General features: G+C 31.7%; 1 protein-coding gene across 1 annotated transcript; it reads right to left on the bottom strand.

Moving 5' to 3' along the window:
• Positions 1 to 8,205: 8,205 nt before the first annotated feature.
• On the bottom strand, positions 8,206 to 44,446 carry LOC126881232 (dynein axonemal light chain 1-like). The gene is made up of 3 exons (XM_050645377.1): positions 44,194 to 44,446; positions 25,139 to 25,336; positions 8,206 to 8,425 (listed from the first exon to the last, which is right to left on the bottom strand). The coding sequence occupies exons 1-3, from the start codon at positions 44,387 to 44,389 to the stop codon at positions 8,259 to 8,261; spliced, it is 561 nt and encodes a 186-aa protein (XP_050501334.1). The 5' UTR covers positions 44,390 to 44,446; the 3' UTR covers positions 8,206 to 8,258.
• Between the last annotated feature and the right edge of the window lie 16,374 nt (positions 44,447 to 60,820).

The following is a 60,820-nucleotide window of genomic DNA, read 5'->3' on the forward strand; positions in this document are numbered from 1 at the left end:
GAAGCACTAGCTCTGACCTGGGCAAGCGATCGACTAAAGAGTTTTCTGATAGGAAAACAATATACCATAGAGACCGATCACAAGCCACTTATACAAATATAAAATATTTAAAACTAAGCATCTCGATGATCTGTCCCCAAGACTTCAAAGGTTTAGAATGCGCATGATGCGTTATGACTACAATATTGTATATACCCCAGGGAAAAATTTATATATTGCTGATACTTTATCTCGTAAACCCATACCTTCAGAAGATGACAAAGAATTAGAAGAAGAAATCGATGCCTTCATTCATGGAGTCACTCTTGCAGGTATTCACACATCTGACGAGAATGTAACACGAGTTGCTAACTCACAAAGCAATGATCAAACCTGTAATCAACTGAAGAACTACATAATGGGAGACTGGCCTCACAAGTCTGCATTATCAGGTGATGTTAAACCATACTACCCAGTACGTCATGAACTATCAGTTGTGGATGGTATCCTTCTTAGAGGAAACCGTATGATCATTCCATGTGAGCTCAGGGCAATGATGTTGGAAAAATTGCACGCTGGCCACTTTGGAATAACTAAAACTCGTCGTCGTGCTCTGGGAACGATGTGGTGGCCAGGAATTTCTCAAGAGATAGAAGCCAAAGTAAGATCTTGTCCTATCTGTATTCAAAACTCGACAAACCATCATGAACCTTTATTGCTAGCTAAATTTCCAGATTATCCATGGCAAGTGATATCAATGGACCTTTTTAAAACTGAAGGAAAATGGTATATCGTCGTAACTGATAACTATTCCAGATTTTTTGAAGTACTTCCTGTTCAGAACATGAGATCACAGGAAGTAATAAACATCTGCAAAACAATATTTGCAAGATATGGTATACCACAGTTGGTTTGTTCCGACACTGGAACACAATTTCATGCTGTTGAAACATCAGAGTTCCAACAGTTCGCAAGAGAATGGGCGTTCTCTACATCGAGAAGTAGCCCACAATTCCACCAAGCAAATGGCGCAGCAGAAGCTGCTGTAAAAGTCGCAAAAACCTTAATAAAGAAGAATAAGAACAACATAGAGATGGCACTTCTGCCCTATCGAAACACACCACTAGAGAACGGATTCAGTCCATCCGAAATGATGTTTGGAAGAAAATTGAGAGATAATCTACCATCAATCGCATTAGCTGAATTTAAATCATCAAAAAAGCTAGTAAGCGCGGAGAGGAAGTACCGCTCGAAATATAAAAAATTATATGATGGAAAACATGGACCGAAGAATTTGAGTCGACTTCAAATTGGTGATTTTGTATGGATCACAGACCTGAAACGACATGGTGAAATCATTAACGAAGTTAATCCAAGATCATACATAGTTAAGACCGCCATAAGCACCATAAGGAGAAACCGTTTTCATCTGATCCCTGCTCCATATCTAAGCAGTATCCCCGATGGAGTATTGAAACAACTGCCAGGGATTCAACAAACAAATTCGACTCCAGAAACTACACCGACTACTCAACAACTAACATCTCAAAGACCAACAAACATTGAGAAAGGTAGTCAGGAAGTGGAAAGTCACCCAACTCAACCCAAAACGCCTGTACGACTTCCAACGCCAACGAAAACTGATGGACCATTTAATATTGAGCAGAGTAAGAATACAACGCGCTCTGGGAGAGCGGTTGTCAGACCTTTACGCTATCGTGAAGATTAGTCAGTAGTTATGTTGAAGATTTATCATCTTGAGGGGGGATGTTGTATTACCTACCTTAAACAAGATTATAAAAAAGAAGAGTTCCCTTTGACTATTGACTTTTATAAGATGTTATTAGTTTTGAATGACGGATAAGTTTGTAACAATACATTTGTATTTTAATTAAAATAAAACTATTAAAATTAGTCTTAACTTCTATAAAGAGTTAATAGAGTTAATAAAGAGTTAAAGAGTTAATCCAGAGAACGAATAAAACACAATGTGACACAAAGATCTAGGCATGGGATAAAAAAGTTTATTTGCAGAAAGTGTATTTTTTTGTTCTTAATGGCGGTACACACTCGTTTTTGTAATCTTTTATTTAATTATAGAGTAATTTCCACATACTAACATATTTCTCAAAGTGGGCTCTGTACCTCCATTCTTTACCATATTACTTATATGTGTGCTAAATAACTCAACAAAATATTCAAAATTAAAGCTGCAATCAGTACCGAACTTTGTGAAACCTGCAATGTGGTGAGCGACTTAGATCTTATTTTTTATGCTTGCAGTAAATTTGAAATACAAAGACAGGAATTTATTAATAGTTTATTATTGCAAAACTTATACCCCCCTTTCAATCTACTCCATTTACTATCATTAAATATGTATCAGGTATACAAAATTATTCTTAAGTTTATTAAAATGTGTAACTTAAAACTTTAGTGTAGGTGTTAAGCTCGTTCCCTCTGTTATATCGCCAAATATATTACCTATTTACCTATATTTTCCTTGGTCTACCCTTTCTGTCTGACTTGGCAACGTGGCATTGGAACGCAAATAAAGTGTTTAAATTTACTCCTGCATTTTCCCCGAATATCGCGTGGTGTAGTGAAATTTAAATACAAAGCAAGTGCGAAACGTAAATTATAAAAGTGAAGACGTTCTATTGGGACAAAAAAAGTGGAAATAGACAAACATAAACAGAACAGCGTTTTTTTATAAGATAACGATTGTGGGTGATAAATAATAAACATTGGAACACTACAAAAAGCTAAGCGGTCAAGCAGATAAGAAAACCAGTATACCAGAGGTGAAGTTCTGCTTGAATTTTAAGCAGTGTTGCCGGATTTAAAATAAAAAGAACAATCTACAGTAAATAAAAATAAGAATACTTTCGAAAAATAAGAATATTTTTGGTGCGTGGATAAGTGGACACACCTCCGCGTGGTTGAAACGGGTGTGGCTCATTTTACGCTACGTAACAAAATAGTAAAATTCTAATCTCTGAGATTGGATAAAAGCAAAATCTTACTAACCGTCGAAGTGAGAAAGATTCTAACGCTAGCCTAGAGATTTAGAAAAATAATCCATAGTCGAAAAAAAGATGGAGGAAATGATGAAAAAGATGAGTGAAAAATTAGATTGTATGGATAATAGAGGCATAAGAATAGAACAAAAACTAAATGAAGTGCAAAATGATTTACAGCTCATGAAACTGGAAATCGCAGAATTAAAAGCTGAAAATATAGCATTAAAATCAGAAAATAAAGTACACGAAAAAAGAATAGAAGATCTAGAAAGAGAGGTAAGAAAGAAAAATATTATAGTATACGGTATAACAGAGAAAGAAGGTGAACAAGAAAATGATATGATAAAAAGTATACAAAATATGGCAATTAAAATCCAAGTTCCACTAAATGAACACACAGACATAATAGACATAAAACGCGTAGGTATACAAAGAGATCCCCTAAGACAGTTACCGAGACCTATACTACTGGAACTTAAAAGCGGTTCCAAAAGAACTGAAATATTGAACCAATCGAAAAGACTAAAAGGAACAGACATTTACCTAAGTGAAGATTATTCCAAGGAGATACAAGACCAGAGAAAAATACTGAAACAACACTTAAAGGAAGCAAGAGAAAGGGGTCAGAAGGCATCGCTAAATTATAATAAGCTAAAAATAAACGACAAAACATATACTGTGGAAAGCTTAGGATACAAGAGGACACAAAGTGAAATGATGAATACTAAAACACCTCAAGGAAAACCCAGAGGAAGAACATATACGGAAAGATCACCAGGAGATGACGAAAATGAATCAGAAAATATGGCGAAAATAACCAAGACTGCACATAATTCCGGCACAAAGCCAAAAACAGATTGTATGTAAAAGTAGCACATAGTAAAGAACAAACGACTAGTATCACTAAAACATACCGGCAAACGAATATGGAAAACGCATTTATGGAATGTAAAGAGACTGTAAAGAAAATGAATGAAAACCTGAAAACGAAACTAGCACGGAAAAAGAACAACGAATCAAACATAAGAAAAAGAGATAGAAAAAGAAAAACCAAGAAGAAAAATAGAGTAAAAGTAGGAACCTGGAACGTTCAAACATTATTGAGACCAGGAAAAATGAAAAAGGTAGCAAGAGAAATGCAAAGATACAGAATAGACATACTAGCACTACAAGAAGTACGATGGAAGAGAGAAGGAAATATCAAAAAGAAAAACTACACAATATACTACTCGGGAGAAAACAAGCAAGGAAAAAACGGTACAGCATTCATGGTTAACAGTAAGATTAGGGACAAAGTTATAGAATTTAAAGCGATAAATGGACGAATGTCGTTTATAAAAGTAGAAAACAAACAAGCCAATATGACAATCATAAACATATATGCACCCACAGAAAATGCACCAGAAAATGATAAAATTGAATTGTATGAACAACTGGAAGAATTATATGAAAGATTACCCAGAAATGATATAGTACTAATGGCTGGTGACTTCAATGCAAAAGTAAGCAAAGAAAACCAGTATAAGGAAGTAGCAGGGAAAGAAACTATTCATGACGAGACAAACGATAACGGAAGAAAATTATGCCAACTAGCAGCAATAACAAACAGTTACATTATAAGTACAAACTTCATGCACAGAAGAGAGCATAAAGTAACATGGTTGATACCTGGCACAACAGATGGCAATCAGATAGATCACATACTAATATCCAAAAAATGGAAAGCAATAATGCACGATGTCAGATCATATAGAGGAGCAAACGCGGACACAGACCATTTTCTAGTAATAGGAGAAATCAAAATGAAGATAATTAAAGCAGAGAGAACAAGACAAAACAAAAGAAGATGGAATCTGGAGAAGTTAAAAGTACAGGAACTAAGAGAACAATATGAGACAACCCTAAAGGAAAACCTTACACAAGCAAATAACACAGGGGACATATGAAAAAATATAAAAGAATCCATTTTGAATTCAGCTGAAGAGGTGCTAGGACAGAGGGAAATAAAAAGAAGGAAAGAGTGGTTTGATGCAAAATGCGAAAACAAAATCAAACAGAAAAACCAAGCAAGAGATAAATGGATATCAACTAAAGAAGTGCATCATCGAAACGAATATAAAGAAAAAAAGAAAGCAGCCGATAATTGTTGCAAGAACAAAAAAAAACTATAAATCGAAGAGCTGTTAAAGGAACTAGAAATGAATAGTAAAGACAGCGCCAAACTATTTGGATACCTAAAAGCTCAACAAAGAAAAGGCAGACCAGTAGTTAAAATTGACAATAGATCATGGGAAACACACTTCACAGAACTATATAGATGCAAAGAAAGCCCGGAAGAGGAGGTAGGCGCAATGGAAGACATTAGAGATAATGAAATAGGGATGCCAACACATGATGAATATTTAGCCATCATTCAAAAAATGAAACAGAAAAGAACACCAGGCCCAGATGAAATTCCCAATGAACTAATTAAAAACGGAGGGGAAAAGTTATTAACAAGCATCTATAACCTAATAGTTAGAATATGGGAAGCAGAAGAAATGCCCGAGGATTGGAAAGAAGGCAGAATTATACCAATATTTAAGAAAGGAGAAATAACAAACTGTAACAACTATAGAGGAATATCTCTACTGAGTACAACATATAAAATTCTAACAGCCTTCATCAAACAACAACTTAAACAATTCACAGAGAAAAAAATTGGGGACTACCAGCAAGGATTCAGAGAAGGCAGATCCACTACAGATGCGATCCACATAGTTACACAAACAATCGAAAAATGCCACGAACACAACATAGAACTCCACATCCTCTTCGTAGACTTCAGACAAGCCTTTGACTGTATTGGAAGAAACAAATTATTTATTGAAATGAAAAATCAAGATATACCAGCAAAATTAATCAGATTAACAAAAATGACCATGGATGGAGCTCGAGCCAAAGTAACAACAGAAGAAGGTAGCACAAAATCAATTGCAATAGAAACAGGAGTGCGACAAGGCGACTCCCTGTCAACCACATTATTCAACATAGCACTAGAAGGAACAGTCAAGGCCAGCAAAATTAAAGGAACTATAGCCCACTCCTCAACACAAATAGTTGCATATGCAGATGATTTAGTTCTTATGGGAAGAGACAAGGAAAGATTAAAAGAAGCAGTAACAATCCTGGCAAAAGAAGCACGGAAAAGAGGTATAGAAATTAACGAAGGAAAAACAAAATATCTACTCTGCTCTAGAAGAGAAGATAACAGGATGAGAGAAATCAAAATAGAAAACTACACTTTTGAAAGAGTCCAACAATTTAAATATTTGGGAGTAATAGTGAATGGCCAAAACAAGAGAAGTGAAGAAGTAACGGAACGAATACTAACAGGCAACAAAACATACTGGAGATATCATAGGCTTATGAAGGACAAGAACTTATCCAGCAATACAAAACTGAAAATATACAGAGTTGCAATCAGACCAGTAGTTACGTACGCAGCTGAGACAATGTGCCTCACGGAAAAAGATGAAGAAAAATTGAGGATATTCGAAAGGAAAATCCTCAGACGCATTATGGGCCCGATAAGAATGGACAACGGAGAAATAAGAAGAAGAATGAACCATGAACTAAGAGACATAATGAAGGGAGAAGATATAGTTAGATTTATTAAAGCACAGAGGCTGAGATGGCTGGGACACCTAGAAAGAAGGAAAAACGACCGACTGATTAAGAAGATCACCAAATGGAAACCGGCAACTGAAAGACCAAGAGGAAGACCCAGAGAGAGATGGGAGGACCAGGTCATGAGAGATATCAAAATTCTGGAAGTGAGAAACTGGAGGGAACTATGCACATATCGAAATGAGTGGAAGAAAATAGTAACGAAAGCCAAGTGATATAACAAACTTTGACAACATACAAGTGAAATGCGGAGTGATTCACCGCAATAAGCGAATCTGAGAGCTCTAAGTAAGAGCGGCAAACATTCCACCTGGAATGAAAAGCCCTGATGATGATGACCCTTTCTGTCCGTGAGTCACCTTGAATGACCCCTAGGTGCGAAAAGTAATCCTAGTTCTTCTCTCCATTTAATTTCCAGAATAATAGTGTAGTTAGTTTAGTTAGAATAGGTTGCACATTTGCTACTGGCCGAATGGGCACTTAAGCCCAAAGGCCAAAAAAGCTGCAATCTTGGAACACGTTTTCCGCGCGCTGATGTAGCCTCTTAATAGCATTTTATAATCACGAACTTTTTCACAGAATGTGAAAGAGGGCGCGTTTGAATGAGATTGATATCAGAACGGTGATTTGGCTGGTAGGTAGTCCAGATCTAAATCAAATATAGCGTGCCTGGTATAGGGCTTTTCATCGATTGTCATTTGTTTCGAGCTTCTGTCATGTGTCACTTAATATTAATATATCTACGTCATACGTCTTTGGTTTTTATCATTGTATATACCAATAAGGTATGACGTAGATATGTGACACATGACAAAAGCTCGAAACAAATGACTGCGTGAATGAAAAGCCGTATTGGGACCGTGCAAGTTCGGCAAAGCGACACCTGGTTTCTACGCTCAGCAACATTTTCCGCACTTTTAATTATATTAGTCCTGGTTACTAGATAATTGTCCAGGCCATAGTCCAAAAAAATAACAAGAAGAAAAAATAAGATTCAGGTTATGTTATTAAAACGTAAACAATTGTATGTAGTAAGTAAATAAAATTAGTTATTAAAATGCACTACTACAAGCAAAATACAATTAATTAAATTTACCTTTATATAATAATTGCATATCATATCAATATTGTGGAGCAATATATAATTTTTCTTCTTCAATGACAGTAGGTATGAAATATACGTCAATTTGACAATTTCAATTGACAATATGAATTATTTAAGAAATTTGCAATATTTCTCCGCTATTTGCGCACAATCGTTTCTCGTATCCCTCCAAGTACTTGCACACCGCGAATACAATATGGAAATATTCTAGAAACAATTTAAACACTATATAATGTTTTTGAGGAAAAATTGAAACAGCTTAACAAGTCACCTGTTTTATTTGAAGCCTAGATGATAATACAAGAGAGTCAAGTAGAGAAGATTTTTAGTATTACGTTCTGATTTTAATTTTACAGATAATTGCAAAAAATTCATCGGTGAATATTATTTTGTCCAGCAGCTTAGTTATCTGTTAAATAAATAACAATGTTTATTATAAGAGTTTATGATTAAAAATAATATAACAATAATATTATTAGCAACTATTCTTCATCTCTGAGTATCGGTTCACCATCTAATTTTTTCAGATTTGGCAATCTTTTTGCAGCTTCAGCTCTAAATACTGCTTCTTCGGTACTTTCATGAAGAGGATTGCCAACAAAGAGTAAATCTTCTAGAGAGGGTAGCTCAGATAATTTTGTGAATTCTCCTAAAAACATTTAAAAATATTGAAGCAGGGAAATAATTGTCTTTAAAACTGATTAATCATTATTAGGAATTTTATTTTCTGGTGTACAGTAACCCCTACGCTACTAGACGCATGGGTCATTGACCTAATGCAGTCCTGGACCTTTCACTTGTTGGACCACAAACCATACAAATACTCTAGACTAGATACTCTTTCGGATCGAATTAACGCCATCTCTTGATTGGAATGGGAACTAAATTGACAAATTATAGTTACGTGGGTGTTTCAAATTACAATAGAACCCGCTTATTGGAATAGCCTTCGTGCCAAGCAAAAATATTCTTATAACCGGGATATTCTAATAACCGATCGTTGGTGGCTAGCCGAAATAAATGTATATACCGAAAATACGTAATGATAATACATACTATGTTATCATGTATACGTATATGGTTTTAGGTCTTTTTATGTCAATAATAGATACAGTAGTGTAACTATTAGGTACTTATTTATTAAAAACCAAATTACATTATACATATAATGTGGATGCATACATTACATACAGGAAATGTATGCAATATATAGATGTATAAATATTTTCTTATTAAAATACATATAAAAGAGTTACTTATTTTGTCTTGAAAAATAATAGGTAATTGTATGTAATAATTGTTATTATAAATATAATATAATATTATAAACTTTATAATAATTGTTATTATATAATTCATTAGAATTCGAAATATTTTTACGTAAATATACTTACCTATAAGCAAAACTCACAATAATTAACAATAATCTATTATTTCAAATAGTCCAACAACTTAGTTCTATTACACAAAAATATAATTAATTATGAAATAAACGCTACTTCTCTATGGATCAACGCTAACGAATTCTCAAAATAATACACTACTGCACTGAACAGATATCTATACAGATAACAGAACAGATAAGAGAATTGTGTACACTTAGAAATCTGACGCAGGTTTGTCAAAATGACAATATGTAACTATTTCTCTATGTTGCTTAATCAGTTATTTAGTTATAATATGTTCGATTTCTTGTTAGAGATAAAAAAGAATGTGTGTGTACTTTGTAGGGGAAGGACGTCGAAGATGACGCACCTAAGCAAAATACATTTTATTTAAGGGTAAAAAATATTTAAGCTAACTTTGAATGCTACGAGCCTGTAATTTGGACATTTCTATAACCAATTTCTAGGATTATTTTTAAATTCAATAAAAGGAAGTATTTTTTATGCGGCTTTAAAAAAAAAACGCTTTTGCGCCATCTTACCTTCCACCGAGGGAAAGATGACGCACAGTGATGGTGAAGATGGCGCATGTAGGTATCTATATTAAAAGCGCAAGTGATATGAAAAGAAAATTTATTTTTTAATACTGAAAGTAAGAAAATGTAAACAAAGCTTTTTTACATATTAACAAAAGTCACAAATGTAGTTTTCGGGACTTTTGGCTCCACTGCATTCTTTATGGACCCATTGTCCACAACTTGTGCATCTGAACCATGTTTCCGTCTTTTTGCCGAAGTCTCCACATAATATGCAGATTCACCTCCCTCGTTGATTATGTCATCCAACTCATCGTCATTGCAAAGACCTTCTTCATCAAAATCGCTTTCTTCAGTATCGCTATCCTCCAAGATTTTTTTGTTTATTTTTTGTTTGATTATTTTTTGTACTTTGGCTTTCCCTTTATTTTTATTTAGTTTTAATCCTGCATCATTAACCAATACTTGTTTGGTTACTTTTTTCTTTCCTTCTTCCGACTTCGCCAGTTTTTCTTTTTTTTTTATTCTCTTTTTCTTCTAAGAATTCTTTTAAAGGGGTGCTTGTTAGAATTTCAGAATGTTGCTTTTGTCGTCCATATTTTCTTTTAATTTTTTTATTGGGCAAAGGAACTGGAGAAATAAGTGAAAGAGAAATATGTGGACGTTTGGTTATTTCATTTTGTTTTGTGGGGGTTGTGTGACGACTTTCAGGAGACTGTCGGCTGGTTGATGGACGTGGTAATTCTGGTTCTCTTATAGATGGTGTTGTTATTAGTGGAGGTGTTCCCTGAGGTGCAGGTTCAGGAGAAACATCTCTATCCAAGCTATCATTGTTTAAATTATCAGCAGGAAAAAAGTCATCTTCTGTGAACTTATCAGAGTTTAACGGAAAAATTCCGCACGTTCCGAAACCAGAAACGGCCTTATCAATATTTGCCACCTGATCATATGCTAACTTAAAAATCTCGGCGACATCATATGGAGTAATTTTATCTTCAAACTCTGAGTTGCTGATCTTAGATTTTAGAAAGGAATTGCAATGGCGACCATACGCATATTTTAATGCAGAAAAAAATGACACATCAAGAGGTTGTAATTTGTGGGATGTGTGGGGTGGAATACTAACCATTATAATCCCATTCTCTTTGCAGTAATTATAAATATCCAGTGAAATATGGCTCGAGTGATTATCTAATACTAACAGCACGGGATTATCTGGACTAGACAGGACTTTTTTTTGGAAATGCTTCAGCCATAATAAAAACATAGACGTATTATTCCATCCATTATCCGTGCAGTTGTAAATCGCACCGCTTGGTCCATTTTTCTGAAGCTGTGGGCTCATCCTCTTCCTGGGAAATATAAATAATGGAGGTATGTAGTTACCGGAGGCACTGAACGCCATTATTACCGTGATATTCTTCCCTCGTTCCCACGAAGAAATGATTCCAAACTGCTTTACTCCTTTGGGTCCAAGTCTTTTACATGATTCTTTAGGAACCGTAGATATACCGGTTTCATCAATATTGTAAATGCGATCTGGCAGAAATTTATATTTTTCTTGCACTGTTTCCAAATTTTTAAAAAAGCGGTCTACTTCTATTTTATTGAAGGCTGTTATTCTATTAATGCTTGTAGCTTCTGGCTTTCTCAAGGAAATTTGAGGATTTCGTTTTATAAATCCTAGATACCAGTCTTTTCCAGCCATTTGTTTATTCTTATTAAAATTGTGTTTAATTTCATTGCATTCTGCATAAGCAAATGCCATGGTTCTCAGCTCTATGCAAGTGATACCAAAAAATAAATTGGCCAGCTTGAGAACATGATCTAGTATCTCCTTTTCATGATGTGCCGAAAACAATGGGGCTCTACCAAGAGACTCTGATTTGACTTCCTTTAATAAATTTTTAACCTTAAGTTTTCTCCTCAATGTAGCTTCTGGTATTGAAAATGCCCTTGCCACTTCCCGAATTTTACGACCATCTCTACAAATTGCATTCAATGCTGCATTAAGAGCTGCTGCAGAAAATGATCCTCTCTGTGTTTTTCGTATATATTTTCCCATTTCTAAAAAAGAAAAAGATGCCTCAAAATGCAAAATAGACACTAAATAATAAATATTCTATACTCCATTGTTATTTAAGGTAATGAACTGAAAAGGCAAAGATGACGCACTATAACAGCAAAGATGACGCAGTCTGCGTCAACTTATCCTGTTCAGCATAACCTACAAAAAATGGTTATCAAAATTATCCATCATCAAATATTTAACAGATAAATCCTCGCTAACTGAAAATAAATATCACCTACTCCCATGAATATGAAGAAAATCCAATGGAACCATTTTTAAACAACTTACCATTAATATTCGCAGTGTCAAAAATAACAAGAAATCAACGTGTATCGCGTTACTCTGCCTCACAGATACTAAACAGTACGAAAGCTGACCGATGAAGTTTTAAAGTAATAGTAGTTTCTAAAGGAGGGCGCCACGGGTATAAAAATTGAATTTAGTGAAATACTTGATAAAATACAGAGGTGCGTCATCTTAGACGCTGCGTCATCTTCCCCGTCCTTCCCCTACGCAAAAGAAGTTATACTGCTATTAATTATTTCAACGAAATTAATATACTTTAAATAGTTTATTTATATTTTATTTAAATATTAAACAATTTTAAACTTACTACTTTCCAAAAATTTTTATTAAAACAATACCAAAAATTACAAAATGAAAGAATAAAACACACACAAACACATTGAAAAATGCCACAAATGATTTCTGAATAATAATTGTTGGCAAAATTTTTAACTAAATACGTATTTTCTAAATACGTTCGAAATACCGAACTACATCTATTTGTAGATTTAAAATCGGAATACCGAACTACATCATCTATTTGTAGATATAAAACAAGCGCATGACTCAATAATTAGAAAGGAATTATAGCGCAATGCAAGAGTTAAATGTGCCAAAAAACTAATCAGATTAGTAAAACTATTCCTAACCAACACCAAAGCAAAAGTAAGGATCCAAAATCAACTGTCCGATGAATTCAACATTAATGAAGGTCTAACACAAGGGGATGCACTGTCAACAACACTTTTTAACCTTGCGTTGGAACAAGTAATCAGGAAAACTCCTATAGATAGTGATGGTACAATATTTACAAAGCTCAATCAGATCGTTGCCTACGCAGATGATATAGATATAATCAGCTGGACATTAAAAGACCTAGAAAAAATTTATACATATTTTAAAGAAGCGGCACAGACTATGGGTCTAGAGTCTAGAAGTTAATGTCTCAAAGACAAAGTACATGATAACAATTCGGGAAAAAGTACAAACGAAAGGCAACATATCTCTGACCGGGCAAATATTTCAAAGAGTAGACCGTTTCAATAATTTAGGATCAACAATAACAGAAGGAAATAAATATAGTGATGAGGTAGCAGCAAGAATTTCACTTGGGAACAAAAATGCTTCTATAGCCTACAAAATACCATAAAGTCAAAATCAGTATCTATTAATTCAAAAGTTAAAATATACACAACAGTAATGAGACCTGTAGTAATGTATGCATCAGAAACATGGACCTTGACTAGGAACAAGAGGAACAACTTCTTAGATGGGAAAGAAAAAATCTTAAGGAAAATATATGGACCTATACAGGAGAATGACGTATAAGAATGAACCACGAAATAAATATAATGTTTAACAGACCGACTATCATAAGTAAACGACTGAGTTGGTTAAGACACGTACAGAAGATGAATGATAAGAGAAATACAAAAAAAAAGTACTTAGAAAAGAATTAAATGGGAAGTGACCGAGAGGTAGGCCTAGAAAGAGATGGATTGATGGTATTAATCAGGATTTGAAAGACCTAGGAATACGAGAATGGGAAAAACAAGCAAAGTTTCATTTTGAATGTATGTAAGTAGTGAGAGAAGTGGCACATTGTATAGCATCCATAGAAGAAGTGTATTTTTTTGTTCTTGGTAGGTAATAATGTTATAGTCTTTCTTTTTAATATTGCATTTAGTTATAGTGTAATTTCCACATACTAATATATTTCTCAAATTGGGCTCTGTACTGCCATTCTTTACTATATTACGAATATGTGTGACAAATATCTCGACAAAATATTCAAAATTAAAGCCGCAATCTTGGAACGCGTTTTCTATTTTGACGACGAGCTACTGCAGCCTCTTATTTAGTGTCGAAAATGTATGAATCGAGCATGAAAACCATATACCTAATGTTATATATATATGTACCTAATAGTCTCCAATACGCATGTATACTTCGTCTAATTTACTAACCGTTGCACGTCATCCGCGTCATAGCCTGTGATGTCGCATGATACCAACACGAAATATTTGGCGGTAGGTGTGTTCTTTTTAGAATCATTTTGCCGATTACACTGGAATTACAGCCACTAGACATATTTTATTATATACGCGTAGAAATAATATTTGAAGATTTCTATTAATATTAACCTAAAGAAATACACAATAATATGTTTCATTTAATTTGTATAAATGGATTATAAAGCGTTTTTATGAAGCACATTTGTTCGGAACACACTGTAACTGTAATCGAACGAAGGTGACATTTTAGAATAAATTGGTAACATTTATTTGACAGTTGCGGTGATGACACTTCATATTTGTTTATATTCTTTACTATAAGTATCTGTTCTATTATATTTACTGTTTTTATTATTTACTTTACTATAAAAAGATCCTCTACTATAAAAATATAAATTTCACCTAATTTTATCACGACTTAAAATAATCGAGGTATCTGACAACTTTTTTAGTTGTTATTGTAGACATATACAAAGAAACCTATCGGCTTCTCCCAAGAGTTCGGAGCCGTTTTTTAATAATTATTAACAATGCAGTGCAAAAACGCTTGCACTGCAAATCTTAAATGATTATAACTTAATTCTTGTTCTCTATTTCTTAAGTTTTTATTTATTTACATTGAATATTAATTTGTTTTGTTGTATAATCCACGTTTACAATAATTATGTGATCTATTTGATTTAAAATGGATTCAGGATTTTTTTATACTTTGGCAACTATGTCAAGTTAGATCTCTGGCGTAGATAATGACGTGCAGCGGTAAGTAAATTAGACGGACTGTATGTACAAATTAGGTTGTAACACTATTATTACGTATACTCGGAACATTTATATTTACTAGCCACCATTGATCGCTTATTAGAATATCCCGGATATAATAATATTTTTTTAAAGTTTATAAAACAGTTCATAAACCAAACAGGAAAGTTTAGATGCCAGCCTTCTGGTACTCCCGGGATAGGCAGTTTAGCTGCAATGTCGCGTTTAAGTATACGTAGAGCTAATATCATCTTGTATCGGGTAGAAAAATCCACAATTTGGCATGAGGGGCAGATTAATGCACTGTATCAATCTGCCCCTGTCTATATAATCCAATATATCCCAACCGACACTATCGTCTAAAAAATTATGTCGTCAGTTTTTACAATGCATTCTATACTTGTACTTCTTCGTCTTCCTTCTTGTATGTAGGCTTTAAAGCCTGTTTCTTCTTCAATATTATCCTGCTTTAAGTTATCGCACCATTTTTTTCTTGGTCTGCCAATACTTCTTCATCCATTTGGTGACTTGTCTCGTACTATTCGTACTATCCTATCCTCTGCCATTCTACTAATGTGTTCGTTCCACTCCTGTTTCCGTTTTGTCACCCATCCATTTATGTCTTCTACATTGCATGATCTTTTTATGTTTTCGGTTCTCTCCCTATCCAACAGTCTTTTCCCTGATATTCGTCGGAGTATTTTCATCTCTGTTGTTTCTAGTAGTCGTCTCGTTTTAGATGTGTCAGGTCTTGTCTCCGCCGTGTATATCAATATAGGTCTAATTGCTGCTTTATAAATTCTTGCTTTTGTGTCTTGTCTTAGGTGCTTATTCTTCCAGATTGTGCCGTTAAAATATCCAGCCGCTTTACTTGCTTTTAAGCTTTGTTGTCGTACTTCCTCTTCAACAGCTCCGTAACTGGTTATATCTATTCCCAGATATCTAAACCTTGCTTCCTGCTTTATTACTTTTCCATCAATTTGGATTTTACATCGTAGTGGGTATTTAGATGTTGTCATACATTTGTTTTTTTCTGCTGATATTATCATATTGTATTTCTTGGCTGTTGTATTGAAGATCTGTGTTAATATTTGGAGATCGTCTTCTGTCTCGGTGATTAATGCGGTGTCGTCTGCATAACATAATATTTGGATTTCTTTGTTCCCCATTCTGTAACCATGACTTTTACGTAGTGCTTCTATTATTTCGTCCATTATTATATTAAAGAGCAGTGGGCTTAACGAGTTACCTTGTCTGACTCCGCTTTGTACTGGTATAAACTGCGTTAGTTTCCATTTATCTTTGCCGGTATTCGATTATGAAAGTAGATGTTTTCGATGGTTTGTATAATGTTGATTAGTATGTTTCTTCTATACAGTAAATGTAAGACGTCTTCTACTTGGATGCGATCGAAAGCCTTTGTCAGGTCTATAAAACATAGATATGCTGGTTTATTGTACCCAATGGCCTTTTCTTTGATTTGTCTCAGTACAAATACGGCGTCTACGCAGGACCTTCCGGATCTGAATCCTTGTTGTTCATCTGATAAAGTTGTTAGTTTATCGATTTTGTTGGTTAGGACTTTTGTGGTTAGCTTAAGTGCGGTGTTCAGTAGATTTCATTGTACTTAAATATGGCATTTAACCCATAACCATCTTGGATTATTATATTAAATCATGAATAGCAACACTCTTTGTTTTGTGGACTATATTACCATATGATGAAATGTTAACAAATTTACTTCTGACGCCTAAAATTTTCATTTGACCACAACATTTTTAAATGCACTCCTACACATACACGAGTTAATCATGCCTATTCTGTAACTCATTTCGATGATAGAAGTCAGTAAAATCGAATAGAAGTGACCAAGTCGAATAGAAATAGTCCAAATCCGTATTCCATAACTACTTCGGAATCTCTACAATCGTAATGTGAATAGAAATCACTTCGACAGCATAGGGCTTTTCATTCACAGTCATTTGTTTCGAGCTTCTGTCATGTGTCACATAATATTAATATATCTACGACATACTTTATTGGTATCTACAATAATACAAACCGAAGACGTATGACGTAGATATATTAATATTATGTGACACATGACAGAAGCTCGAAACAAATGACAATCGATGAAAAGCCCTATTTACCCTGTCGAGATGAGATTTCGATTATCGGAATTGTGGTTGACGCAAGCGCATTTTGTTTTGTTTTGACGTTTATATTTTATATATAAAAATAATTAATTACATACTACTTATTTATAATTATTTATAGTATTTGTACCTTTTTTTATCTGCTTAATTTTTAGTCTGTGGTGTTATTTGTTTAGAGAACTATATATATTTCATTTAGACATGTTGTACGAGTATGAATAATTATTGGACCTAACCTTATTTATTTGCTACTTGGCGTATGACTGAATGTTTCCCATTCACATTGTTGCCATATTTTGTTCGCATATTTCTTGTACAATTGCAATCAATGGTATAATGCACAAGAATAGCATACGATAGACTTCTTATGCGTTAATTGATAAATAAATATTATACCAGTATACTTGTATATTTATCAGTCAACGCTCATAGTCTGAACAAATTATAGAAAAGATGCCATTTTTGGGAAAAGCTGTTTAGCAGTTATTTCAACTGGAATCGAATCTTAAAGATTGCATATTATTAGTAATATCAATTTTAAATAATTTATTAATAATAATGAATTAATAACATCAATTTAAATATCTTTGATTTAAAAGCATTTATACTTCTTATCTTCACTTATCTTTTTTATTTATCAGTTTATCTTCTTTTTTATATCAATTTTAATTAACTTTAATTTAAAACTATTTATCCTCTTTTGAGCTTTTTGCATCCAGTATTTACACGAATATTTTATTTACTTCTCAAAACTTTGAGGATAGTATGAAGAAAGTATGAAAACATTGAGGAAATGGCAACGGTGTCATATTTCAAGTAACAAAATAGGTCACAGAACACAATTTCCCTGGTTACTGCGCGGTTGCCACCTCCTCAGAACCGCGTGAAATAGAAGTCAGAGATTTCGATTACGATATGAGTTACAGAATACCGATCCAAACACAAAAATGACGCGATAGATATCAAACATTCCGATTTTGGGTAATTACGATTCGACTTGGTCATTTCTATTCGATTTGTTAAAAGTTACAGAATAGGGCTGAATGGCTTCATGTTGAATGACAGCGCGCCCATAACTGAACTATCGGAAATATTGGATTGCATTAATACCCCAGCTTGTGGGTGAAAAATAGGTTGATTTCAGGATATAATTCAGGAATTTTTGAAACCTATCAGGTGTTGTAAAGGACGATGCCAGGAATAACTTCTACTAAAATGTAACCAAAAATATTGTGCGCTTTTTTTTCTATTGCGATTTTCATTTGTTAAATTTGCAATTTTTAATGATTTTTAATTTTGCAGCTTAGGATATTGATTTTAGAGAAATACTTTTAAATAGAAAGTTGTAGTAAATTAAAAAACCTACAATTTGAGGTACGGTAAGTTTAATTTGGTTAATTGGTTATTGCAAAACAGCGTGCGAAAGGTCCAAAATGGCCGTTTTTTGCAATTGCATTATTTATTGTACAAATAATTTTTTTTTATTTTTTAAAGCTTTAAAATGAAGATCTTTCAATTCCCAACATAAAAAAAAATTGTAAAGCCAGATTAACGAATTTTTTGCTTAGATATTATAAATTGTTTATCCCAAGAGGTCAAATGTCGAAGGCTATAACTTTTTGAAAAAAAATCATAGAGAGTTGGTGAAACATCTAATCTCCTTCTAAAGAGCTATATTTTCATATTCTGATGTAAATAAATGCGTAAAACATGTTTAAACCTCTAATTTTGGGTTTGAAAATAAGGGGGCAATTTTCGTTATAAACATTTAGAGCTGAAGCGGCCCTGTACATCCTATGAGTTTTTAACTTACAGATTATTGTTGCTGAAGATGAAACAAAGATTTATAAAAAAATTAAAAATTTCTACGACCAACTGAAGCCGAGATAATTTTTGGATTTGAAAATAAGGGGGCAAATTTCGTTATAAACATTTAGAGCTGAAGCGGCCCTGTACATCCTATGAGTTTCTAACTTACAGATTATTGTTGCTGAAGGCAAAACGAAGATTTATAAAAAAATAAAAATTTTCTACAACCAACTGAAGCTGAGATAATTGTTTTTTTTTCTTAAGTCGGAGTGCCTTTATTTATTACAATTAAGAAATTATTTTACAGTCATTGACTAAAGAAAGACTTAGATTATCTTAAAATAAAAATTATTATAAAATATAATTACATTTAATTATTAAAAATTATTTTTAAAATCGGTGCTTTGCGAGTGGCCGAATTTTGCAAATCGCCCGGCTCGCTTCAAATCCGCGCGGTCGGAAAATTTTTACGTAACTTGTATTAAATTTTGACAGAAAACAATTTAATAATATAACCATTTAGACCAGGGTAGAAAAATAAAAACGGGAAAAAAATCAATACAGGTATTTGAAGGTGCTAAATCGTAGGGAGGACATAGTTAATTAAAAATACATACAGAGGTACTCGTAAATCGACCTCATTTTTTTATAAAAAAATGCCAAAGTCAGAAAATATTGTTTTTTGCCTATAGCATTTTTAGTATTATATTTACAGCAAAAGTTGTGTTATGAAAGTTGTGTATCAGGAAAAAACGATTAATTTGAATTTTTACAAGTTAAAATCCATCAATAATTAACCGAGTTAATTACAAAAAACCACGTTCTTTGCACTATTTTGGAAATGTTAATAACTTTTACTAAATAGGTCTTAAGGAACTTATTGTACCTTGATCATGAGGTAATTAAGTGCCTTTATTAGTTTACAAAATCTCAAGAAGATCTGTTTGTTAGTTTACAAGTTATGTTAAATGTTTTTCCCAGACATCGAATGTTTAAACAATCATTGTTGCCCAAGAAGTGTTTTCAGAGCTTTTTGGTAAAGTGCAATGACTACTTAAAGACTCAAAGTACTAAGAAAGTTAAAAAAAATAATATATTTGTTTTTTAAATGTTGTTAAACAAGTCGATAAAAAAGTGTTAAGTTTTTTCCTTATAAACAATTAGAATATCTTTGCCATTTTTTCTGATAAATAATTATAATTGGTTGTGTCAAAAATCTGGTAAAAAAATGCACATTAAAATGAAAAAAATTACTTTCTAGGACCAATAATAGTCAAGTTATACTTTTTTTTTTGAAAAATCACATCTCTATTGTTTATAAATATTAAGAGTTGAAATTTTTACAGCATAGTAATAAATATCTATATTTTATATGACAATTGATAAGTACGAAATATCTTCTATTTAAAACGAGTAATAACCCTGTAAAGTCAAGTTACTCACGCTGACTGAGCTGGGATCGTGTGATATGGAAGAATGTCGGAGTTCAGCTTCTCTAGTCGAGATTTTGCTATAGAAAGTTCAATTTGGAGCGCTTGAAAATTTTTATAATATCTCAGCTTCCAGAGAACGTGGAGCCTTCAATTTTTTTTTAAATTGGGGTAACTCGACGAAAGAATAACAACTACCTAATTTTCATTGACCGGAAAATTCTGGAAAATGGATTTTTTTATTCAACATTCTATTTACAACGTTAACAGTAATATATTTTGATAAATATTTTCATAAAATATAAATTTGTGAATAAATATTAAAATATAATTATAGTATATATATATATATATATATATATATATATATATATATATATATATATATATATTTATTTATTTATATACAGGGTTGTTCATTTTATTCGTCTCAGTGACTGTACGGAAAACGACTTTATTTAAAAAAAATTCTTCATAGAAATATACAAAGCCATTAACACTACAATCTTAAAATAATATGAATTACACAGGGTGCTTCAAAAAAGAGTGGTATGTCAAAGATATATTCAAAGATATATTTTTTATGGAACACCCTACACCTGATGAAATTTTTGAATTGCTCAATTTGAAACAATATGCTAGCTGCTAGCTAGACTATACCTAAGTACATGGTGTTTTAATTTATTTAAATTTTTAGAAAAATGTAAAATTTTAGAAAAAAATAAATATTTACGAATCTAAGAATCGGTGACAATTTTTTCTTGGATCTTCATAATAGACTATTTAGCATATTTAAACAGATGTTTATTGTAACAAAATTTATAATTACTTAGGTCCAGTTTCACCAACAACAAATAAATCAATGAATGCTATTCGTGGAATAAAATGTATTAGATGTTTAAGTTTATATTTTGTTTCAATATAATTTTAATAATTTAAAGTGAAACTGGCGAATTTACTTTCTTCTAAATATTTACAGTCAGATTAACTTGCCAATTTACTCAAAGAGTAAGTATTTCTTTGATAAATAAATAAAATAAGTCTTATTTGACGTTAGTAAAATGGAGATATGTCAGTTTATAGGTCGAATAACTTTAATCATAGAATAAACTACTATTCGTCGTTGGTGAAACCGGCCATTAATCGTACATTTTTAGATTTAAAAACTAATTGGAAACAAAAACAAATTAAGAAAAAATGTATATGTATAGATTATAATTATTGATCTTCGTTAATTCTACACAGTTTATGTACAGATTTATTAATTTCTTAAACATTATCCCTAATTTTGTTAAACAAATCTTCTTCAACTTCACTTTTGTCATCTATAATAACTGTCAAAAAGTTGTAGCATCTTTTTTCGTCAGTATCATCTTTGCAATTTATGCAAAGCTCGGTACAATTGATTTATTTTAAGAAATTATGGATAATGTGGAAGAAATTGATGAACCTGTACAAAAACTGTGTAGAATTAACGAAGATCAATAATTATAATCTATACATTTTTTTTTTCAATTTGAGAACGTTTTTGTTTTCAATTAATTTTTAAACCTGAAATTGTACGATCATGTAATTATAAATTTTGTTACAATAAAAATCTGCTTAAATATGCTAAATAGTCTATTATGAAGATCCAAAAAAAACTTTGTCACCGATTCTTAGATTCGTAAATACCTGTTTATTTTTTTTTCTAAAACATTACATTTTTTTTAAATTGAAATAAATCAAAACACCCTGTACTTAGGTATAGTCTAGCTTATTGTTTAAGGGCAAATTCAAAAATTTCATCAGGTGTAGGGTGTTCCATAAAAAATATGTCTTTGATATACCACTCTTTTTTGAAGAACCCTGTATAATTCATATTATTTTTAAATTGTAGTGTTAATGGCCCTGTACATTTCTATGAAGAATTTTTTTTAAATCAATTCGTTTTCCGTACAGACACCGAGACGAATAAAATGAACAACCCTGTATACATACTATAATTATCTTTTAATATTTATTCACAAATTTATAATATTTTATGAAAATATTTATCAAAATATATTAGTGTTAACGTTGTAAATGAATGTTGAATAAAAAAGTCCATTTTCCAGAATTTCCCGATTTTTCCGGTGAATGGAAATTAGCTAGTCGTTATTATTTCGTCCAGTTATCCCAATTTAAAAAAAATGAAGGCTCTACGTTCTCTGGAAGCGGAGTTATTGTAAAACTCGAAGCGCGAAAGCGGACTCAGAGATCCTTCCCCCATCACACGGTCCCAGTTAAGTCAGCTCGAGTACCTTCATTTTAAAGGGTTATTACTAATTTTAAATAGAAGATATACTGTAGTTATTAATTGCAATGTAAAATATAGATGTCTATTATGATTTTTTGCAAATTTCGACTCTTAATATTTATAAACAATACAGATATGATTTTTCAAAAAAAAAAGTATAACTTGGGTATTATTGGTCATAGAAAGTTAATTTTTAGTTTTTAATGTGTGTTTTTTTCCACTTTTCTGATTCAACTAATTATAATTATTTGTCGTGAAAAATAACAAAGTTATTCTAAATGTTTATAAGGAAAAAACTCGCTATTTATTAAACGACTTGTTTAAGAACATTTAAATAATAAATGTGTCATTTTTTTTTAATTTCTTAGTAGTATGAGTCTTTAAAAACTCATTTCACTTTGCTAAAAAGCTCTGAAAATACTCCTTGGGCAACAATAGATGTTTAAACATTCAATGTTTTGGATAAACAATTAACGTAACTCGTAAACTAACAAAACGATCTTCGTGATACTTTGCACTCTAATAAAGACACATAATATCCTCATAATTAAGGTACAATATGTTCCTTAGGGCATATTTAGTAAAAGTTATTAACATTTACAAAATATGGCAAAAAATGTGGTTTTTTGCAATTATCTCGGTTAATTATTTAACAATTTTAACTAATCAAAATTCAAATTAATCGTTTTTTTATGATACACAATTTTCATAATACAACTTTTGCTGTAAACATGATACAAAAAATGCTACAGGCAAAAAACAATATTTTCTGACTTTAGCCTTTGTTTATAAAAAACTGAGGTTGATTTGCGAGTACCTCTGTATGTATTTTTAATTAACTATGTCCCCCCTACGATTTAGCACCTTCAAATACCTGTATTGATTTTTACCCTGAAATCGCTCATTTTTATTTATCTGCCCTGGCGTAATTATAATATACAGTCTATTTACCACTGTATTTGTTTTTCTTGATAAACTTTTATATGTGAAATTTCATTTCTGAAGAAATAATATTACAAAAATGATACACATATATGAAATATATAACTATATTTTTAATTTTTTCATTGTTATATAAATATAATTAATAATAATAATAATGTTACTTCTTACTATAATATACAATATAAAGCTTTTTCTTCTTGCAGTGACTATTCTTTTTGCATTTCACATATAAACGTTCGTTTATCAAGAAAAACAAATACAGTGGTAAATAGACTGTATATTATAATGGTAATATTATTAAATTGTTTTCTTTCAAAATTTAATACAAGTTACGTAAAAATTTTCCGAACGCGCGGATATGAAGCGAGCCGGGCGATTTGCAAAATTCGGCCGCTTGCAAAAGCACCGAATTAAAATATAATTTTTAATAATTAAATGTAATTATATTTTATAATAATTTTTATTTTAAGATAATGTAAGTCTTTCTTTAGTCAATGACTGTAAAATAATTTCTTAATTGTTATAAATAAAGGCACTATGATTTAAGAAAGAAAAACAATTATCTCGGCTTCAGTTGGTTGTAGAAAATTTAAATTTTTTTATAAATCTTGGTTTCGTCTTTAGCAACAATAATCTGTAAGTTAGAAACTCATAGGATATACAGGGCCGCTTCAGCTCTAAATGTTTATAACGAAATTTGCTCCCTTATTTCAAACCCAAAAATTATCTCGGCTTCAGTTAATCGTAGAAATTTTTTATTTTTTTATAAATCTCCGTTTCATCTTCAGCAACAATAATATGTAAGTTAAAAACTCATAGGATGTACAGGGCCGCTTCAGCTCTAAATGTTTATAACGAAATTTGCCCCCTTATTTTCAAATCCAAAAATTAGAGGTTTAAAAATGTTCTACGCATTTATTTACATCAGAATATGAAAATATAACTCTTTAGAAGGAGATTGGATGTTTCATCAACTTTCTACGATTTTTTTTTCAAAAAGTTATAGCCTTCGACATTTGACCTCTTGGGATAAACAATTTATAATATCTAAGCAACAAATTCGCTAATCTGGCTTTACATTTTTTTTATGTTTGGAATTGAAAGATCTTCATTTTAAAGCTTTAAAAAATAAAAAAATTATTTGTACAATAAATAATGCAATTGTAAAAAACGGCCATTTTGGACCTTTCGCAGGCTGTTTTGCAATAACCAATTAACGAAATTAAACTTACCATAGCTCAAATTGTAGGTTTTTTAATTTACTACAACTTTCTATTAAAAAGTTTTTCTCTAAAATCAATATCCTAAGCTACAAAATTAAAAATCAATAAAAATTGCAAATTTAACAAATGAAAATCGCAATTAAAAAAAAAGCGCACAATATTTTTGGTTACATTTTAGTATAAGTTATTCCTGGCATCGTCCTTTACAACACCTGATAGGTTTCAAAAATTCCTGAATTATATCACGTTTTTTCACCCACAGCCTGGCGTATAAGACGGTAAATTCGAATTGTCCCATGGTGTCCCACGTACCAATCTACCCCACCCTACCCTATTACACATCTTATTTTTGACTGAGACAAAGTAACGAAAGGTCTTCTGGATTTAAGTAAACAATACAATCTATGTGACTTAGCAATGTTCTTCACAAACATCACATATCACACATAAGTATATTAAACATATCTTACCCCAATCTTTAATCACATTATTTCCTAAATATAAGACTTTTAGCTTTTTTAAAACTGCAATTCCTTTAACCTTTTCAATGAAATTGTAAGACATCCACAGCTCTTCCAACGTATCAGCCACTCCTTCTAGACCAGAAAAGGTTTTGATATAATTTCTTGATAAACCAAGGATTTTCAAATTTTTTAGAGCACTAATACCTGAAATTGAAGCTACATATTAGAGAATCTGAAACGACAACAAGAGGAACTATTAAAAAAATTAAATATTTCTTTTCGGATTTTAAGTTTTTAAAAAAATTATTTTTACAAAAAAGAACAACTACTTATTACAATAGTTGAAGAATGAATTAGGTCTAAAGTTAAAGTTTGGTTTCACTGTCGTTGTAGGCTCGGTTTTCTTACCTATCGACAGAGGTCACTACTGATAGACTAGTGCATTTCGAGGTCTGGATTTTCTGGAACGATTGGACCTGGTCCAATAATTGTTATGGTCCTGGACGTAAATATTAATAAAACTAAGTAAGTGAAGGTGACAAACAATAATCATGTAGCAAAACCCGAAGATCTAACAGTTGGAACATATAGTACTTTCGAAGGAGTAAGAGAGTTCATATATCTAGGCTCAAATATTAACCAAAGTTACACAGTAACTGCAGAAATTAACAGACGTATATAGGGTGAGGTAGATAAACGGCCTATTAGAAATATCTCGAGAACTAAAGGCAACAGAATCATGAAAATTGGAACGAAGGGGTTTTCAAGAGTGATCTAATTAATGAAAATATTTTCATCCATTTCCTACTTCCGGTTATACCGGAAGTTGCTTATAACTTCGTTTTTGTAAATGGGACACACTGTATGTTTTTACATTTTTGGATTCTCTTCAATGTCTTCTTTCTTTAAATATGAGATTTTGTAATGTTATACAGGGCAGTTAATTACGTTTTTTTTTATTAACTTCGTAGCAAATTTCACACCCTGTAGAGTTGTAGTCTGACATCAGAAACTCTATTTATGTTCAAATAATTTTTAATATAGTTTACTATTGTTAAAAAATATTAGTATAGCTAAATGTTTAATTTTAGTATACAGGGTTGGTCAAAACTCATAATGAGTATTTTCTCAGTTTTCTTAAATGGAACACCCTGTATGTTAGTATTGTAATGAAATGATATTTTATAGTACTTTTTTATTTCTTAAGCATTCCCTATACCTAACTGCTTTAATTTGTGCTTAAATGTTAATCGCACCAGTAATCTTAACTACAGTTGAGTCCGCGAGTCTTTACCCGTGCGTCATTAATACCTGGCGAGATAAAACACCACGGTATAAAACACATACTTTTTATCTATTAGTATCATTCTCTTCCACACATGAAACTCATGACCAACCAGCTGCCGTTTGTTATTAAGTAACAACACATGTTATTTTTATGAACCATCTAGACTCAGTGCATTGAAAAGAGATAGGTACAAAAAAAGACGATTCGGTATGTTTTCATATTTTAAGCACAATTTGTTTGACGTTTCTGCTTTGTTTACTTTTGTGGCTGTCAGTCAGTTGATTTTTTTGCGATTTTTGTCGAATTTTTGCATTTTGAAGTTTCTTTATATTACACAAACAGTTGTTTTCACAACTAATTTTATATTGGGCTTTGAAATTTTAAGGTAATTAATTATATTTTGGCAATTACTATTATTTAAAACATACAAAGCTAACGTCATTCACACAGTAAAGAAATGATTGTGTTTAGGTTTCCGTCAAAGTGAATAAAATATCAAAAAAAAGTTATTGATTTTTTTTATAAATTTTTTATTTATTTATTGCCCAATAATAATAAAAAAATTATTAAGCTACTTCAAATGTAGCTGTAATTCTGCACAAAACTTTTGAAGCAAAACTTACATTTGACATTCTATATATTTGATAACGTCAAATTTTATAATAAAACCCGTAATCGGAACAGTAGCCACTTTCTGTCACTTGTTGTTGCGTGAAATAGATTTCCGACTTATTTCGTATGCTTTAAATGATGACGCACGGGTAAAGACTCGCGGACTCAACTGTACGTAGGTATTTTGATAGCTCAGCCATTATTGGTAATTTTAAGGATCAGTCTAGATCCTAGATTAATAAGTGCGTTCGCAGGTGCCTGTCGAAGACTAGTCGGCGACAAATTAGCAGCAAAACGCATGCGTACTTTAAAATGATATAAATAATATCGTTAATAGATAAATATACAAGGTATATTTACCTAGTATAATTTAATAATTAATTATTAATATTAATTAAATGTAAATAAACCTTGTATATTTATCTATTAACGGTATTATTTATATTAAGTGAGGTTAGAAATTGTCGGCGACAATTTGTCAACTGTACCCGCGAACGCACCTAATATGTATTTATTTCCGAAAAATTATTTGTAATTGAATATTTTCACGGCCAACCTAATAAAATTTTACGTATTTTTTGTTGCAATTAATGTTTGACTCGAATCACCAATAACTAATAACTCACAAATTAAAGCAGTTAGGTATAGGGAATGCTTAAGAAATAAAAAAGTACCATAAAGTATCATTTCATTACAATACTAAAATACAGGGTGTTCTATTTAAGAAAACTGAGAAAATACTCATTCCGAGTTTTGACCAACCTTGTATAATAAAATTCAACGTTTAGTTATACTAATATCTTTTAACAATAGTTGACTATATTAAAAATTATTTAAATATAAATAGAGTTTTTAATGCCAAACTACTACAATTCTACAGGGTGTGAAAGTTGCTACGAAATTAATAAAAAAACGTAATTATCTTTTAAACTACCCTGTATAATATTACAAAACCTCATATTTTAAGAAAGAAGACATCGAGGAGAATCCAAAAATGTAAAAATATATAGGGTGTCCTATTTAAAAAACAAAGTTATAAGCAACTTCCGGTATAACCGGAAGTAGCAAATAGATGAAAATATTTTCATTAAATAGATCACTCTTCAAAACCCCTTCATTTCAATTTTCATGATTCTGTTGCCTTTAGTTCTCGAGATATTTCTAATAGGCCCTTTATCTGCCTCACCCTGTATATCTAGCAAATAGAGCGTACCTATCAACTATGGATACGTACTGCCCTCTATAATTTGGTCCCTCTAGAAAATCTAAAAATATGCAAAAACACGTCAAATTGATTTGTAAGGGACTTTTGTAGACTAGTTTTCAACTAAATTACATCAACACTCTTGCTGGAGCGGACACAACCCACAAAATCCTTAATAGAAAGGGGGGTTGAGTGATACATCTTTCCAAAGGTCATTCAACTACCTTTTTAAAAATATTCCAAAAAATAGGTACTCAAAATACTCGAATATTAAAAAAATTCAATTTGGAGTTCATTACTTCAACCCCAAATTCCCCTAAAAACTATTGAGAACATCTACCAAAACAACAAAATGAAAGTCAGAATAGATGGGCAACTTACAGAACCTATTCGCGGTGTGCAAGTACTTCAAAGGGAAACGAGAAACGACCGTGCGCGAGTCGCGGAGAAATATTGCAACTATCTTAAATAATTCATATTGTCAATTGAAATTGTCAAATTGACGTATATTTCATACCTTCTGTCATTGAAGCAGAAAAATTATATATTGCTCCACAATATCGATATGATATGCAATTATTATATAAAGGTAAATTTAATTAATTGTATTTTGCTTGCAGTACTGCATTTTAATAACTAATTTTATTTACTACATCCAATTGTTTACGTTTGCATAACATAACCTGCATCTTATTTTTTCTTCTTATTATTTTTTTGGACTATGGTCTTGACAATTATCCAGTAACCAGGACTAATATAATTGGCCAATATAATTAAAAATGCGAATAAAAGTACAGAGCGTAGAAATAGGGGTCGCTTTGCCGAACTTGCACGGTCCTAATAGACATAGGCAGCGGAATAAGACAGGAGAACTCATTGGGCCCTATGTTCTTCAATTTAATCATGGATGAAATCATCAAAAGCGTTAACAAAGGAAGAGGATACAAAATGGGAAATAAAGAAGTAAAAATACTCTCTGACGCACGCGACGCAATACTGATAATAACACAAGATGAAGATAGTCTGCAAAGATTAGTCCACAGTTTTAACATAAGAGCAATAGAATTCAATATTACAATTTCATCTCAGGAAAGTAAAACAATAGTAGGTAATCAGTAAAGAACCAATCAGATGTAAAATAGAAATTGATGGCATCAGTATTGAACAAGTAGGTATCTAATGAAAACAAGGAATTGTGTGAGGAATACTGTGATGAAGTCAAGAATTTATAAAGCCAGTGTAAGACCAATAATAACATATGCATCAGAAACTAGACATGATACAACCAACAACACAAATACTATAGTCCGTTCTTTAACGGTAAAATATCGCAAAACCTCTAAATTTTAAAGAACCGCTTAGATTGACATGAAATTTGGCACACACATAGCTAACATGTCAAAGAAAAAAAGTGATATTTTGCCGATATGTGCTTTTGCCCTGGGGGTGGTTTTCACCCCTCTTGGGGGTGAAAAAATATTCGTCCAAAGTAAGTCAGGAAATGGATAAACTGGCTAATTTTAAGTAACTTTTGTTCTATAGAGTTTTTTCACTAAGTCAATACTTTTCGAGTTATTTGGCAGTGAATATGTTCATTTTTTCAACAAAATAACCACGCTTTTCGAAGGTTTTTCGCAAATAACTCAAATAGTAAGTATTTTGTCGAAAAAATATTCTTAGCAAAAATATAGCCTGTAAAAAATTTTAAAAAATGGTGTATATATCACGTCTCTATACCTAGTAGAAGCAGAGTTATATCTAATGAAAAATAGGTTCATATTCGTCAAATTCCAAATGGAATACTTTAACGTGAAATAACCAAAAATGAAGCACATTTAGGGAAAAACTCATTACAACTTATTTAAAGTGTTTAAAGAAAGCTTAATTTTTGTTTTATAAAAAAAATTTCTAGCATCAAAAGTAAACAAGTTACGCTCAAAATAAAGTTAGTCCCTTTTTGTTTTGGTAAAAAATCGAGGAAACCAGCCCCTAATTAGTATCTTAAATGAACTTAATCGTTACGACTTCACAAGTTTCTTGACTCGTGTATGTATTGTTTATTATGATCTGTAAGTTTCATCGGTTCAAAGTCCTTATTATTGAAAAGGCTGTAGTTAAAAGGGGTTGAACGAGTCTCTGATCACGAATGTATGCAAATTTAGAAACACCAAATCTTAATCAATTTTTCTCTAACAGAAAAACAAAAAAATACATGATATTCAGAAAAGCAATGCTAACTTTTTTTGTTTTTCGAGATTTTTGGTATTTCTAAGAAGTTTTAAGTTATTTTGAAAAAAAGCATATTTTTCAAAAATAAAATTTTTAAAAATTTTACTTTGAAACCAAATTTTTTCAAAAATAAGCACTTTGAATCAATGAAACTTACAGATCATATAAACACAACATAAGTAAAATAATTTGTGGAGCGGTAACGATTAATTTCCTTAAAGTTGCTAATTAGGGGGTGGTTCCCGATTTTTTTTTGCCAAAACAAAAGGGACCAACTTTATTTTGAGCGTAACTTGCTTACATTTAATGCTAGAAACTTTTTGTAAAAACAGTAGTAAAGCTTTTTTTAAACACTTTAAAAAAGTTATAAGGGGTTTTCCCCAAAAAGTGCTTAATTTTTTGGATATTTCACGTCGAAATATTCTATTTGAAATTTGGTGAATATGAATCTATTTTTCATTGGCTATAACTCTGGTTCTACGAGATCCAGAGACCTAACGCGTACACAATTTTTTTTTACATTTTTATAGGCTATATTTTTGCTAAGAACGTTTTTTTCGACAAAATACTTACTTTTTGAGTTATTTGCGAAAAACCGTCTAAAAATGTGGTTATTTTGTTGAAAAATGAACATATTCACTCGCAAATAACTCGAAAAGTGTTGACATGGCGAAAAAGCTCTATAGAACAAAAGTTACTTAAAATTAGTCAGTTTAACCATTTCCGGACTTATTTTGGACATATATTTTTTCACCCATAAAAGGGGGTGAAAGTCACCCCCAGGGTAAAAGCACACATCGGCACAATATCACTTTTTTCTTTGGCATGTAAGTTATACGTATGCCAAATTTCATGTCAATCCAAGCGGTTCTTTAAAATTTAGAGCAAAAACCGTGAAAGAATGTACTACTACTAGAAACGGCAGAGATTACTGAGAACAATTACAGGAAATACTCTGGGAGATTGAAAGAGGAATGAAGAAAATAGAAAAAAATGTAACGTACAGTGTATAAACGAATGTATACTAATAGTAGGGGAGGCAAGGATGCTAAATTTGCAGTTACTAAAGCGTTATGACAAACTTGTTAATGAGAGCTCTAGGACCAGACGGAGTACACTCTGAATTTCTTAAACTTCTTCATGATGAATCTGTAAGAATATTATGTAAAATCTTCAATAATATATTTATCTATGACGCAGGCAATATCCCAAGAGATTGGCTAGTTTCAGAATTTATTACCTTACCAAAGAAACTGGGAGCAGAAAATTGCGGAGAATATAGGCTAATAAGTCTAAAGAGCCATACATTCTTTTTCTTAAAATCATGCATCGTACGATATTCTACGCATATTCTACGTAGAATATACAAGCTATGCGAAGAGAGAATACAAGACACACAGTTTGGATTAATGAAAGGCGTAGGTACAACAGATGCATTGTTTAGTCTACAGGTATATTATTTCAAAGATGCAAAGATATGATTTGCGATATTTACACCGGCTTTGTGGACTACCAAAAAGCATTTGATACAGTTCAACACCGAAAAATGATGGATGTTCTAACAAAAGCCCAAAACCAACGGAAGCGATCCAGATTCTACGAGGCGTTAGACAAGGTGGTATACTTTCACCTATATTATTAAGCCTTGGAAAATTGCGAACATGGAATACTTCCAAATGGAGAACGCCTAAACAGCATCCGCTATGCAGACGACACCGTTATTTTTGCAGACAGTTTGAACAGTTTACAGCAACTACCCAGGCAACCAAACGACGTTTTTATAACGTAGATAACACGTCATAAAAATGACCAATTGACGTGTTTCAATGACGTAGTACTGACGTTGAAAATCACGTGTATTGGTCTCATCGATTTGACGTCATAATTGTGAGGATTTTAAAACGTAATCGTACCTACGTTTTTTTCACGTCGGTAAAATCACGTCTTTAATACTTTCAAAAAGTGGCATCTTTCAGATGTTTCAAAATATTATAAAAAATAAGTACATAACATGAAACCTATAGGCCTACGTCCCATGTGTCGAAGATATAAGTAGGTAATACTACCACTTGTTTAAGATCGCTTGTGCGCTAGGTTAGAAGCATCATTGATTCTGCATGATTGTACCAGCCCTCACATTATAGAATTTTCACTAGTTATATATACCTACTTACTGTGTCAAAACTGAAACAAACATGTATTATATCAAACTAATAAATACTTTTATTAACAAATTATCCAGCATACTAATATCTTAATTTACCGCTGTCTTAATATCTTCGTTTAACGCTTAATTAAAAACAAATAAACATAACCTCAAATAGTTGTCAAGAAGAATTACTGCATTAAACTAACTCACTGAGCAAAAACACATAAAAATCTCATTAATTTACACGTTTGTTCAACTAAATATCTAAATGAAAAGTCTTATTTTATCACACAAGACACAAACCACGTAAAAAATAAATGAGAAATTTCTTATGAACATTTAGCGTTATCTATACCTAAACGAAATTGTTTGGAGTCAATACAAACAAGCAAGCTCCTCCCAATTTTGTGACGTCAGACTTAGGCTGTCTGAAATTAAAACGTTTTTTAAACGTAATTTTAATGTCATTAATCTTACGTATTTAAAATCACCTTCAAAAGACGTCTATATGACGTAATGTTCAAACACGTGTTATATTCAACCAAAAACTGACGTTTTCTCAACGTTATATGACGTCACTTGGTTGCCTGGGTAATAAACAAAGTAAATGAAGTAAGTGAAAGATATGGACTTCAAGTAAATATATCAAAAATTAAATTTATGATCATCAGCAAAAATAAAATTGGAGCCCAAGTACTTATCAATAATACACCAGTGGACCGAGTAAAACAGTTTACCTATCTTGGAACAATAGTAAACAAACAATGGGATCACTCACAAGAATTAAAATGTAGAATAGAGAAGGCTAGGAGTGCATTCAATAACATGGCCAAACTCTTTAAAAGCCACAACCTTAATCTGGAGATAAAAGTAACGCTCCTACGATGTTATATCTTCTCAATATTATGTGGCTATATGATGTGGCTATACAGGCGAATCCTAAGGATATCAAGGACGGACAAGATAACCAACGAGACCCTATTACGAAGAATGGGGAAAGAAAGAGAGGTGATATATACCATTATAAGGAAAAAGTTAGAATATGTCGGAGACATAATGAGAAACGGCACTAAATACAGATTACTGAAGATAATCCTTCAAGGTAAAGTATTCGGAAAGCGAGGAATTGGGAGAAGAATATGGTTAAAGAACCCAAGAAAATGGTTCTCCAGAACAACAACTAATCTATTTATATTTATAAAGCATCAGTTAATAAAATAATTATAGCCAGAATGATCGTCAATATTCGAAACTAATAGGCACTAAAAGAAGAAGAAGAAAGCGTTATGGGTACCTATTCGGTTTGGGTATTGAAGATTAGGTTCTAAAACCAAAAAGTTAAGTTTTCCATTTTAGTGGGGACTTTATTTCCATCAATCGTTTTTTCCGATTATAGCGCCATCTATCCATTCCATAGCCATTCGAACATTCGAAAAAATGTCTCGAATAAAAGTTACTTATTTTTACAATCTTATTTTTACGTCCAAATTTAAGATTTTAAAGTAAACCCCCACCCCTCTGTAGAAGGGGGGGTCGTGTTTGGTGTCATTCGATAGATTTTTGAAAAATATTGAATACATGTATTATTCAGTTTTTCGATCTGATGTTTAGATCGCGAAATATCGCGGGATTCCTATTTAAAATTTTAAATTTACACCCCACCCCTCTCCGTGGGAGTCGTGTTTGGAATCATTCGATAGAGTTTTAGAAAATATTGAACATTTCTTATTTATTAGTATTTATTAGTTCTTTAATTTCACGTTAATTTTGCGAAATATTCGCTTTTTTTATGAATCTTTGTAACTCACTCATTTCCTTGCGCCCCGCTCAAATCGTCAAATTTTTGAAATATAAGTACACTGTTTTGCATCTCTGCATGTACTTAACTTACCTTATCTTAATCTGACGATCTCCAGTTTTTCTAAGGATATATTTTTTTCAGACCCCTTAACGAACTCCCCTGTATTAAAAGCTAATATATGGTAGGAGTACCTACATTTACAGGGTATACCCATGTGATTTTCTAACGCGCTCGAATAACTGCAGAAATCCTCGCTTGGGCTTTTCTACCATAAATAAAAAAAGAATGGAATAACCACATAACCAGAGGGGGAGGGGAGACCCGTGTCGTCAAAATACCAAGAGATAAATCACCAAATGATCACCAATCGGTAGTGTAGGCCGACCGCGCAGCAAAGATGGAGTGACAACCTTCCATAAGAGGTATAAATCCGGCAATGAACAAGCTGAATTGGTTTTAAAAAGGAAGAAAAAGAATAAGAAAAATACTACAAACAATTAAGAAATAATACCGCCACTTCGTACGAATAACAAATAAGGAAGATATAATAGTACCTACGGGATCCGAATAGGAGGTCGAAATGTACCCATCTGCTTGTCGGATGAAACATTTTTTTTAATTAAATTTCATACATAGACAAACACGATCAGCATGGGTTGCCTATCAAAATCGTGTCATAACCATAGCTATCCTTAACGGGGGGCCGTAGGGGTTGAAATCAATATTTCAAGCACATTTTTGAAGTGAAAACTTCTTTAGGGACGTTGTGCGACTTTTGGATAGGGGAAAAAGCATTGAATTCGTGACCGTGATCGCTACCGTCAGGGCGACCGTCATCGCGACCGTCATCGTGACCGTCATGGCGACCGTCATCGCGACCGTCATTGCGACCGTCATCTCTTCGGCGAAATAAATTTTGTACGTATCTATATTATGTGTATGTATACATAAATTATATAGAAGTATTTAAATTTAAAATAAATGTAAAACCTATTTTTGGATGGGGAAAATGATTGATTTCACGACCATCATCGCGACCGTCATCGCTTCGGCGAAATAAATTTTGTACATATATAGGTATATTATGTGTATGGATATATAAATTGTATAGAAGTATTTAAAAATAAATGTAAAACCTATTTTAGGATGGGGAAAAAGGATTTATTTCGCGACCGTCATCTCTTTGGCGAAATAAATCTTGTACGTATCTATATTATGTGTATGTAGACATAAATTGTATAGAAGTATTCAAATTTAAAATAAATGTAAAACCTATTTTTGGATGGGGAAAAAGGATTTATTTCGCGCTCGTCATCTCTTCGGCGAAATAAATTGTGTAGGTATATATACTACGTGTATATTATTATAATGAACGTATAGTAATAGTAGTAATATTGAAGTGAAAACTTCTTTAGGGACGTTGTGCACTTTTAGATGGGGAAAAAGTATTGAATTAACGACCGTCATTGCTTCGACGAAATAAATTTTTGAAGTGAAAACTTCTTTAGGAACCTTGTGCACTTTTTCTGTAAAAACGCTGTGCCCTTTTTAAATGGGGAAAAATGTTGAATTAGCGACTGCCATCCCGACCGTCATTGCTTCGACGAAATAAATTTTTGAAGTGAAAACTTTTTAGGGACGTTGTGCACTTTTTAGATGGGGAACAAGTGTTGAATTAGCGACCGTCATCGCGACCCTCATTGCTTCGACGAAATAATGTTTTGTGTGAAAACTTCTTTAGGGACGTTTTGTCCTTTTTAGATGGGGAAAAGTATTGGATTGGAAAAAATATTGAATCAGCGACCGTCATCGCGACCGTTATTGCTTCGACGAAATAATTTTTGAAGTGAAAACTTTCTTTAGGGACGTTTTGCCCTTTTTAGATGGGGAAAAAGTATTGAATTAGAGACGGTCATCGCGACCGTCATTGCTTCGACGAAATACATTTTTGAAGTGAAAGCTTCTTTAGGGACGTTGTGCACTTTTTCGATGGGGAAATAGTATTAAATTAGCGACCGTCATTGCTTCAACGAAATAAATTTTGAAGTGAAAACTTCTTTAGGGACGTTTTGCCTTTTTTAGATGGGGAAAAAGTATTGAATTAGAGACCGTCATCGCGACCGTCATTTCTTTGACGAACTAAATTTTTGAAGTGAAAGCTTCTTTAGGGACGTTGTGCACTTTCTCAATGGGGAAATAGTATTAAATTAGCGACCGTCATTGCTTCAACGAAATAAATTTTTGAAGTGAAAACTTCTTTAGGGACGTTGTGCCCTTTTTAGATGGAGAAACTTTTTTAGGGACCTAATACACTTTTTAGATGGGGAAAAAGTGTTGAATTAGCGATCGTCACCGCTTCGGCGAAATAAATTTTTAAAATGAAAATTTCTTGAGGAACGTTGGGCACTTTTTAGATGGGGAAAAATTGTGGAATTAGCGACCGTCATCGCTTCGGCGAAATAAATTTTTGAAATGAAAATTTCTTGAGGAACTTTGTGCACTTTTTGGATGAGGAAGAAGAATTGAATTAGCGATCGTCATCGCTTCGGCGAAATAAATTTTTGAAGTGAAAACTTCTTTAGAGACGTTTTGCACTTTTTCGATGAGGAAAATGTATTAAATTAACGACCGTCATTGCTTTAACGAAATAAATTTTTGAAGTGAAAACTTCTTTAGGGACGTTGTGCCCTTTTTAGATGGAGAAAAAGTATTGAATTAGCAACCGTCATCGCGATCATCATTGCTTCTACGAAATGAATTTTTGAAGCGAAACTTTTTTAGGGACGTTATACACTTTTTATTTAGATGGGAAAAATGTGTTGAATTAGCGACAGTCATCGCTTCGGCGAAATAAATTTTTGAAATGAAAATTTCTTGAGGAACTTTGTGCACTTTTTAGACTGGGAAAAAGTATTGAGTTTGCGACCGTTATCACTTTGCCGAACTAAATTTCGTACGTATATACAATATTATGTGTATGTACAGCTGGTTCCTAAAAAAACTAATACGACTCTTAGTAAGATTTGATCATTTTGAGCAGTGTATGATTGGTATGACATTATATTATATTTATTATGACAGACAAATAATAAAATAAACAAACAAACAACCATTTATTGAGGTTGAAGTTATCTGACAAATTTTAAGATTTGGCAGTGACAGTGACAGTATGTAAATAATAAGTTTATCCTTCAAAATATAATAAATTAAATATAAATAAACTCATATTCATTATATCACACCTCATCAAAAGCTTTTTACAAGAACATAGTCAGATATTTTGATATGGCTTAGAGCCAGACTACATCAAGATCGCCTATAAATCGTGCTGGTAATTGCCTTTCAGCGAGACCAAAAACAAAAAGAAGAAGAAGAAAGTACACTGCTCAATTTTCTACAAAATACGCTTTAAGAGTCGTATCAGTTTTTTTTGGAACCAGTACATGATACTAAAAATAGCCATATAGTATCTTCCCGTAGCCCAAATACGCCCGAGCAGTGGCGGCTCGAGGCTTTAGGGACAGGGTCGGCAAGGTTTTGTCTCCTCAGATAGGTATGCCATCTAATTAAAAGGCTTCAATTTCATAGAATATTTTTGGTTTTTGTTTTTTTTTATTTTTTTTATTTTTTTTTTGTTTTTTCCTATAAATTTAGAACCTAAACCTGTTTATAAATTAACTCTAGTCTATGTTGTTTCGAAGTAGCAAAATGAGTTATAACGCCATTGTAAAATTTATTATTGTTTTGGAGAGGTTTTAAAAGTTTTTTTCTATTGACATTTGAGACAAGTTTGACATTCTCTTTTGTTTCATGGTGTTTCGACAATACGTTTTGACTCTTTTGAGGCAAGAGAAATACCGTTCATTTGAGGCAGAATTTGCCCACATTTGAGCACAATAATTTATTAATTTCGGGAACAGTTTGTTATACCTAATGAATTGCAGTATATAAAATTAAACATATTTTGTAACTTATCCCACCTTCCGAAAATATTTAGATCAGCATATAAAACTGTTAATTCATTTTCTTATTTTATTTGATTAAAGAATGATGGATAATTTTTAATGAACTTGTCTAATAGATATTTTGAAAATTCTTTGGAAATAATAATTGAGTTATCCTTCCACTCAAAAAGGTCCGGAACATTGTTTAAATAATCAAAATGTCAAAAAATGAAGAAAAACTTCGATTTTTTTCTTCGTTTTTTGTTTTTTTACTTTCAAAGTATTCACTTCTGAGAAAAGTTACACTGACGTAAAAGTTGCGTAATTAAATTTCCTACAATATAGGATTGGTTAAAATTTTTAAAAAGTGTCATCCTTGTTGCAAAACAGCAATAATTGCGAAAAAAACATAAAAAATAAGTATTCGCATTTTACGTTTTTCAACCATTTATGCTACACTTACGACCTTCATATTTTAACCAGAAAACGTTTATGATATAATAAAACAATACTGTAAATTTGATTAAGATCGATTCAATACATTTTGCAAAATAAATTTAGCTTTTGCAAAAAAAATAATTTTTTCAAAATGTTGCAGTACTGACAATAAAGCAGATAGCAAGTTGATTTTTTTTACATATAGAAGAAAGGTACAGTATTCTTCTATACGTAAAAATAAATTCAACTTGCTGTCTGCTTTATTTTCAGTTCTTCAACATTTTGAAAAAATGATTTTTTTTGCGAAAGCTGGATTGCAAAATTTATCTTGCAAAATATATTGAACCGATCTTAATGAAATTCATAGTATTGTTTTACTATATGATATAGTTTTTCTGGGTAAAATTATGAAGGTCCTAAGTGTAGCATAAGCGGTTGAAAAAAGTAAAATGCGAATACTTGTGTTTTATGATTTTTTCGCAATTATTGCTATTTTGCAACAAGGGTGACAATTTTTAAAATTTTTAACTAATCCTATATTGTAGGAAATTTAATTACGCAACTTTTATGTCAGTGCAACTTTTCTCAAAAATGAATACTTTTAAAGTTATAATCAAAAAATGAAGAAAAAAATCGAATTTTTCGTTCATTTTTTGACATTTTGATTATTTAAACAATGTTCCGGACCTTTTTGAGAGGGAGGATAACTCAAATATTATTATTTGAGTTATTTTCAAGCAATTTCTGCAAAAAGATTTGAGTCACCTCTCAACGTCCAAATGTACTAATATTTTTACAGATGCGCCATGGTCTATAGGTACGTGTCTTGTTGCCGTTCGCAGATCACCGCTCGGCAAATTGTTTATCTGCCGTACTTGCCATCCAAATAATACGGGGAATGTATAATTGGTTACCTATCGGCTAATATTCCATAGCTTCTTATCTACAAGCAAATGGTCAATCTGGGGACGGCTTGCCGAAGCGGGCCTAAGAATTCACACAATCGCAATCGAGTGCATGGCTAGGATCATTAATTTGAAAAGTCTCTTAAACACACCGCACAGGGATCACTTAACGTATCGGATCGATCGAATTCTTTTAAAAACAATGAATAAAATTTAGTATGTATTATCTCACAGATATTTTTTTTATTTCACAGAAACGAATATCATCAACTCTGATTAACATATATTTAAAAAAATCTATAATGTGTCCATAAATGTGTGGGTCGGCACTGCCGACCCTGACGAGCCGCCACTGCGCCCGAGTTCGCGCATGATGACGTAACTGAAGACTGAAGACCAATTTGAATTTGAATTCTTGTTAAATTAAATGGGATTTGTATACATTCTGTCATGTAATTATTCAATTAGCAAAATAATATTAAACGACTTTTTGTGTTATTTGTTTATAAAAGACATCGCACTTTTACAAAGATAAAATATAAAATACACTTATCTTACAACCGCGAACGATTCAAACTAATCGGACGTTACAAACAATTACGAACGTGCCGGTCTCCAGTTGCGTCACGACTCCCCCTTCCTTCAGGATGCGCAATATATTTTCTCCTTATTTATAGTATGCTGTGTATGTATACATAAGTAGCATAGAACGTACGAAACTCGTATATAATAGAGGTATAACACTTCTTTTTTGATGGGGAAAAAGCATTGAGCTCGTAATTTATATACTATAAGAAGTTTTCACTTCTGTCGACACTCCCAGGAGTGCTTTAAATTTTTTTTGAAAGTATGGTAGAATTATTTTATTTTTAAATTAAATAGGCATATTCAGTACAATCGTTGATTTCAATCAACGGTACAATTAATAGATTACTCAAGGAAAAATTCTGAAAATTAAGCCAACGGTGGCAAATTTTTAAAAGACACCTCAAAATATAATGCGTTTTGTGGTGGACATCAGAACGCATCATTGGATCATGGCGTTGATTGAAATATTGATATATCCAATACCTCAATCAACGATCATGGTAAACAAAAAATTCAAAAAGATTTTATTAGCTTATGAGTTTCTCGAGGTAATGTTGTCTGAGTTTTTTTTAGTTTTAGCTAACTTTGACTTTTTGATATCACTCAGGAATCAAAACAACGAATTTTTTTTTGCAAAAAGAGTGAAAATTAACATATTTATTATTGTTAAACAAAAAATAAGCATACAATAAAAAATATCTCGACAGCGTTACCTCAAGGAATGTCGTAAAGAAATATATACAAAATTCCAGGTGGGTTGGTCAAGTAGTTTTTAAGTTACAATGTCTATAGCCTTTGAAAAAAGCAGTTTTGAGGAAAACGCGTTTGAAGTATTGTCAACTTTTATTTTCAATTTTTTTTTTGTCTTTCAAATCGTAAAATGATGCACACCGGAATATCTTTTTGAATCGCGGAGTAATTTACTAAAGAAAATGAGAACAGTTGTTGACCGTTGTTCACTACGTTCAAGCGTGCTGGCGCGAACCTGCTACAAATCGAGTCGAAGGTAGGGCTATTCAACACTATCTCCCTACCTCCCTACCTTCGAGTCGCTTTGCAGCAAGTTCGTGCCAGCGCTCTTAAGCGTAGTGAGAAACGGTCAACAGCTGGTTATATATTTTTTTGTAAATTACTCCGCGATTTAAAAACATATTCCGGTATGCATCACTTTACCATTTGACAGACAAAAAAGAAATAGGGAATAAAAATTGACAATACTTTAAACGCGTTTTTCTCAAAACTGTTTTTCAGGCTGTAGACATTGTAACTCAAAAACTACTTGAACAACTCACCTGGAATTTTGTATATATTTTCTTTAAACGTTCCTTGAGGTCACGCTGTCGAGATATTTTTTGTTTTATGCTTATTATTTGTGTAACAATAATAAATATGTTTATTATTGTTACTTTGTTTAGACTTCTGAGTGATATCAAAAAGTCAAAATTAAATAAAACTAAAAAAACTTGACAGTGTTACCTCGAGAAACTTATAAGCTAATAAAATATTTTTGAATTTTTTGTTTACCATGAACCAATGATGAGTTCTGATGTCCACTGCAAAATTCATTATATTTTGAGGTGTTTTTAAAAAAAAATTGCCACCGTTAGCTTATTTTTCAGTATTTTTCCTTAAGTAATCTTAGACCAGTAAGGATCTGTGAAAAAACGTCTATTTTTGGATGTGAGAGGTGGCCGTGGCATTCGGATTTTTGCAGATAAAGTTAGGTGACACCTTCAGTAATAATAATTGACTTATGCTCCTTCTCAAATATGCCCGGAACATTAATAAAAAAATTAAAATATTTAAAAATTTCGAAAAACGTCGATTTGTTTTCTGCTTTCTTTGCTTATAACTTTAAAACGATTCGTTTTGGAACAAAGTCGTATAGAAATAAAATAAAGATAATTAAATTTTGTATGATATACAACTGATCGAAAATGTCTTAACGTATTATCTTTTCTGCAATATAGCAATAAATACAAAATAAGGGGGCAAAATACGCCTGTTGTTATTCAATGTTTTTAACCACTTTGGTGGCACTTAGAACCTTAGTAATTCACTTAGGAAATTCTTTGTAACATACATAAACCGTGTACCAAATTTCATTAAAATCGACCTAATAGATTTTGCATAATAAATTTGCAATCTAAATGTTTTTAAAAAAGTTCAAGTTTTTTTAAATCTTTCTGAACAAAAAGTAGACCATTTAGAAGTTGGCTAATTTTTTTACATATAAAGAGGTGCTCTACCTATCTAATACACTTTACAGAATTAAAATCGGATTATTTAAGGGGCCTCAGCAATGTTTTAAACTTATAAACAATTTTTTGGCTTATAAACAAATAGCTTTGTTTAATAATAAAAAAAATCATTTTTAGCAATGCAAATAATTAAATCCGGTATAATTTGACTTCAACTTTCAAATGCTGTCAGCAGAATTGCTATTTTATTTTTTAATCAAAAGTTATTCGCGTTCAAAAATTTAAATTTTTCGATATTTTGAAAGTTTCACTGCGTTTATCTCGACAACTATGCATCCTACGAAAAAACTTGTAAGAACATTTTTTGCTTAGAATTACCCAAGAAGTACAAAAAAATGTTTTATTTTGCGAAAAATCGATGTTATGTAATTCCTCAAGTTCTTTGTTTATAACAATCTTATCGACATCCGGATCAACTGTTACCCAAAAAAATCGTGTTCTACGGGTCAAAAAATACATAGAAATGTTGGGTAAGTCCATCTAAATAAAGGAGCGCGTAGCACCCCCTCCTGGCCACAGCACTAATTTGTTTATAAGCCAAAAAATTGTTTATAACTTTAAAACATTGCTGAGGCTGCTTAAATAATCCGATTTCAATTCTGTAAAGTGCATTAGACAGGTGGAGTGCTTCTTTATATGTAAAAAAATTTAAAAATCTTTGTATGTTCTAGTTTTTGTTGTGCAAGATTTTAAAAAAATTTAATTTTTTAAAAACAGTTTGATTGCAAAATTATTATTCAAAATCTAGTAAGTCAATTTTAATGAAATTTGGTGTACGGTTTTAGCACATTACAAAAATTTTCTTAGCGAATTAGGAAGATTCCAAGTGTAACCTAAGTGATGGAAAATCATTGAATAATGACAGGCTTGTTTTGCCCCCTTATTTTATATTTATTGCTATTTTGCAGCAAGGGTGATAAATTAAGACATTTTTAACCAATTGCATCTGATAGAAAATTTAATTATCTTTGTTTTACTCCTATACGACTTTGTTCCAAAATGAATCGTTTTAAAGTTATAAACAAAAAAAGTAGAAAAAAATCGATGTTATTCGAAATTTTTAAATATTTGAATTTTTTTATTAATGTTCCGGGCATATTTGAGAAGAAGCATAAATCAATTATTATTAACGAAGATAAAAAAGATCAAGGCAGGTACTAACGGTATTATTAACGAAGTTATCACCTAACTTTATCCGCAAAAATCTGAATGCCACCTCTCACATCCACCTAAAAACAGATCCTTACTGGTCTATCTATGAATTGTACTGAATATGCCTATTTAATTTAAAAATAAAATAATTCTACCATACTTTCAAAAAAAAATGTGTTTGGAATATTGATTTCAACCTCTTCGTCCACCCTAAAGGATAGCTATGACACGATTTTGATAGGCAACCCATACCATTACTGGTCGTGTTTGTCTATGTATGAAATTTAATAAAAAAATTTTTTCATCCGGCAAGCAGATGGGTACATTTCGACCTCCTATTCGGATCTTAGACTATAAAGAATATGAAAATCAAAAAATCAGAAATCTTCACACATAGCGTTAACAAATTAACTTTTGGATTTATCCAAAATATTTGGTAAAGTAATAAAAAAGGAAAAATTAATCTTAAATGGTTTCATTTATATTATACCTGCAATTTTTTCAATCATATTTGTTGATAAACTAAGCTTCTGGCATTTCGTTAGAGCAGAAAGTGAATTATCCATTTTTTCTATTGGCGGCCATTGAAATTGAAATCCAACTTCTAAGGCTTCACTAATATTTTGACCGGGGTTTTTTTCTTCCCATCGTTTAATTGCATCTTTGATGGTTGTTGGTTTTGACATATTTTAGTTTTTTTTTATTCGACTTAACGTTGTTTGTTCTATTTGGTCGATATTTATTCACGTTCCATGGTAACAAATATTGATTGTCATGATTTTCATAATGGTTTCATAATATTTAGGCTATTGACTACAAAATAAACAAGGGTAACAGGAATTAAGGCGTAATAAGGAATTTTATTATTTTACCTCTAAATTGACATCTAAAAATAATAAAATCGAAGAGCGCTACTAAATACAGCCTTGCGTTTTTAAGATCGCGATAAAATTGTTCACTTTTAGTGCGGCCGATATGTGAAACAATTGAGCGTTTAATGATACAAGCATATAATTTGGACCACATATACTGCACATAAAAAGGTTCAAATTTAGATATGAGGCCATCTCAGATTTTGCCTTTTACAAAATGACGGGCATTCAAAATGGAGACATTCGCGGTGTGCAAGTACTTGGAGACGATACGAGAAACGATCGTGCGAGAATAGCGGAGAAATATTGTATACTTTCTTAAATAATTCATTGTCAATTGAAATTGTCAAATTGACATATATTTCATATCTACTGTCAGTGAAGAAGAAAAATTATATATTGCTCCACAATATTGATATGACATGCAATTATTATATAAAGGTAAATGTAATTAATTGTATTTTGCTTGCATTACTGCGTTTTAATAACTAATTTTATTTACTACATACAATTGTTTACGTTTTAATAACATAACCTGAATCTTATTTTTTCTTCTTATTATTTTTTTGGACTATGGCCCTGACAATTATCCAGCAACCAGAACCATATGATTGGCCAATATAATTAAAAGTGCGAATGAAAGTGCAGAGCGAAGAAACCAGGTGTCGCTTTTCCGAACTTGCATGGTCCCAATACGCTGTGAGCTCGTACGTAGAGGGGATATTTATAAATTCGCGAGCTCCAGTAGTGGCAAGTCTGTAAACGTTTAAAATGTCAAAGTGATTAATTTAAAATTAAAATTAAAAACATTAATTATAAAAAATATTAGTTGGTCAAAGCTGTGATATATATTTTTACCTTAAATATACTTACGTTTTAAATACTGAATTTACGTTTTTTTAATGTTCCGTAATATGTAATTATAAATTAATCTATTAATCTTGGCGCCATCTACACGATAATTGTGAAAGTATCCGAAGTAAGAAATTAATATTTCATCAATAGAACGTCAAAATTATTAGCAAAATCTTAAAAAAATCTATTACAATTTAATTACTTTTTAGCGTTGTAAATATTAAGCGATAACAATTAAAAATAAATTTAAAAATTACCGGTGAAAGTTGAATTAGTAATCCGCCAGGAGCGACACCATCGAAGCTCAGAGCGTATACGCTGTGAGCTCGTACGTAGAGGGGATATTTACAAATTCGCGAGCGCCAGTAGTGGCAAGTCTGTAAACGTTTACCGGAAATTTGACATAAATGTCAAAGTGATTAATTTAAAATTAAAATTAAAAACATTAATTATAAAAAATATTAGTTGGTCAAAGCTGCGGTATATATTTTTACCTTAAATATACTTACGTTTTAAATACTGAATTTAAGTTTTTTTAATGTTCCCTAATATATAATTATAATTTAATCTAAAAATCTTAGCGCCATCTATACGATAATTGTGAAAGCATCCGAAGTAAGAAATTCATATTTTATCAATAGAACGTCAAAATGATTAGCAAAATCTTAAAAAAATCGATTACAATTTAATTAATTTTTTGCGTTGTAAATTTTAAGCGATAACAATTAAATAATAAATTTAAAAATTACCGGTGAAAGTTGAATTAGTAATCCGCTAGGAGCGCCACCAGCGAAGCTCAGAGCGTATACATACAGTCGGAAAAATGAAAGAATACCCATGAACAATCACATCAATCACTTATTTTGTATTTGCTCTCTTTTTCTATAACAAACGTTTGTTATTTATAGAAAAAGACAGCAAATACAAAATAAGTGATTGATGTGATCGTTCATGGGTATTCTTTCATTTTTCCGACTGTATGTGACTAATAGCATGATAACTTTTGAACGAAAAGTCCGATTTCAGCCTTTGGCATCAAGATTCTTTTTTTGATGAGTTAGATCGAGGTCTTGAACCGAAAGAATCGGTTTAACCGAAGTTGTGTTTTTACTGTTATTTGATGTAAAAATATGTTGTTCTTTTTTTCAATTCTTTTACCCTGTATATATTAATTTTTCAAAAAGGTTATACCACCATTGAAAAGAGTGTAAAAATATTTTTTAGGAAATATTTTGAACTTTTTAGTTATGTTAATTACCATTTACTAAATGCATAACGTATCATCACATGCACCTATATGCGGCAGATTCATTTTGAATGCCCGCCATTTTTGTAAAAGACAAAATCTGAGATGGCCTCATATATAAATTTGAATCTTTGTATGTGTAGTGTGTGTGGTCCAAATTACATGCTTCTAACATTAAATGCACAATAATTCTTATATTATTTGCACGAATCTGCCACACATAGCTTTATAGGTACATGTGATGATAGATTATGCATTTATTAATTGGTAATTAACATAACTAAAGAGTTCAAAATATTCCTAAAAAAATTATTTTACGCTTTTTTCAACGCCGGTATTACCTTTTTGAAAAATAATATATACAGGGTGAAAAAATTTAAAAAAGAAACAACATATTTTTACATAAAAAATCAGAAAACACACAACTTCTGGTAAACCGATTCTTCCGGTTCAAGACCTAGATCTTACACATCAAAAAAATGACCTATATACCAAATTTGATTGAAATCGGACTTTTCGTTCAAGAGTTATCGTACTTAGTCACATATGTCTAGTCGCCATTTTGAATGATTGACATTTTTGTAAAAGGCAAAATCTGAGATGGCCTCATATCTAAATTTGAACCTTTGTATGTATAGTATATGTGTTCCAAATTATATGCTTCTACCATTAAATACACAATATTATTCTTATCTTATAATATTTGCTCGAATCTGCCGCACATAAGTACATGTGAAGATAAGTTATGCATTTATTTAATGGTAATTAACATAATTAAAAAGTTCAAAATATTTCCTAAAAACATTATTACGCTCTTTTCAATGCCGGTATTACCTTTTTGAAAAATTAATATATACAGGGTGAAAGAATTGAAAAAAAAAACAACATATTTTTACATAAAAAATCAGGAAAAACACAACTTGTGGTAAACCGATTCTTCCGGTTCAAGAGCTCGATCTTATAAAAGAACCAAATAGAAAACAACCAAAAAAGAACCCATATGGTAAAGGACATCGCACACATCTTATGGAAAATATGTCACTCAAATTCAATAAAATTTATACGAATAGATTCGTTTTAAATCAACGGTCAAATCTTATCATTGCGCCAACTCTATATTTTCAATAATAAGAGCAGAAATTGATATAAATAAATCTGAAATCAAATGGATACGTACATAAGTTAGAGAGAGAAAAAATATTTTAAAACACCCAAATTGTCGGTACTCCATAAATCAGAGGATTAGTTTCACTAATTCGCTTAGGCCCAGCGGGGGGTTTAAGCTCTTTTGAATAGCACCCAGAGCAATAATGATGGTAACTGACACTTTTACTGACTCAAAAACTGTGATTTCGATAAACTTTAATTGCAATTTGCGCCGTAATTAATCATAATTAAGAGTTGACGCAATGATAAGATTTGACCGTTAATTTAAAACGAATCTATTCGTATAAATTTTATTGAATTTGAGTGACATTATATTTTCCATAAGATGTGTGCGATGTCCTTTGGTTGAAGTCGGACTTTTAGTTCAAAAGTTATCGTGCCCATTTTGAATGCCCGCCATTTTTGTAAAAGGTAAAATCTGAGATGGCCTGATGTCTAAATTTGAACGTTTATATGTACTGTATACGTGTACCAAATTATATGCTTGTATCATTAAATTTGCAATTCTTATAATATTTGCACGAATCTGCCGCACTATTTTGAGTTTTTTGGCTATAAGTCTTTTTGTATTGAAAACAAAAGTAATGAAAAATTTTGTTTTCAAACAAAACTTGTTATAAAACTATGTGACTACAGCTGTTTCGGCAGAGTGCCTTTCTCAAGTGATTTATTTTAATGTTGAATGGGTTGCATATGAGAGTTTATTTTAAATGAAGTAAAAGAAATACGTACTGATTAAATCATTGTGAGTACGTCTTTCTTTTACTTCATTCATGATTTATTTTACTGTGTTTGCATTTTAGTGTGCCAGTCCAAGTCTATAACTGAATAGGTTGAGGAGCGGGGAGCTGTTTGTCTGAAGTTGATCATTCAGAATTATACCTGTATTTTTCAATTCATTAATTTCCATAGATTCTAATAAAGATATACCTTAATGCCTTTATTTTGAATATAAAGAATTCGAAGATGTTCATTAAAAGAATGATTATGATTTAAAAGGTGAAGTGCGTATGTAGAATCTATTTTTCTATTGTTGAAAGGCCTTTTGTGTTCTGCTATCCGTTTGTCAAAGGTTCTGCCAGTTTGACCGGTGTAAGTTTTTGGACAATCACCACATGTCAGTTTGTAAAGACCACTCTGTAATTGATTTCTCTTTCGGCTCTTATTGTTCTTAATATATTTGATTAAGTTGTTGCTAGTTCTGAGAGCTGGTGTTATTTCTTTCTTTTTTATGTATTTGGTCATTTTTGTTGATATCTTGCCTGTATATGTGATAGAGCAGAAGGTACTGTGTTTTTGCTGTGGTGGTGGATAGACCAATTTCAGGGCTTTCTTATGGAGTTTTTGATTTAAAATTTTGTTAATTGTTTCTTCGTTGTAGCCACTGTTTGCTGCTATTTGCTTAATGATGTTCAGTTCTATTTCGAAGTTATTTTTGTGATATTGGAATTTCTGGTAGATAATTAATGGTAGGCTGCTAATTTATGTTGTGTAGGATCGGATGATGAATTGTGTATAGTTGTGCCAGTATGGGTAGGTTTATGAAATACGGAGAACTCATGTTTGTTTTGGAGTCTGGTAATTGTTACATCTAGATAGTTTATAGACTGATTCTATTCTGTTTCCATTGTAAACTTAATATTACTATGGAGTGAATTAATGTATAATAAAAATTAATTCACTCCATATAGTAATATTCAGTTTACAATATACAGAACAGAATCAGTCCATAAACTTTCTAGGTATAACAACTACCAGACTGCAAAACAAACATGAGTTCTCCATATTTTATAAACCTACCCATACTGACACAACTATACACAATTCATGATCCCATCCTACAACATAAATTAGCAGCCTACCATACATAGATTGGCAAAAATTCCCATGTCAAAAAATAACTTCGAGATAGAACTGAACATCATTAAGAGGATGGGTACGTATTTTCGGCTGCAATGCTATTCAAATGAGGATTCATTTTTTTCGAATCCTGAGAAAACTAATAAGTATTTTTGAAAAATTTAAACGCAGAATGAAAGACTACGTTATTGGCGAGGGCCAAAAGTCCCTGAGAACTTCTATAATGTTTATTTTAATAAGTTACAGGGGTGAAAAACTAAGAGAAAATTTAGTGTGATATTTAATTTAAAATATCTCATTCAAAATAAACTTATTTGTTCTAAGGGACTTTCGGCCCTCGGTAATATAGTCTTTCATTCTGCGTTTAAATTTTTCAAAATTTTTTAAATTTTTTGGTTTTTTCAGGATTCGAAAAAAATGAACACAATGTCCGTGGTAATATTTCAAAATCTATCTTTGTCATACAACGCACTTGTCGAATAGAATATTGTCAGCATACTGTCGGTCAGACAGTGATAATCAGTGACAATTTTAAATATTTGACATGACATCGGGAATGTTTTGAGTTGTTGATTAAATAATATTGATATATAGTGTATTTGATAAATAATTGATTTAAGACGTGAACTTAATAAATAAAAAGTTATTTATTGTGTATTATTTGTGGAAGGTCCAAGCAGAGAATACATCAGGATAATATATAGTCCGTCCGCTATAACTTTTCCCATGCGGTACGATTCATTTTCAATCAAATTAAGTCAAAACATAAATTGAAACGAACGTCGATGTGTATATACATTTTGTATACTATATACTACACACATCGGCGTACGTTTCACTTTCTGTTTTGACTTAATTTGATTGACATTGAATCGTATCGCATGGGAAAAGTTATAGCGGACGGACTATATATTCTGCTATTCTGTGATCCAAGTATTTTGTTGTTCAAAATTGTAAGCGTTCCATAGTAACAATATATTATTAAAAAATCACTTAAACACTTTTCCTCTTTTCTCGATTGAGTATTAGTTTTTCTTGTAGGTACTCTTGTAGTACATATAAATTATTACAATCACTGAATACATAGTTAGCGAAAAAAATATAACATTTATTAACTGAATTAATAATTTATAATTATAAAAATAACAGTTATCCAAGAACATTCAAAAGCCATCTCTTTAAATTAATGATGATATTTTCAAGTAGAATGACATTCTAGTAATGTTTACATATCCATACCAGTGTGAATTTTACTACACGTAATTTGCCGTGTAAAGACAGAAAAAGTAGTGATAGCCGTAAAATATTTGCGAATTATGACCGATGGCCTTAAGCAAATAGCAGTAAACAAGGGCTACAACGAACAAACTATTATTAACAGAATTTTAAAGCAAAAACTCCATAAGAAAGCCTTGAAATTAGTCTATCCACCATCACTGAAATAACCCAGTACCTTCTGCTCTATCACATATACAGGCAAGATATCAACAAAAGTTACCAACTACATAAAAAAGAAAGAAATAACATCAGCTCTTAGAACTAGCAACAACTTACTAATTCGATCACAAATTTTGTGGAAAATAATGCCATTTCACGTTGCGTTGATTCCCATCTTTATGTTTTATCTTTTTCTATTACATATTCTCTGTTTCTCTTGGCGTGCCACGCCACCTTCCATGGGATCCTAGCTTTAGTAAGTTTCAAAGTCTGTAGCATGCTCAAGAGTGAACTCAACAGGTTATTAAAATATAAAACATTTTGCTTTCCAAACTTGTTTTAATAAATTTAAATCATTCAAAATATAAATATCACAATAGTTTCCAGTGAAATATTATGTTAAAATTAATAAAAAAAAAACATGTGCAAATAAAATAAAATTCACATAAACAAAATCTAAAAAAATAACATACAAAATTAATAGAAAATAAAATTTACATATTTACAATTTATTTTTACATAAATGATTTCTATATTTTTCTGCGTTATAGATTCGACTTTGTAAGTTTTATATCAAATGCATCAAATATGGTATTATGGGTATGCGATGTAATGAGTTTATATCTCACTTGTTTCTCTATGTCTCACTAATACTTGCCATGTATGTCGGGTCGGTACTTATCGATTTTTTCCTGATTTTTCTTATGATCTATAATGAAATTAGTATCCAAAGAATTTTACTGTCATGAATAGTCATGATTGAGTGTGGTTGTCCGATTTTTCCGAGTATTCTCAAGCTAAAGCGCGTGATACACACGTAAACTTTAAGTACGCGGGTTTAAAGATCGCGGACTTACTCGGCTCGCCGTAGGTGATACACGGCAGACTTAAAGTACGCGGTTTTAAAGATCGCGGTCGCCGTCGATGGTGACGGTGGTTTGTGTTATTTAGGAATTTTATCGTATTATATACTTCGTATCGTATCCTATCGTGTTATATATTTTTAATACTAATAAAAAAAGACGAAATCGAAAAGCGTGGGTAACAAACAAAATATCATAGATAAGAGGGTAATATTTTCATCAGGAAGATAAATCAGCCAATAAATAATTAGGTTTACTCAAAAACAAATAATCAACAATAATTTAGTATAGCTTAGAATAGTGTTTTACGGTTTTCTCAAAACTTATAAAATGCAACTTGTCTCCTTTCAACAATAAACGATTGAATTATTTCTAGTCAATTTGCTTAATTAGTGAAAATATAAGTGTAACTTTAAACGCAATAACATGATGGCTCGAGGCTCGCGGCTCGTGGCAATGATACACGTAACGTACGGGTTACGAGTAAGATTTCAAACTTGTTGGATCGACGGCGTACTTACTCGGCGGACTTAAAGTACGCGTACTTGCTGTGATACACGCGCGATGCATAAGTTCGCATACTTACTCGCGTGTGTATCACCCCTTTAAGGTTAATTTCATGTAATCGAATGAACTATTCTCCCATTTCAGTCATTTCCGGAACGCAAGTCATAAATATTGGCAATATTATTTTAAAGTTATCTTTAAAACGTATAATATGTTTGAATTGTCAATATGAATGATACAGGTAAAATTACAGGTAAATTATTAGAATATTTTTTTAATTACCCAGTAGCAAAACAAAATATTTTGTTTAATATATATGTTAATAATCATTTCCGAATTGAAAATCGAAACGTCGAATAAAATGATTTGCAACTAAAATTTTGGTTAATTATTAAAGATCGCAAGAAATAAACAATAAAAAAATATGATTAAAATATAATCAAATAAGCAATTTCGATACAAAACGAAATGCTTATGTCTTAAAGAAAGTGGATATTTTTCAGTTTATATTTTCATACATTATTTGTCTCATCCAGTTTCTACTCCGCATGTGAAGACTGGTGGAACCCACTGCTTAAAAGCTTTCCTTTTTAAATGGACTGGTATATTTGTTTTAAACACGTCATAATAACGTAAGTTATTAAGCTACAAAAGTATAATAAAATTAACGATTATTCCCGAAATGGTTTATGTAGTTGTAGTGGTTACGACGCTCAATTTGATCTGACAACGGACAATCCGAGTTCATTAACCGGCCATCCCAATAATTTTTTTCAATCTATTTCAAATAGAAAATAACCTAGTGTACATTCGATGGACACTAGATCATTTGGGAGATAATGCGACAAAGGCGACCATTTATAAAGCTTAACGTGTAATCGAGAAAAATTGCATTCAACTTCATACATTTAATTTATAAAAAAAACTTTGAAAAACTCCTGATACAAGAATAAAAAAACCGCTAAACGCCGTAAAAATAAGTGGCGCATACAATATTCCAGCTACAAAAGACCTGATATGAATATTATAGGTCTGGATCCCGCGAATGAAAATAAAGTTGATTAATAGCAAGCTGAAAATTTGTAAATAGCTTAAGGGTGTCTAGTCGGACAAACTTTGATATATGTTAACACTGGAACAGAGGAAGTTTTAATTATGGAACAGGTTAAAAATTTGGAACGGTCAGACCACGAAAACGGCACATGTATTTTGTCCGACAGAACAGACTTAAACTCTCCGAACAGAGATTAAACTCTCATGCAAAAATCAGACTGCTATTTATCACCAAATGGGCGTCTTAATGAGTGGAACATGTAGAATATGTCAAATGACAGGTGATAAATAGCAGTCTGATTTTTGCATGAGAGTTAAATCTCTGTTCGGGGAGTTTAAGTCTATTCTGTCGGATAAAATAAATGTGCTGTTTTCGTGATATGACCGTTCCAAATTTTTAACCTGTTCCACAATTAAAACTGCCCCTGTTCCAGTGTTCCTATATATCAAAGTTTATTCGACTAGACACCATTAAGCTATTAACAAATTTTGAGCTTGCTATTAATCAACTTTTTTTTCATACGCGGGATCCAGACCTATTACGTGGCGCGAAAATAAAAGTTTAGTTTTATTTTAAGAGTTTTTCATAATATTTGCTAAATTCGAAGTAAACGCGCCACAAAAGAGTTTCAAAATTCAAACTGTATCAAAGTTACTCTTTTGTGGCGCGTTTTACTTCAAATTTAGCAAATATTATGAAAAAATCTGTTAAAATAAAACTAAAATTTTATTTTGCATCAAAATGAAAATACATTTTCTCGCCACGTAATATTCATATCAGATCTTTTGTATAGCTGGAATATTGTATGCGCCACTCATTTTTACGGCGTTTAGCGGTTTTTTATTCTTGTATATAATATACCCTTATCCTCCAGTATATAATTTCTTAACGTTGTTCTTAATGTTGATTAGTTGGTTTAGAAATACAAATAAAGGACATATACCTATAATATAATATAGTGTAAAGAGATAAATTAGGATTTAAGAGGAAACATAGTTTCATTACATAGGTAATGAAGATCACGTATGTCAGTTATTTAGTAGGGAAATTACCCTTTACCTATATTGATTCATTTGATATTATGATCTAATATTATTTTAAAAAGATGGCATACAAACCCTACATACATACTTAACAACTAAATTTGATTTGATAATCAATTTAAAGTATATCTACTACACTTTTGTACGGTTATTTCAGAAACTTTACAAAGCCGCTTAAGATCTGATATTTTCCAAATAGTCTACACAACCTTCTTTTGTGTCGTTTTTAATTTTAACACTTTGATTCTCGTTAAGTACTCACACCTAAAGTTTGATTTCATTATATTATTAAGTAAAAAAATACTAGATCATCTGTAAAAGGTATATTTAAAATTCCCTAAATAAGGGTTACATTAAATCACAGACCGTTTTCGGACTAAAAAATCCATCATCAGTGTTACCAAAAGCCAAAAAATAGCATGCCCGAGACACCAAAATGTTTTTTGTAAAAACCTTTTAAATGTTGTAAATTGTTGTGTTATGCTACATATTTTTAATAATACTTATGGCCGGTTTCACAAACGACAAAAAATAGTAGTTTATTTTATGAATAAAGTTATTCGACAAATAAACTGACATTTCTCCATTTTACTAACGTCAAATAAGACTTATTTTATTTATATATCAAATAAATATTTATCTTTAAATAAATTGGCAAGTTAATCTCGCTGTAGATATTTATAAAAAAGTAAATTCATCAGTTTAACTTTAAATAATTATCAAAATTATATTGAAACAAAATAAGAATATAAATAAATAAATTTTATTCGACGAATAATTATTGTTTGCAAATATTTCTGGATATTACCCAGGGCAACACAGGACTCTTCCCACGAATATTTACATCACTAAATATTATTAAAAATTTGTAGCATAACACAACAATTTACAATATTTAAAGGGTTTTTATCCAAAACATTTTGGTGGCTCAGGCATCTATTTTTTACCTTTAGTAACACTAATGATGGATTTTTTAAGCTGAAAACGTTCAGTGATTTAATGTAAATCTTATTTAGGGAATTTTAAATATACCTTTTACAAAGGATCTCGTATTTTTGTGATTTATGGCATACCGCCTGCTACAGGTATTTTATTTTCCTCGTGGATTTTTTTACATTATTAAGTATTTACGAAATATGCTACACAGAAATATATCAATCAAATACTAGTATATATCCTTTTCTAAGTTCAACATAACTATATATTTCTATTCTAAGTAACAAAAAATATATTACTTTGCTGACATAACATATACATATATACAAAAAACCTATAAAATGATATTACTATGAAAGAATTCATATATAGTAACATTATTTATTGGAAAAGAAAATGGTAAATATACTTATGTATTGATTTTGATTATGTTCTGAACAAACCCGTACATTTTTGAACGTATTTCAAATATTTTCAGGGAATTTTCGAAATTCCCCGTACAGGAAAGATTAATTTTGGTATAATCAAACTGTTATCTTGACTAAATCACTGGACTTAATTTGCCGGCCAATAAACTAAACTTTTTACAGAACGCAATATAGTGCAGTCACTGAAGGTGGATATGAGCTATTACCTCCGATTTCGTTGAATCTCCATATATTTACATGAAAATTGGTGAGTGGTTAGAGGATATCTCAAGGAACAAAGGTGACATGGTGCCAACTTGCGCTTTTACCCTGGGGGTGGATGCCACCCCTTCTCGGGGGTGAAAATTATTTTATTGAAAATAACCCCATAATTCGATAGAGGGACAAATTCTAAGCAAAATTTATTATATAAAGTTATTAAAATAAATGGAAACTTTTTGAGTTATTGAAGATCAAAAATTTTAATTTTCCTTGAGAAAAATGCATGTTTTTAACCGATTTTTCATCAATAACTCAAAAACTATAATTTTTTACAAAAAAGTTATTATTACTAAAATTGAAGTTAATAAGAAACAAAATAAACCCTTTACTAGAAAAACCTTTTAGTGTTAACTAAAAGTGAGTTATAGGTAATTGAATATATATTTTTTTCCGCGAGTAAAAAAGGCTAAGTATTCAAGCTGAAATAACGGGAAAATTGTCCATTTTATAACATAAACTTATTAAACATTTGTCAAATTATTTAAAAATATCTATCAAATGAGCCCCCGAACATCTTGATAGCATTAAAATTTATGCACCAAAATTTTTTCAAAATTTTTCTTTTAAAATTTTTTCCAAAAAGTGTTATTGTTTTTTTTTTATAAACTCCGTCTATTTTTACGATCTCAGGTTTATCTAAAAACTGTTTGAAAGATAATTCCAAGGGCTATTTAGCCACGTTGAATTTAATCTTTTAGACAACTTACTTTTTTTTTAATAAAAGGTTAAATGGCCCCGGTTGCGTGGTTTTTACAGCAAAATTTAAGATTTAAACGTTTCTATCTCAGTTATTTTTTATCCTAGAGGCAGAATATTTGGCACAGAAAAACTAAAATTTGGTTATATTTCATTTTTTACGCATATTGAGTATTTTTGGAGTTATTATCAAAAGAATATGAAAATTACAATAATTTTAAAAATTATGATTTTTTTAAATTATATCTTTTTTTCAAAAATATGCATTCTAAACCGGTCAAAATTATTGAAATCATTACTTATGCTAATATAAAGAAGATATTGTAAAGGATTACTATATATTTTAATTTTTGTGCAAATGGCGTATGTTTGATTTTTCACTTTTTCCTAAAAAATTCGAGAGGGTTCTTTTATTTTCATCATAACTTGCTTAATTTTGACGGTATTAACTTGTTCTGAAGCTCATTTAATAGGTATTCTGAGGTACATTGATAAATGATTAGCAGGTATATTTTATACTTAGCATCGTTTTCCCGTTATTTATACTTAGATTTGAGTACTCGTCGAAAAAAATACACATTCAATTGCCAATAACTCACTTTTAACTAACATTAGTTTAGTGCTTTAAGTGAGGAGTGTATTCAGTTTTTTATTGTCATCCATTTCAGTAATAATAACTATTTTGTAAAAGCTTATAGTTTTTGAGTTATATGTGAAAAACCGATTTAAAACATGCATTTTTTTACGAAAAAATTAAATTTTTGGTCTTTAATAACTCAAAAAGTATTGATTTATATTAATAACTTAATATAACAAATTTTGCTTACAATTTTTCCCTCTATCGATTTATGGTATTATTTTTAATAAAATAATTTTCACCCCCGAGAAGGGGTGGTATCCACCCCTAGGGCAAAAGCGCAAGTTGGAATCATGCCACCTTTGTTCCTTGAGGTATTCTCTAATTACTCACCAATTTTCATGAATATCGATGGAGGTTCAACGAAATCGGGGGTGAAAACCTTCAGTGACTCCACTATATATGCATCTTCTTCTGTGAAGTCAATATACTTTGTGCATCATATATCAAAGTTATCAAAAAGGTACATTTTACATGAACTTTTATTGAAAACTCTGTCTTTGGTTCTAGTAAATTCGTAAATTTTTAAATTTTAGAAAGCTAATTACAGAATTTTATTAGCATATGGCGTACCATAAGAAAAAAATTTCATCATCATGGTGCTACAGCCCTTAGAGGGTCTCGACCTTCTCAAGTTTTCTTCGCCATTCTGATCTGTTCCTTGTTTGGATTTTCTATTTAGCAACAACGATCTTGGACGGCAGAGATGTTCGAATAATTGCAAATTTATAGTGGAATCAAACAACATCAATTTTAGTAGATGGTGTGGAATCACAGGCTCTTAATATTAAAAGAGGAGTACAGCAGGGATGCCTCTTGTCACCCCTGCTTTTCAACGTTTACTCCGAAAGAATTTTCAGAAAAGCACTTTCTGAAAAACAAGAAGGAATACTTGTGAACGGTGAAGTCATCAATAATTTGCGATATGCGAATGATACAATACTCCTAGCTTCTACTCAAGAAGATCTGCAAACACTACTTGATAGTGTCGTTGAGAGTTGTAGGGAGGCAGATGTGGATCTGAACATACGGAAAACCAAAATACTCGTAATAAGTAAACACAGCATATAAAACCGTCTATATATGTAAATCGCCGAAACGTCGGAAGAAACTTTCATGGCTGCGAAATATTAGACAATGGTGTGGCTGCACAGTAGAATAATTATTTCGCGCAGCAGCCGATAGAGAGAGATTTCAAGAAATTGTAAACATGATGACGGCCAACGTCTGAATACAGACACGGCACCTAAAGAAGAAGATATATGTAAATAATACCAAACTTGAGCAAGTTGATAAAATCGTTTACCTTGGACAGCAATTAAATTGTAACGTAGAAAGTCATGGCGAAATTAGATCTAGGATAGAGCAGGCTAGATGCGCTTTTAGAAGGATGTCCAAGGTGTTATGTAACAGAGACCTAAAATTGGCATTGAGGATCCGCCTACTTCGCTGCTACGTGTTCTCGGTCTTACTTTACGGTGTCGAGTCCTGGACTATGAATAAAATCGATCTAAATCGCATTGAGGCTTTAGAAATGTGGTGCTATAGAAGAATTTTAAAAGTTTCCTGGGTGGAGAAGATTCGAAACTCCACAATACTAGAACGTCTCAGCAAGACTACTGAGATCATAAAAAGCATCAAGCAGAGAAAGCTGGAGTATTTCGGACATGTAATGAGAGGTCCCAAATATAGGTTGCTACAAAATATCATGCAAGGAAAAATAGCAGGCAAACGCAGTCCAGGACGAAGAAGAACCTCATGGTTGAAGAACTTGCGAGATTGGTATGGTGTTGATACAAGCATGCTATTTAGGGTGGCAGTGAATACAATTAAGATAGCTATGATGGTAACCAACGTTCTGAAACGACATGGTACATGAAGAAGAAGAACAATGATCTTCCCAGCATCCTGTGTTAGCTCGTCTTTCTACCTCAGCTTTCGAATCTTTTGTATCATGTTCGACTCCTGGACTAGGGCTACATGTCCTGCCCACTGCAGACGGTTTCGCTTGATTATAGTGGTAATATCTCTTCCACCAAACTTATACATGTATATATTCTACAGTTCAAAGTTATAGTTATGCTTCTATATTTATTCCGTTCTCAAAGATCGCTCCCAATATCTTGAGTAGTACCTTTCTTTAAAAAATCGATAGGTAGGATTCATCTGTTTTGTTTAGGGTCCATGCCTCTTATTCATATGTGAGAACGAGGACTATCAGTATTCTACACAGTCTTATACCAGTTTTTTGAGACAGACGTTTGTTAGCTAAATACTTTGATATACGATTGATGACAAGTGATTGACTGTTGGGGTTAACCGATGTCTTTAGAGATATGAACTCTCTGATCGCTTCGAAGGTTTGGTTCTTGACAATTAGATCTGTATCAACATTTCCAGCTCTTGTGTATGTGTATAGTCACCATGCACTTGTTATTATTTTGATTTATCTGTAATCCCATTCGTTCTGCTGCTGCTACTAGTTCTGTTAGGATTTCCTTGGTTACCGCCTGGTTCATTTTCTCTGCTATCCAAATTAGCGTCTCGTATGACTTTTCTAAGGCTATGGTAAAAAGCTGACATGCCAGCGCGTCTCCCTGCTTTAACTTCCTACGTATATCAAATGGGGTTGATAAGTCGTTCTGAATTTTTACTGCTAATAGCATCTTGTCAATGACAATTCCTAACTCATTGATAGAGTTGTAAAGACTTGGTTTTATGACACTACCATATGCTAAACAATTAAATTATTACAGAAATTTGTTCCTTTTCCATTAGATACTATTACTTAATATGATAATAATGAATTTACTATCTAATCAGATGTTTTCTATTTCAGCAATTCTTACAAAAGCGGTGCATATGTGTATTAAATACCAGGATATATTCATACTTTTGTTCGTGATGTGAAATTGCATAAACAAGGGATTTATCTGTTTTATGAAATGATCCCTTGTTTATGTAATTACATACCTACCTCGAAGATTAGCACCCCGCTAAGGTGAATATTAATGAGTTTCTTAGATAGCTATATATTTAGATAGCTCTGGTACTACTTCAACTATAATTTTGGCATTATACTGCCTTTCCTAAGTTATCCTCCTCATAATATGAGGCCAGACAGTGAGAACATAAATTAATTTTATTAATAAAATCTAGACTAATGTATACCAATTTTGTAAGAATTGTCGATCTATAATAGTTTTAAATATTTTGTAGAATCTAAAATGCTGCTCTTATATTTTTATATTTTCA

This window comes from Diabrotica virgifera, chromosome 3, assembly GCF_917563875.1.
Source record: "Diabrotica virgifera virgifera chromosome 3, PGI_DIABVI_V3a".
NCBI lineage: Eukaryota > Metazoa > Arthropoda > Insecta > Coleoptera > Chrysomelidae > Diabrotica > Diabrotica virgifera.

Excerpts from the sequence above, each read along its gene's own strand:
- LOC126881232 (XM_050645377.1), bottom strand. The coding sequence starts at position 44,389 with ATGTCAAAACCAACAACCATCAAAGATGCAATTAAACGATGGGAAGAA. Across the intron at positions 25,337-44,193 it reads TATGATTGAAAAAATTGCAG|GTATTAGTGCTCTAAAAAAT; the intron begins GTATAATATAAA and ends CTTCAATTTCAG. Across the intron at positions 8,426-25,138 it reads TAATGTGATTAAAGATTGGG|GAGAATTCACAAAATTATCT; the intron begins GTAAGATATGTT and ends AAATGTTTTTAG.